At 46.1% G+C, this 72089-nt stretch overlaps 1 protein-coding gene across 2 annotated transcripts; it reads left to right on the top strand.

Moving 5' to 3' along the window:
* Positions 1 to 13123: 13123 nt before the first annotated feature.
* On the top strand, positions 13124 to 70578 carry LOC147460640 (FKBP-like peptidyl-prolyl cis-trans isomerase family protein). 2 transcript variants are annotated; one of them, XM_086508303.1, is made up of 6 exons: positions 13131 to 13362; positions 13463 to 13903; positions 33927 to 34036; positions 65444 to 65552; positions 65703 to 65779; positions 70236 to 70578. In XM_086508303.1, exons 1-6 carry the CDS (start codon positions 13314 to 13316, stop codon positions 70353 to 70355), a joined length of 906 nt encoding a protein of 301 aa, XP_086364429.1. In that variant the 5' UTR covers positions 13131 to 13313; the 3' UTR covers positions 70356 to 70578. The 2 variants fall into 2 exon arrangements, with proteins under 2 accessions (XP_086364436.1, XP_086364429.1); XM_086508310.1 differs by lacking the exons at positions 65444 to 65552; positions 65703 to 65779; positions 70236 to 70578 and adding an exon at positions 64672 to 65001 and having other exon boundaries at positions 13124 to 13362; positions 33927 to 34061.
* Positions 70579 to 72089: the final 1511 nt, after the last annotated feature.

The raw sequence follows: 72089 nt of genomic DNA, 5'->3' as shown, positions 1-72089 counted from the left end.
TTTCACTCCAATCTGAGTTGGTGACTCTAGCCTCCTGCAATGTTGTCCCAAGCCTCGATCTGAGCTCTGATACCATGAAGGAGTACGAGCGGAAGTGCGACGCGAGAGAGAGTGCGAGAAGAAGAGCACGACGATATGGTGAACTCTCTCTACTGTAATGTGTAGAGCATAGTGAGTTCTTATTAGGTTTTTACAAAAGAATATGTGTACATACCTGGCAGCCCGCCCACTTACCTGGGCGACCACATTGGGCTTTATACCCCAACAGATATGTGCACGTAAATATGATAGAGGTGATGATAGTGCAACGCTTTTATTTCTCATTAAATTTGTAATGATTTGTTAAGTAGTGATCAATTGCTTCACTGCAGATAAGTGCATCATTTTCTATGCTATCTCTATAGTGTGAGGCGGTGGTCTACACAACTAGAGATAGGTGATTCTTGATCCCTAAACCCTCTCTACAGGGCGACAAAATGTTATACACAGCTAGAAATGTGGAGTCTAACTCTCTTTGTACTCTCCTTGCAGTGCAACACGACGGTCTACACAGTCAGGAAGTCTAGTTTTCTAACCCTCTTATAGTGTGATGCAAAGGTCTACACAACCAAGAAAAGGTATCTAAACTAAATTGTCCCTGCAGTGTGATGCTTTGGTCTACATAGTCGGGGACATAGTACTAAACTGCAGACTAACCCCAAAGTGTGAGACTATGCTCTACAACATTAGGGTTAGCAGAAAATAAAATTTTAAATATAAATAATAAAAATAATTAAGAAAAATTAAATGTCACCTCAAGAATCTCACAAGGGCTCTCTCAAGTGCTCTGACTATTCAAAAGGTAAAAGAATCTGATAGTTCGTTCGAATTGTTAGCGCGGCACTTTTTTTATATAGCACAACAAATTGATCAAAAAATAGTTTGATTGAACTATAGTTTGTATGGATAAATGTGTGTTATACAGGAATACAACGTTTAATTGCGTTTTATACGTACAAAATTCATTATACGAGCGTATATATGTAACTTAGACATTGTCAAGGAGAGACTCTCAACATGAGAGATCAGCTTGCCTTATGTCCCAACTTAGGACAACCTTGCATATCTGTTCACGAAGGCATTGCCTCGTGAAAAGTTCGAAGCTTTCCTCAAAGCGTTGGGCTTACTCCCCTTTGTGTATTGATCATGCACTCAGCGCATGGCACTTTCCTATACATTATGTGCCAGCTCTTGGTCACCGCATCAATCCCAAGGGGGATTTGTTTCCATATACATGTGGTAGCTGTGATGTGTGTGAACACACTTAGGACCGTCGGGGCATTTTTTCCCTCACTCTGTGCATTGTATATACACCCATCACTCTAGGGCTAACAGTCTTATCTTTCCAATCGTGCACTAAGCAATACTACTCTCTATTGTGTGCCTTGAACTTCTTCATCTTCTCCAAGCTATGTGTGTTTCCCTGCAACTTTATTTCCAACATATGGTGTATGGGTGTTGATTTTTGAAGTGGTGTGCGCGTTTTTGGTCTTGGCGAGCATGTAAATGCGATGGTTTGTGTGTGAATGGAGGCTTACTATTGGGAAGTGTGTCGTTTTGAAGGTGTTTTTTGAGAGGATAGGGCTTATGTGAATATCTTGAGCTATAGAGAGGCTTTCTGGTTGTGTTTCGGGTGTGTTCCCCATTCCCCCTCTCCAACGTCTCCAAAGATTCTCCCAAGAAACCATGTCAAAAGCTTTCTTGAAGTTCACAAAGCAACAATACAATCCTTTATCTTTCAACCAACTTTACTCTCAAAGAACATCCATATGCACATTTGCCATTCTTTTCAGCCCATTCTCTTATCTTCAATTCCATGACAGATGCAAAGAACTTTACCATAAGAGGACCAACCTTTATAGTCTAGTATTTGTTGACATTGATCACATCTCCCCCTTTATGTAAAAGTTTGATCTCATTTGTACTCCAATCATGATCCATGCCATGATGAAGTGCAAGGTTAAACATATCACATACACAAAAATGTGTCTCCTTGATTGTGTATTTTGGCATTGATACCTTGAAGATCTCATGCCTTGAGAGTGGCCAATTTCTTAAGCCCTTCACATACACCTCCGATGGTGATAAACAAGGAAGACATACATGAAAGACAATCATGACATGACATATTTTCCATGTTTGGTTGCTCATATAAATTCTTGCAATGCATATACATGTTCAAAAGAGTCAATGCACTGATCAAACTCTCAACATGATCTATATATTTCTCTAAAATATACCGCATGTTTGTGCCTTCTCTTGAGCTTGGAAAAATTATTGATTGACTTCCCACATTCTTCTCTTGTTTTGAATAAATGTTTTGCATGCATGTAGATTCTTTTGATAGTCTTGCTATCTTTACGTGCATCTAAACTCATCAAGTACTTTCATGCTTCTTTACATTCTATATCAAATCATTTCTTCTTTGAGCTACCTATATACATATACATATTTTTCCTCTACTCAAATGATTGATCTATGGCTTGTTGTGCGCGTGTGGGGTGTGTGCGGAGTGTGTGCAAGAGAGGGAAAGAAGAGAATGGGGAAGGGGATGATACACAAACAGCCTGTGTTGGGTTAGTGGAGAAGAAAGAGAAGTGTCAACCATCTCTCTTTTTCTCCCTATATTGATTAGGTGAAATCAAGTATATAAGGGTGGTTTCCCACAGCCACCTGGCCTACACCCCAACAACCTCCCACTTGAAGGTCATGGTGGCCAATAGTGGCATTAGTATAGTTAGTCTATACAAAGTTGATGAAGCATTGCCGAGGCTTCATCCTACACCCATAAGTTCTATACAATGTGTAAATCACTCCGAGGCTAGGCTCTTTGTGAGAGCATCTGCGGGGTTGTCGTCAGTGTGAACCTTGACAAGCTCGATATGCTTGCCAGCCAATGCATCTCGTATGACATGGTATCTGACCTCTATGTGTTTTGACTTTGAGTGAAACACCGGATTCTTTGTCAAAGCAATGGCACTCTGACTATCACAATGTAGTATTGGAACCTCATGAATGCCCAAATCTCCCACTAGACAAGCCAACCATATGGCTTCCTTGCTGGCATCAGATGCAACAACATATTCTGCCTCAGTGGTAGATGAAGACGTGCAATCTTGGAGACACGATCTCCAAGAGATAGATGCTCCAGCAAACATGAACACATAGCCAGATGTGGATCTTCTACGATCCACGCAACATGCATAATCCGCATCTGTGTAACCTACAATAGATGCATCACTGTTTCTGAAGCGTAAACACTTGCTAGTTGTACCTTTCAAATATCTGAGGATTTTCTTCACGACTTCCCAATGCTTCTTGCCAGGGTTTGCCATGTACCTACTAACCACTCCCACTGCATGTGCAATGTTTGGTCTTGTGGCTACCATAGCGTACATCAAACTGCCAACTGCTGAAGAATATGGTACTTTCGCCATTTCCTCTTTCTCAGCCACTGTCTTGGGAGAGTCTTCCTCGCTAAGTTTGGAGTATGCTTGCATTGGGGTACTCAATGACTTCCCCCCCTACATATTGAAACGTTGCAAGACTTTGTGAATGTACTTTTCTTGAGATAGTTCAAGAATTCCACGTTTCCTCTCTCTCTTTATGTGCATGCCAAGAAAGTGATTGGCAACTCCCAAATCTTTCATGGAAAACTAAGTGCTTAGCATCTTTTTCAACTGATTGATCTCATCAATTGATTTGCCTGCGATAAGCATATCATCTACATACAAGATCAAGATGATTAAAGAACCATCGTTCAATCTTTTTGTGTATAAGCAGTGATCCTCTTGACTTCTTATGTAACCCTGAGACTGCATGAATTGTCGAATTTTTGATACCATTGCCTTGAACCTTGCTTGAGGCCATAGAGTGCCTTTTTAAGTCTACAAACCAATTCTGTCCTCATTGGTTTTTGGGTTTCACATACGAAGCCCTCTGGTTGTTTCATGTAGACATCTTCATCTAGATCCCCGTGAAGAAATGTTGTGTTCACATCCATTTGGACAAGTTCCATGTCTTGGATAGCAACCAAGCCAAGCATGGTACGAAGTGTAGTCATCTTGACTACTGGAGAGAAAATCTCATCAAAATCCACACCTTTTTGCTGCTTGAAACCCTTGGCAACTAGACGAGCCTTGTATCTAGGCTCGGGATCTTCCGCTGTATACTTCTTCTTGTATACCCACTTGCAAGGTAAAGCATTTTTGCCTTTTGGTAATTCAACCAAATCCCATGTCTCATTAGCCACAACCGAATTGTATTCTGATTGCATAGCCTGCTCCCACTTAACTCTATCCTCCATTTGTATAGCTTCTTTGTAGCAGGTTGGCTCTCCATTGTCAGTGACCAAAATGTGGTGTATACCCGGCTCAAACCCCTCGGGCGCACGTGATACTCTCTCAGAGCGTCTCAGTGTGCTGGACTCTGCTCTCTCCGGAGCAATAGTAGTATCTTGCACTTGAGGAGTAGGTGCAACACTACTGAACTGAGTTGGTTCGGAGGCTACATCCTCAAAACGAACACGTCTGTACTCAACATCTTTGATGGGCTTCTTGTGCATCTTTGATGGGCTTCTTGTGCATTTTTGATTCATTGAAAATCACATGTGAGCTACGAATGACTTTGTTTGATTTTCGGTGCCAGAGACAAGATCCCATCTCTCCGTTTGCACCATAGCCAATAAAAATGCATTTGTGTGATCTCGGATCTAACTTTCGACAAAGTTCTTTGGGGCACATGTGCATATGCCTCACATCCAAATACACGTAAATGCTCATAGCTTGGCCTTTTGCCAGTCCATAATTCCTCTAGAATTTTGAAATTCAAAGGAGAACTAGGTGACCTATTGATGATGTGCACTGCTGTCAGAACAGCTTCCCCCCAAAACTCTAGAGTAAGCTTCGCCATAGACATCATAGAGACAACTCGCCTTGAATCGTACGATTCATTCTTTCAGCTATCCCATTTTGTGCAGGTGTGTATGGAGCAGTAAACTGTCGCCGAATGCCTCTTCTATTGCCAAAATCCTTGAACTCTGTGGAGACGTATTCTCCACCATTGTCCGTGCGAAAAGCTTTGAGCTTTGTTCCTGATTGGTTCTCAACCATGGCGAGGAATTTTTGGAATGTCGAAAAGACTTCTTCCTTACGCTTAAGGAGATACACCCACACCTTTCTGGTAGAATCATCTATGAACGTGAGAAAGTAGTTTGCCCCCCCTAGAGTTTTATGTGGCATTGGACCACACAAATCATTGTGCACCAAGTCTAGAGGTTCGCCTAGTTTCTTATTCAATGGCGAAGATGTCAATCTAGTCTGTTTGCCATATAGACAATGCTCACACATTGGAAAGTCCGTGTAATCTAACACAAGTAAGTAGCCAAAACGCTGAAGTGTTTTCATTCCCTTTTGGCTAATGTGCCCTAGCCGGCTATGACACAACTCAGGAGACAGCAGCTTGGCAACATAGATAGAGTGTTCGTCGACACTCGAAATAAACAAAGAGTACAGGGATCCGTTTTTATTGCCTTTCATTATGATAAGGTTATTCTTGCGGATCATCCAAGAGCGATTACCAAAAACTGTAGTGTAGTCAAGATCATCCAATTGCCCTATAGAAAGCAAGCTTTTCGTAAGCTTGGGCACATGTCTGACATTCTGCAGCACAAAAGTAGTGCCATTATGCATCTGAAGTTTCACATCACCAATGCCAATAATGTCAAGCTCATAGGAATCACCAAGCTTGACTATTCCATGCATGGATGCATAAGAGGAAAACCACTCTCTATGCGGTGTGACATGAAAACTTGCACCAGAATCAAGGATCCAATTATGTGCATAACCCTCATCCTGTGCAACCAAAGCATCTGGAGTGAGATCTGAAGTGAAAATGAGAACATCTGAGGCATCTGCTGTCACCTCGGCATGAATCTCTGTGGGCATAATGAGCATCACTGGAGGAGGAGCATCCTCTACTGCAGTGGTAGGCATGGGAGACTCAATAATATTGAGCTCCTCAATCTTTACTGTACTTTTGCCTTTGCCAGAATTATCCTTTTGCATGTTTTTCTGATCTCTTAGGAAACTGCGACAATCCTTTTTGTAATGACCCTTCTTGTGGCAATAGTAACACTCGACATTTCTGGCATTGCGGTCTCTACTTTGGTTCCTGTGTCTGCTAGGACTACGAGGATTTCGCTCTCTACTTTTGCTTTTGTATTTGTTCCTGTCACGGCCTCTTGCCTTTGTTGAACTGCCAGCCATATATGCATCTCCATGACTAGCGTTATGGAGAGATTTATGACGAATCTCTTCAATGAGCAACGCATCTGTGACAGCATTGAACTCTAACTTGCCATTCGGAGCCGAATTGCTAATGGCTATGCAAAAGATATCCCATGAACTGGGTAGAGAGCATAACAAGAAGATAGACTTGAGTTCATCGTCAAACTCCTTAAAGCCCTGAAATGTCAGCTAACTGAACAAGGAGTTGAACTGATTTAAATGACTAGAAACTGTGCTACCTTCTTTCATGTTGAGCTTCATAAGCTTTTTCATGAGAAAAACTTTGTTGGATGCACTTTTGCTCTCCCATGCTGAACATAAGCTATCCCAAAGTTCCTTGGTTGTTTTCTTCCCTATGATAGTGAAGAAGACTGATTCGGCTAGATGTAGACGTATCGTAGCCATGGCTTTTGCATCCAAAAGCTCCCATTGAGCTTGTGTATAATCATCATCCTCTGCGCGCTCTTTCAACGGTTCTAAGAGGCCTTTGTTTATCAAAACATCTTTCATGCGCTCTTTCCACATGGTGAAGTTGCTGCCATCGAACTTCCGAATGAAATACTCCTCCTTTTCTGAAGAAGAAGCCATCGTTGATAAGAGGGTTTGAGAGGTGCCACACTACGGCGAGAAGCTGTAGAAATTTGGGCAGAGTAACCTTTGTATCGGGAGTAAAATCTCAACCGAAATAGACTCAAAAGTGCCAACAATGGAAGTCACGACTCGCGGGAAGTAAATCCGGAAGAGTCTCCTTTGTATGAGGAGTTTAAACTCAACTCAAAATGCATATAAATGTGCCAACTGCACTAACTGGGCATCTGCTGCACAAAACCACTGATGTGTGAGTGCCAACTCGGCGTCAAAAGAATAATTAACCGTCCAGATACATATCCTATGGCGAGGGCACCGTAAAGGGGAACTCCAGCTACCTGTATCACCGAAAGTGTCTCAACATTCGAGCACACCCCAGCTCAAAGAAAACCTCACGCTATCGACCCTCCAAAGGCTAATGCAGACACAAATGGACTAGCCACGGTCTCAGAAAGGGCTCTTCCGGCCTGAGTCTCAGAAATGGCCGGGAAAAACTGCCAAAATAGCCAAAAATGGCTCCACACGTAGTACAGTGGGTAGTGTCCGCAACTCAACATACATGAGTAAAATCACGCTCAAATAGGCGCCAAGAACTGCTGCATGCAGTGAAAGTGATCCCTGCGGGGATATCTTCTCTCAAAAGAGCTCAGTAGCACTAGGTGTGCTCACAACAAAATGCATCTGTCAACGCATGTGTCCACAGAGAATTTGCTGTCGAAATGACTGCCAAATCGCCTGTGAAAGCGCTGTGTCTGGTAACCTGGAGAATCTGTGAGTGAATGGGCTGAAAAACCCCCCTGTAGCCTGTAACCTGTGTGTCGGTGTCGCTATGTGCCGATTTCTGCCGTCGGGCAGAAATATGCTTGTCGAATAGTCGCCAAAGGTGTCGCATCCGTAAACTGTGTCGTACAAGGCAATCGGTGCGCTCCGTGCCGCTGCCGGGTGTCACTCCTCTATGATAGAGGTACCTCACCCGCGCATGTCGCAAGCACGGTCGTCGATCGCGCGAATGCGCTCGTCCTGGGAAAACGCCCGGTGTCTGGGTCGAATGTCGAAGATCCGCCGCAATGAGCAGTGTCGAGCCGGTGCGCATGAGCGGTGTCGATGTCGATGTCGCCTTCCGCCGCCGGGCGGAAGTGGCTAGCCGAGTAGCCGTAAAACGCCAATGCTCGAGCGGTCAATACCGAGTCGGATCGATATCGATCGCAGATCTCGCTCGATCTGTGAAGATTGTTCTCAAGCTTGTCGGACTCGGTTGCTTGTGCTCGCTCGCAAGCACGGTGTCAAGCTCTCTCTCTCTCTCTCTCTCTCTTTCTCTCTTGCTCACTCTCTATCTCACAAGCTTTTCGCGCAGTGAGAGAATGTGTGTCTATCTCTTTATCTCACAAGTGCAAATTTCTGAGAAACTTTCTTTTCACAAGCTCGAGGAAAGGAGTCGGGGAATTCGATCGCAGGCTCAGTGGGAATGAGCCCTTGCACACACACTATTGTGGGAGTGTGTAATTAAAAAAAAATCGTTGTCTGTCTGTTGAAACCTGCCTGCAGTCGACGACTGTGGGTGAGTGTGTGTGTGAGAGTGCATAGCAGGACTCCTCGGTGCTCTCTGGCGGCCCCAATTTGCTGCTCGTCAACACACTCCCAAGCTCCCAATGTCTGGACACGCAATCGGCTTGTATTGACCAGCGCTGCCAAATGCACTGCAAGCCGCCCGAATCTCCTCTCTCGTGTGTGTGTGGGCTCTGCACGGTGTCGCGAGCTGCGATGCTATTGTTGCTTGCCCTTTTCCAAACCTTGCTTCTATTGGGTGATGCTCTCCTCGCTTCCTTGGTTCTGTAGCTCTCGCACGATCTGCTCGACTCGTTGCTTGCTTGATTTTCTCTGCTTGCAAACCTCAAAAGCTCTCAATTCACCTGTTCCACCACAATTTGCATAATTTGCAAAGCCTTCAATTTTGCAGATCCCGATTGTGCCTTGCTCAACTCCCTCCTCGCTTGCTTGCAAAGCCTTTGTCTGCATAGCGCGATAGCTCACGGCCCGATTCAGAGGAAAGTGTGTATGTGGTTATGCTCCAAGCTTCAATGCTTGCCTCACGACTGTTGCTCGACTTCTCTACAGAAGCTAATTCCCTTGCTCAACAATGATTGCTCTCGATCTACCTTCGCAGACGCCCGAAAAAATCATGACATCTTCGATTCTGTAGAGCTTGTTGAGCTCTCATGGATTCCCTTGGGGTCGTTGCATACACGGGGTGGCCAGGGATGCTGACGGGTCCCCTGAGCTCTGATACCACTTGTTGTGCGCGTGTGGGGTGTGTGCGGAGTGTGTGCAAGAGAGGGGAAGAAGAGAATGGGGAAGGGGATGATACACAGACAGCCTGTGTTGGGTTAGTGGAGAAGAAAGAGAAGTGTCAACTATCTCTCTTTTTCTCCCTATATTGATTAGGTGAAATCAAGTATATAAGGGTGGTTTCCCACGGCCACCTGGCCTACACCCCAACATGGCGTTGTTTGTATCCAAATGCTTCTGGATTTAGCTTTCAACATGCTACTCATTCTTTTTATCAAGCAGAGTTGGATCGTTGGTACTTGCTTAATGGGCAATAGAATGAATAATTTGTATGTGATATAAGGATAGTAGTTATCAGACCATTACCCTCTTTTGTTGTCTTTGTACTTTGGGTAGTCTCTTTGTGATCGACCTCTTCCTAGGAAACGTTTGTTGTAGGTTAACAATGCCTATTTCACTCATGAAGTTTTTTGACGCATGATTACCAACATCATTTCCGTGCTGCTGGCTCACATGCATGTTGATCTGGATGCTACCTGGTATCGCTTTATCATGAGAGTACAAAGTGTTATTTGTGACTATGGCATGCATTATATGCAGCACACTGGGGGGGATGTCATTGATGCAAACGAGGTTTGTCAACAACTGCAAGAATTGGCTAATTTGTGGCCCCTGTTTGACTCTAAAATGGCGGAGTTATGTGAAGATTATGTACATATTCAACAAAATGATAAGCAGAAAATTGCTAAATGGAAAACTTGTGCACATCAATAGGCTTTTATGGATAAAGGTCGTGCTTCAAAGCAAATTTTTAAGCATCTTCATCATACAAGGGTCTCACAATCAATTAAGCGGGTTATGCTCCCCTCAGGTGCTTGGACTTCTTTGAAGCAGGAACTTGTTGATGTTATGGTTTCACATTTATCGACAGGTGTTTGCTACTTCATCATAGTCATCTTCGGCAAGTGTGTCAAATATTGCTTTCTTATGTTCATCGGATCCTGTCTTCGCAAGATGCACAATGCCTTGAGGATCCTTTCTCATTGATTCTGAATTGCATGGTGCGTTGCTTGCATTGGGCCGTTGGCAATCACCCAATTGGGATGGACTTACTGTGGACTTCTTCCTCTCCTTTTGGGATGCTCTTAAACAACCCCTGTTTTCCATGCTAAATGCAGCACGGGAGAAACAGGGTCTACCATTATCATGGAAAGAGGGTTTACTTCAATTTTTGCCCAAGCAAGCACTTTGACAGAAATTCTTTCATTGGCGTCCCATAACTTTGATTCCACTGGTTTATAAAATGTTGGCTAAAATGTTGGTGTATCGCATTAAGGACCATCTGTTTATAGGACTTCATCAGGCTCAGTATGGTTTCATTCCTCGTAATCATGGAAATTTGTCTAATGTTATGATTGGCATGGAGTATGCTAAGTACATGCAACAGGATGTGTTGGTCATGCAAGTTGATATTGAAAAGGCCTTTGACACTGTGCAATGGGACTTCATTGCTACCACGATGATGTGTCTAGGGTTTGGTCCTAAATTGGCCAATGTGCTTTATTTTTGTATGCTTGTAGCGTCTTTGGGGATCCTGGAAGGTGAATTGACAAAATTGTGGCCACTTTGTTGTTCGATTAGGCAAGGTTTCCCCCTTAGCGCTTTGATGTATGCTAGTGCCACTCACCCCTTGTTGATGTATCTTGATCACTTGACCTCTGCGGAGAGTCTTCATGGTTTGCAATTACCTTCGAGTCATACCTTTATTGGGCAGGCTTATGCGGATGACTCGTTGTTTATACCTTGTAACTAGCAGAGTGATGTTCAAGTGATTATGGAAGCTTTGGAATTGTTTGGGATTGCGGCTAGTCTTAAAGTCAACTTTTGTAAATTGAAGCTTTTGCCACTTCATTCCTGTGATTGGCATACACTATTGTAGCCAAGTGAGATTGTTTCTCCAAATGTGATCACCATGCATTTAGGATATCCAATTGGATGGAATGTCACTCACACACAAAAAGTGGATTGGGTTATGCATCGCTTGAATGCCAAATTGCATTACTGGAAGCTATCTATTTCGCCCCTGCATGCTCGCCTCGAATCGTTCAGAGTATCCTAATGGCATATGTTATGTTCTTTTTGCCATTGTTGCACTGGCCTCACCATTGTCTTAATTCTCTCATGTCAGCCATTTTATCTTATTTGTGGTGAACTCATGCACACAAAAAGGCCTACATTTGATGTTGATGGCAAAGCTTTGTACACTTAAACGCTTCGGTGGTCTAAATATATTGGACCTGCGCACGCATGTTCTTGCTAGGGAGGCTATGCTATTGCCTACACTTGCACAACAATCTCAGCCTTGGACTCTTATGTTTGCACACTTGAGTCAGCATGTTGTTACGTCCTCATTTGGTCACTGTCAATCATCTATTTGGGAGGTTGTATTTGGTAAGATGGACGAGCATATTCTTGGATGTCCGCTTGCTTCCACCTTGCTCTTTGCTTGGAACAAGGTTATGATCCATCTATCGTGGAATGCTTGGAGGGAAGGAAATTCGCTTCGTTTGGAGAGTCTTCATTGGAGCCGGGCTTTTTCTCTTACTTTGGGTGATCGCTCGCCTCGCCAAACGTACTTCATCTCTTGCCGTGGCATTCGGGTGGTTGAGGATGTGGTGGATGTAGCCTGGTTCACTTCGGAGTTTCCCTTCATTGCTCACTGATTTGGATTGGCATGTATTATTGCCAGCTCTAGGAAGAGTTGCAGCAAATGCTAGTTGGCTTTTTACCCATTTCACCTTTGCCCAATGGTAATCGCAGTCTGACTGGAATCTTCGAGGAATGCCCTTTTAGGATATTTCTCTCGGTCGAGTTTATGCTCTTCAACCTTGGCTTGCTGATCATTGTAATGCTCTTTGGCACATGTATAAATCTAATATTTGGTGGAGGAAGCTTCTATTTGCCTTATGGAAAAGTCATTTGCTTTTAAAAGAGCGATTGTTTCTTTGGTGTTGTTTGCTTGGTGTGCTCCCAGTTGGTACTTTTCTTAGGATGCGCCATATCTGCCCTTCATTTTGTGTCCGTTGCTCAACTACGAAAGATGATGTTTGTCACCTGTTGTATTACTTGAGATTTCCTTCGATGCGTATCGGCGTGCATGCGGTTCCGTTTTCCCACGACAATCTTCCATAAACGATTTTGGGCATTTGGTATTTTCTCGCAGGCATTGCAGCGCTTTGTGGTCATCTTCATGTGGGTTAGGTTTTTGGGCTTACTGGAGCCTATGGCGATAGCATAATGGCTATATGTTCCATCGCATTCATGCAAATTCCTTCTCGTTCTTTAAGCTCTCTCTTAGGCAGTCTTTACGGTTCGCCTTGGAAGTTGGTGATATCACTGTAGAGATACATCAACTTTCCTATGAATGCTTTTAGCCATTTTGTACATCCGAGCACTTCTGTGTTCCTTCCCTTGTACCTGGAGATATCTTGTATAGAGGGAGATACTCCTACATTGATGTTGTTGTGCAACATCACTAGATAGACTCTAGCGGGTCACATTCTGATTCGTTTTTACACTTGGGAGTGGGCACTACTTGAGTGCTCAACTTTTCAGTTACTCTAGTGGGCCACATTTTGATTAATCTTCACACGCGAGAGTGGGCCCTATTTAAGTGTTCGCTTGCTTTCCCCATACTTTCAGCCATGAGATCTCCCTACACACATTCCTCTTGCAACCACAATGTAGACTCTGATTGCGATGCTCATTTTCATAATTCTTGAGCATTAAAAGTCACTTGTAAGCTCCACACACCCCACACCCCACAGGATATATCATAATTGACCTTCAAGGACGATAATGAAATCCATCTATGTCTTCAATTCAGAAGGTCATCAAACCAATACCTCGTGCTCTGAAAAGAGGGTGTGTGGGTGAGGTTGTCGCGCGAGGGCATTGCTATTGCTACAACAAGCGATGACTTGAGGGTGTAGACACTCGCTTTTTTTGCCATGCTACATCCTTAGCCTAGAGATAGATTTTTTCACCAACTTTCAGATAAATGGAATTGCCGTGACATGGAATAGCGGCACTGAGCTTCAGAATTTTGAAACCATGCTATCGGTGTCGTCTCAACGCCTCTCCCTCGTTTCCGTCCCACATTGTATGTTGCCTTGTGCGTGTGTGGAGAGAGAGAGAGAGAGAGAGAGAGAGAGAGAGAGAGAGAGAGAGAGAGATATTAATGAATTCATGCTCCTTCACAGCAAATCAGAAGTGGCTATGCAACCGAGCTTCTTCAACCATTTGTAGAGATAACCTTGCAGTGCCTTCGAAGGAGAACCCATTTTCGGTGGATGGGTTAACCAGTTTGCATTTAAAAGTCGTCTATTCAAGGTCATTGTGTGCTCTAGCTTGGCGAATTCTACATGCTTGCGACGCAAGGGCTTTGAAGAGTGCACAAAAGGAAGGGCTACAGAGCTCTTCAGCAGTCTTGCCCGAAGAGGACAATGGCATGCTCCGACGAGTGTTTTTGACAAATACACTATATGCATTACCAGCTCTACCGCTTCCTGCTCTAGCAGTTACTGAGAAGAAAAACATGGGGAAGAAGAGCTCTCTCAATGATATGCGAATACTAGAGCAGAATAAGCGAATGCAAGCGCTTAACAGTGCACCCACTGATTTTCCAGGTTTTATTAGGGAAGGTATGGCATGTTCCAGCAAAGCAAGAATTGTTTTTTTCCTGAGTTTGTTTCAAGTTTGGGGAGACAGAATTTGTCATGTTAAGGATGCATTCTTTGCTACCTGAGGTTGTTATGTAAAATGCCAGCTTGTCTTTCAAATGTTAAGGCAGCCATTTGATATCTGTGAAATGTTGTTGGGAAAGGCACCATCAAAGTTTGATAACTCTTTAAATTAACGTCTGTGTGTCTCAACTTATTCATAACTTTATTGTCAAATTTCCTTCTTCTGGTTTTGAAGTTTGAGACAAATATGGTGCTAATAAGGGTAGCATGATGATGTGGTGTCAGTAATGCATATGTGCAGTGCCAACAACAGTACATATTGAAGACCTTTGGACAAGGCTCTACACAACACCTTGTTGATTTCCAAACGGTTGGCTATTAAAAGGCAAGAGTGGTAGCTATCTTAGAATTGTGAATGAATTATTTACAGACATATCATTTAATCATGATTTGCATCTTTGCATGCACGCTAGGACATTGTTCCAAATTGATGCAGTAGACACAAGTGTAGATCTCCATTTTTTTGTTTGTTTTTGGTGTGTCATGGGTTCTTCATTCTTTGTCGTTCTTTGTGGGGCACACAGGTTTCTATGGATGCTCATTCAAGAGGGGTTAGAAACTCTCCATGTGTCACCTAACATGGCTGACATTGTAAAGTATGAGGTAGAGGATGCTCTACACCACTTGCCTGAATAGAAAGGCCAAAGATAAGATGGAATTACTGCTTCTCTCTTCAGGCACCTTGGCTATGTGTGCATGGACAGTAGTGTTGCTCATGCGTTGTTTTTGATATCCTCAAGATCATTGACAAGCTTGTCATTTGGAAATCACAAGCATAGCCTTTTTATGTGTGGCTAAAGTATCTCACGTGATCATGATTCATACGCTTTTGTCTTTTATGCCTTTGTTAGCCTTCATAGCATCTTTTGAGTCCCTCAACACATCTGCTTCATGTTTTGAACGAAAAAACAAATTGCGAGCAAAGGATGGTTGGGTCTCATTGGTCTCATGGAAGCATGTACCCTCTTATAAGAGAATGTGGGGGCACAATTTTGAACTTAAGGATCTATATTTTGCTAAACTGGCTATTTTTGTACTAATAAATTAATCTAAGTTGTATTTAAAGTGTGCATATTTGAATTGCTAGTTAGTAGTGGCTTTGTATCTCCACCTACCTGAGGAGCCTCTTGCTCCATCTCCCTCTGTGTAAAAGGACCTGTCTGTTTACTTGTACTCTTGCAAATCATTTTCAAATTTGCACTGACAAAGACAAGATCATTTGCCTTCTCTTCAAGCCGATTTCTCTTCTTGGAAGCAATGTGGCTAAAGGTACTCCACGATTGCTCCAAGCATGAGGTGCTAACTGATTGGCTGAGAATATGGGTCGCCAATCTCTGAAGCTCAGGGCCATCATAGCCATAGTCCTCCCACCATTACACCTATCTTCCTGCAATCAATTTGAACATCTGGACTACCAAATGACCCCCGTATCTCTCCATACTGTCTCAACTGATCTTTGACAATGCATCGCCCGAGAACCCTCTTGTTTAAGATCTCTGTAAATTGGTTCATGACTTCTTTATCTGTCTCTTGCCCTGCATCTTGGAACTTTGGATCCACCATGTATGCTGCCCCGTGTGTAGGAGAGGCATATGAATTTCACCTCAAGCTACAAAGCGCATGGATCTCATCATATCGCTCTACATCGGGCGGAAGCTGCTCAATCATGTGGTTCATTGCCTCATGTTAGGTGCAGCGGAATGAATGTTGTATTTTCTCAAGATTAGTGATCTTTATTGCTCAAGGTTCCTTTTAGTTCTTTAGGGAAAGAGAGAGCTTTCCGTCTGGTAGAGTGCTGTGGTCACGAACAAAGTGAGTGGATTGTGCGTGCAAGTGAATGAGACTGAGAGAAGGAGAGAGAAGAGATACGACACCCGAGAGGTTGTAAAACCCTCCTCCGAAGGCCCCACTCTCGTCGGTGAGAGTGGTCTATTCTTTGATTTCACCAGGTGTACAATGCGTATGCAATGGACTATGCAACTTGGTCTATGCCGATGACGACGACGGTGACGACGACGACGATGGCTGAAATCTGAGATCTTCTAATCACTGAATTTCGGGACTGTTTTGGGGCTGAAAATGATTGTTTTGGCTGCGTTTTCTTGGTTGAAAAATGAGGTTTCTTAGGGCTGAAAACTGATGGTCTTTACGGGCTGAATCTACTACGCTTTAGGTGAATGATGCCGGTCTTAATTTGCTGCTGAAATCCAAAAACGTCAGGGGCTGAAATTGGTCCTTTTGTCGCTGGGGTTCTGCAAATGCAAAAACGCTAGGCTGATCTGCTGTGTCGTGATGACGCCGGGGCTGATATGCTATGCACAAATCGCCAAGGCTGATCTGATGCAAAAACGCTAGGTCTTCTGTGGAGAAAACGCCAGAGTAGTCGCGGGGGTTGGTCTAGCTGAGAAGTTGCCTGTTGAGCAAGGTGCTCCTGCTGCCTCTTCTACTAGAAAGTGTGAACTTTGGTTTGCTTATATATTAACTTAGCAAAATTGCCCTACCTACTTTTGTTGGAAAGTCACTTAAAAATAATAAGTGAAAATACCAATAAATAGGAAAATAGGCTAAATGCATTGGAAAATTCCCCTAACTGATGCTAATGGATTCTGATGGGAATTCCGATGATCATGCTGTGTGCAACCGGAGGATATGCATCTCTGCTAAGTGACTGGGCATGCACGGTCTACGAATAGACTCACAAAAGTGCCAGATCACTGCTAATCTAGACTTGACTGAACTGACTGAACCTTGTTGTGGTGTAGCTTGTCCACGGACACATAGGGTTGGGATGTGTCACGTGACATCCCCTCCTTTTCAAAGTGAGGTACTGGTACCGAACTGTATGGCGTCGAGGGAGATCGCCAACAACATCCGGAATCCTGGAAGGGACTCTTCGCCGGCCCACTCTGGTGTGTGGGTCGTGCGGTACTTGAACTTCATAAAGGTCTGCAACGCTTGCTTCTTTGGGCCGCGCCGAAAGCGACAAAGTCTTCTGAATCTCCTTTCTTGCTTCAACTTCGTGTAGAGTCGTGCTTCTTTCGTCTTCAAGAATCTCCATGGCTGAAAATTCCTGAAACAATCTCCAACACAAAACCATGAACATACCCATGCTATGTAAAGTGAAGGAAACAAATCTTGTCTTCTCTAAAGACTATGTATGCAATGTAGATGAACATATAGACGGAGTGACAACCCGTTCATCAAACACATGCAAACAATGCGATCGAATCTTTTCTGTTTGATCAAAATCAATCAACTTTGGCAAATCACAATGGAAATGCCCATGCTTGGTGCTCACACAATCATGTGCTCTTTCGGAAACTGTGTCATGCCAAGGAAGAGACATGGAATGTGACTTCCTGACATACAAACTTTTCAACTTTTCATACACAATCCGCATACATTCATGCTCATCCATGAGAGAAACGTGCTCATATGTCATGCCTAGGAAAAGGGATCACATAACGATGCTGACTAAAATACAGGAAACCTTCACGAATGAAACACTTGAACAATGCGTACGTATCAATCATGCGAACACATAATACTTCCTGTGATGGTTCTTTGGACCAAGGCTCGAGAGCCAAGATCGGTTCATCCTGAATGATCGAATCGTCCTGTGGGGGTTCTTTGGACCTCGATTCGAAAGCCAAGATCGCTTTTTCGTGATTGATCGAATCTACAACGAGGTTAGCTTGACTAGAAAAAGCATCAACTAACACATCATCCTTGTGAACAATCACATCATCTTCATGCAACTCATCATGCTTGTGAGAAATCACATCTTGATCATCATGCAAATCATCATGCTTGTCTTTATCATTCAAACCATTATGCAAATCATTGGCATCCAAATCATCATGCTTATCATTGTGCTTCAAATCATCATGCAAGTCATTGTCAATCAAATCATCATCATGCTTCGCACAATCATGCAAATCCCGTGTGTCATGCTTTGGAGAAGAAGAGACTGAGAGAGTCTCCTTTCCCCAAATCTCTTGCATCTGTGCCTGAACTTGAGAATAGAGTCGCCAAAACTCTTTGTTTTGTCGGTTGTTTTGTTCTTGTATTGCTTTTCTTTCTGCTTTGTCTTTTGCATGCCTGCGATCCATTTCTGCTTTTCTTTCTGCGTGTCTGCGTTCCATTTCTGCTTTTCTTTCTTTGCATTCACGATCAAATTCTGTCATTCTTTCTGCATTTCTTGCTTTGCGTTCTAACTTCTTTTCCATAAACATCTGGTTCAAAGCCTCCATAGGAGTTAGTGCAATCCTTGACGTAGATGGGGAAGGGGGAGGGTCGGAAAAACCTCCTGGTGGGGAAAATTCTTCTTCGCCTCTCTCATGCTCATCACCTCCAAGTGAAGTATCCATTCCGCTTCGAGTGATGACCATTCTGCAATCGTGGGTTCTTGTGGGTTCTTGGGGTCTTGGGTTCTTAAGTCCACGAGGAACTTGGGTTCTTGCGGGTTGTGGGTTCTAAAGTTCACGAGGAACTTGGGTTCTTGAGGGTCTTGAGGTTCTTGATTCGTGAGAATCTAGGGTTCTTGAGATGTTCTTTCGCTTGCAAATCGCGTTGAAGAAGGATCTTCTCTTCACCCGAGTTCTACCCTTTTCTGCGGGCGCACCCCTTGGCGGCCTTGCGCTCACACCAAGGTTGCTTTTTTCCACCTCACGTCGATTGGCCGGCCGCTAAGTGCACGGTCCGCTCTCAATGAGTGAAAAGAGACACAAGGGGAGGCTGGACAAGCCCTTCTTTCTTGGGATTCCTGTCACTCTTCAACAAAATACGATTAGGAATCGCCACGCCCAAGCAAACTTGGGTGCGATCACAACAAGCAAAAAAGATAAAATTCTTGTGGTTCTTTCCTTGAGTAATGCAGAACACTTCCAAAGCTTTGATACCAATGTTAGGTGCAGCGGAATGAATGTTGTATTTTCTCAAGATTAGTGATCTTTATTGCTCAAGGTTCCTTTTAGTTCTTTAGGGAAAGAGAGAGCTTTCCGTCTGGTAGAGTGCTGTGGTCACGAACAAAGTGAGTGGATTGTGCGTGCAAGTGAATGAGACTGAGAGAAGGAGAGAGAAGAGATACGACACCCGTGAGGTTGTAAAACCCTCCTCCGAAGGCCCCACTCTTGTCGGCGAGAGTGGTCTATTCTTTGATTGCACAAAGGTGTACAATGCGTATGCAATGGACTATGCAACTTGGTCTATGCCGATGACGACGACGACGATGGCTGAAATCTGAGATCTTCTAATCGCTGAATTTCGGGACTGTTTTGGTGGCTGAAAATGACTGTTTTGGCTGCGTTTTCTTGGTTGAAAAATGAGGTTTCTTAGGGCTGAAAATTGATGGTCTTTACGGGCTGAATCTGCTAAATTTTAGGTGAATGATGCCGGTCTTAATTTGCTGCTGAAATCCAAAAACGCCAGGGGTTGAAATTGGTCCTTCTGTCGCCGGGGTTCTGCAAATGCAAAAACGCTAGGCTGATCTGCTGTGTCGTGATGACGCCGGGGCTGATCTGCTGTGCACAAATCGCCAAGGCTGATCTGATGCAAAAACGCTAGGTCTTCTGTGGAGAAAACGCCAGAGTAGTCGCGGGGGTTGGTCTTGCTGAGAAGTTGCTTGTTGAGCAAGGTGCTCCTGCTGCCTCTTCTACCAGAAAGTGTGAACTTTGGTTTGCTTATATATTAACTTAGCAAAATTGCCCTACCTACTTTTGTTGGAAAGTCACTTAAAAATAATAATTGAAAATACCAATAAATAGGAAAATAGGCTAAATGCATTGGAAAATTCCCCTAACTGATGCTAATGGATTCTGATGGGAATTCCGATGATCATGCTGTGTGCAACCGGAGGATATGCATCTCTGCTAAGTGACTGGGCATGCACGGTCTACGAATAGACTCACAAAAGTGCCAGATCACTGCTAATCTAGACTTGACTGAACTGACTGAACCTTGCTGTGGTGTAGCTTGTCCACGGACACATAGGGTTGGGATGTGTCACGTGACACCTCATAAACCTTGCCAATGCAAGGGTCCATGCCATCCACAACCTGAAGCAAATGAATCACCGGTTTTACCTGTGCGTTTAGACTCTTGAGCAAGAATCTTTGTCTTCTCCTTGCACAGAATCCCTGCAATAGTCTTTGCATAGGGGGAGGAGAAGAAATCATCATTGATGAAGACCCGTCGGACCGCATTTTGACATTCAGATAGCCTGTGCACAAGGAGAAAGTTGAGTGCGAAGCGGGTGTCTGAATAATTTAGAAGCACTTTGCCGCCCCACCTCTTGAGGTACTCGCATCGAATGAAGTTGTAACTTGTGATTGTTGATGAAATTAACAATCTTCACTGCATCAGCAATGACTGATGCATTCCATTCTAGCTTGTTGATGTCTTTTAGAAGGTTGTTCAAGCAGTGCGCCATGCAAAAGCACACTGTCACATGCGGATAGTGACCTTCTACAATAGCTATTGTTGCACTGTTTGATGCCTCCCCATCTGTGACAAAGGCCATCACATGTTGCTCATCGATCGTTTCTATGGCCGCTGTCCACTCTGCAGCGAGGAAATCAGCGGACTTGCCACTCTCAATGGCATCATGAGAGTGCACAAAGTTCATCTCTCCACTTGAGTATGCGACGAGGCCATGGATAGATCTCTTCCTTGTATCGCTCCACCCGTCGGCAATGAGGGAAACGCCATGTTTTGCACAAAGCCGTTGAATATCGAGTGTTGCTTGCTCCTCGATTGCCTTCTCTCGATCGAGCAAAGTGGTTCGGAGAGCCTTTGAAGATGGCGGCACATAGCCGGTGCCGTACTCTCCTCTTTGCTCCACCATAACTTTCCAGTACTCCGACCTATTTCAATCACACATAGAAGAGGTTAGTATGATTATTCATAGTTTAAACTTAAGAGATCATAGTGGCGGAAATGACGATAACGGAAGAAATGAGAGAAGATTGATGAAACTTATTGAGCCGCGACAAATGGGATATGGTCGTGATAGAAGAATCGGGCCACGGCGGCATCTACCTCTTCCTTCTTCTTTGGGTCCCAAGAGGTGGCAAGGGTCCTTTGGCGACTGAAGATCCACCGCCACCGGCACCTGGTAGAAAAGGAGGAGGAAAAATGAGGGTCCTTGGGTCGATACCTTTGCGTTCGGGTTTGGATTTATGGTTGAATTGCCGATCCTTTTCCTCAGGCTCCTTCCTCTTCTCGACGCTTACGTTGGTGCAAAATCTCACCTCATGGCCTGGCACTCGAAGAAAGTGTGCCCTCACTTTGTCATGCCCCTCTTTCCGCGTGTAAGAGCATAGCTTGCATGCCCATGCACAAGAACCTCCCGCCGCTGACAAGGTGCCCTCCGAGGTCACTTCATCCCACCACGACCATTCCTTCGCCTTTTGAGTGTTGCCCGCTGTCACGCGACATATCCAACCCTATGTGTCCGTGGACAAGCTACAACATGACCAAGGTTCAGTTCAGTCAAGTCAGTCTAGATTAGGAAGTGTTCTAGCACTTTTGTAAGTCTGTTCGCAGACCGTGCATGTCCAGACACTTAGAGTAGATGCATATCCTCTGGTTGCACACGGCATGATCATCAGCAGTACCATCAGAATCCATCAGGAGCATTTTCCAGTGCATAAAACCTATTTTCCCTTTTGACATTTTTCACTTATTATTTTGAAGTGACTTCTGTTAGAAAGTAGGTAGGGCAATTTTGCTAAGTTGTATATAAGAAAACCTAGCACTAGCACTTTCTGGCAGAAGAGGCAGCAGGAGCATTGCTCACAGGCAACTTCTCAGTAGGACCCCAAGTTCTCTAGCGTTTTTGCATCACAGCATAAGAGCTAGTGTATTTGGACAAGAACCCAGATCAACCAGCGTTTTTGCATTTGCATCAGCTTGCCGACAGCAGAGGAGAATTCAGCCATAGTGTTAGCAGTTGCATCAGCAGATCCATAGCAGATTTCACCAGACAGCAGAATTCAGCCCTAGCGTTTTTGGTTTGCAGATCAACTTCAGCGTTTTTGCAGATCTTCACGACGGAATCAACCCTAGGACCAACGTTTTCAGTTTTTAGCAGTCAGACACCGCAGCAGAGTCTCCGAACCTCGCAGATCTCACCTTCCCGCAACAGATCCTCACCGCACGGTCCGATCCAGCGTCGTTCACAGTTTCAGCCCAGAAAACGCAGATTTCAGCATCTGCGTTTTCAGCGCGTCGTCATTGCATCGCTGTCACCGCCGTCGTCATCGACATAGAGTCAGAATTCAGCAGATAAAGATTTGCAGATTTCAGCCCTTAGCGTTTTCAGATTTCAGCCCGTCTCGTCGTTGTCCTCATCATCGTCGACATCGTCGGCAAGTCCAAAGCATTGTAGAGATTTGTGCAATCAATAGTAGACCACTCTCGCCATAGAGAGTGGGGCCTTTGGAGGAGGGTTTGACAACATTCTGGTGTTGTATTCTTCTCTCTTTATCTCTCAGTCTCATGCACCTTCATTCACAGCGTTCACCACTATGTTTGTGTCCATTGCACTCTCTCACTAAAGGAACGGAAGGCTCTCCCTTCCGTAAGTAAAAGGAACCCTTGAGCACAGTTCGGAGCACTCATCTTGAGCAAAGTTAACATTCTCTTCTGCTGCACCTTACACCCACATGAACGGAGGGGTTGTACTTGTACAAGAAGAAGAGGCCATGGATTATCTGAGAAAGAGAGAGAGCTTGATTCTTGAGGGTTTGAGAGAGGGGGCTTGAGAGAGGGGCTTGACTCCGTGAGAGCTTGAGAGAGAGGCTTCACTTGTTGAAACCAAGGGAGAGAGAGCTTGAAGCCTTGAGGGCGAGCCCAAGGGAGAGAGCTTGAGAGCTGGAGGGTAGAGCTTGAGAGCAAGGGAGAGAGAGCTTGAGAGCTTGAGGGTAGAGCTTGAGAGCAAGGGAGAGAGAGAGAGCCTTGAGGCTTGTTGCATTTGTGAAGGAAAGGGGTGAGGGGGGATCAATTTATAAGGTCTTCCTGAAAACAACACACCCAAAATCTGTCTGTTTTTGACCGTTGGAGGTTGCTAGAAACTCCCCGTTTTTTGTGACCGTTGACTGCCATTCCGGCCTTCCCCACCCTTTCCCCCGTTCCTATAAGCTGCGGCGGAAGTGAATGTCGATAGTTCTCAGGTTGAGTGCTGTGAACTTTGCTCAAGGGTTCCTTTTACTTACGCAAGGGAGAGCCGTCCGTTCTTCTTAGGGAGAGAGTGCAAGTGCAATGACAACAAACAAGGTGAATGCTACTGTGAATAAAAGTGCAGAGAGAGAGAGAGAGAGAGAGAGAGAGAGAGAGAGAGAGAGAGAGAGAGAGAGAGAGAGGAATACGACACCAAATGATGCTTAAACCCCCCTTCAAGGGCCCCCCTCTCTATGGCGAGAGAGGTCTATGCTATAGATTGCACAAATCTGGTACAATGGTCTAGATGCAATGGACTTGCCGACGATGTCAACGACAGTGATGGCGACGACGAGGACGGACTGAAGACTGAAAACACTAGGGCTGATCTGGCTGGAAATCTGGAATCTGACCTGAGGCTGAATCGGGAACGCTGAACTGATCTGAACTGAAATCTGAAAACGCGGAATTAATATGATCCGATCCGGAAATGCTGATCTAATTTAATATGAAAACGCTGATCTGAAATGTGAAAATGCTGATCTGATCTGCAACTTGCAAAACGTTGGGGTTGATTTTGATACGATCTGAAATGAAATTTGAAATCGCGGAACTAATTTGATCTGATCTGGAAACGCTGATCTGAAATATGAAAATGCTGGGGCTGGTGGCTGAAAAATGTTGATGTGCTTCTCTGTCGGTACTGTTGAGTCGAGGCCTTGCGAGTTTCTGGAACTCCTTCCGCTACCTCTTCTGCTTCTACTGAGTGCCCAATGGGTTTCTTTTATAGATTCTTTTGCAATTTGCCCTACTCATTAATAAATAAGTGAAAAATGTGTATTTTGGGGAAAAAGGTTCTATGCTCTGGAAAATGCTCATGATGGGTAGTGACTGTCATGCTAATGATTGTGCTGTGTGCAATCATAGGGTATGCAACTATTCTAAGTGCCTAGACATGCATGGTCTGCGCACAGGCTCACAAGGGTGCTAGAACACTTCCTTAGAACTAGGATAGCTTGTCGACATGCACATAGGGTTAGATGTGCACGTGACAATTCCGGTCCGTTCCCCCCTCGCCGTTCTGGTAAAATCCGGTCTGTCGGAATGCTCTGCCCTTCTGGGACGTTCCCTGCACTTGTGACCGGCCGGAGTGCCGGAACGGCGTTCCCTGGTAACTCTGATGTAGTGTATGCTGAGATACTACTCTAGGGTCTTAAGAACCTCTCAAATGAATTGTCTAACTCAAACTCATGCGAAATAAGGAAAATAAATACCTAAAATGAAAAAATCAATTAATAGGATCCCATTGGGCATTCACCTGAGATGCATAATTTTAACACCCTCTTTATAGCTCATAGTCAACATATGTAGAAAGACCAAGTCGATGAAGAAGCTACCATGGACACCCGAGTAGAGGCCTTCTACTAGATACACCTTGGATTTGCAACCAACAACTTGTCACCAAAAAAATGCGATCTTGAGCACCGATTGCCTTATAGAAAGTTGAATTGTAAGCCACACTACATCCAAGAATCCCCATTCATGAACTGTGAACATATCACTTCAAGACAATGAACTTTGGAACACACAGGGCATAATCCCGCCAACAACAATGGATTGTATGCACAACATCCATAGTGTTTTATATATGTCACGTTGGTTCCTTGCTAGATGCAATGTGCTTTGAACTTCGACGCACGGGTCTAGACAGTGATGACTTGAACTTTGTCACATGGGTCCAAATCAAGTATTGGGAGCTCCACTTGCTCCTCATTGTGGCTTACGTGCCTCTTTGGCTGAAGCATGTTGTGGCACCCACCAATGAACTAGAAGGCTAGAACTTTTGCTTGTGTAGTCTATGCCACAGCGGGAGACTCTGTTGAGTCCTTGGTAGAATTGTCACTACTGTCCTCTTCAAGCTTGCCTTTGCCTTCGTCCTTTTGTGAGCTGTTGCCTTTGCCTTTGGATTTACACTCCCAAGACAAACGACCTCGCTTTCCACAATTATAACAACGGCTTTGCATGTGTCAATTCAACACTTTTTGAAACTCGAACTTTGCCTTGGGAGACTAAGACGGCTTCCTTCTCAACGAGAAAAGAGTTGAGATCGTCAAAATCCAGCTTTTCCTTTGTGATTTGCAAGCGTTATGTGTTGCCACCGTCTTGTACTCCTCATGCAACCTCGTAAGTACCAAGGCAGCTAATTGAGTACTAGTCAATGCACATTCCATAGTTGAGAGTTGATCAGGGATGACCTTTGCCTTCATAAAAAATGACTGCATCGAAGAACGGGCTTCAAACTTGCTGAAAAGTAATTGTCCAAGAAGGGTGATCGCTGGTATTGTAGAGTCTCCATGTGCCATATCTCCAAGCTTTGACCACATTTCACTAGTAGTTTGCGAAGTGTACTGAGGAAGAGATTTCCTTTGTGAGGCCCGAACAATGGCTGGCATCACCTTACTCCCATTACTTGCATCCCAATCAACATATGATTGAATAAAATCATTAGTGCGTTTATTGTTGCTGAACCTCGTGGCTCTTGTCTCCGTGCTGCCAACAATGTCCCACAACCCTTTCGTAGAGACCACGGCCGCTTGACAACGACCATAGTTTTCTCCAGTAAGTTTGTCGGTAGTGTTCGAACACGGGGGAGCCATCTCGGTGACAAAGCCTCGCATAAAGAAGCAATTTCCAGAAGAAGACAAGGCTTGCCCTATTACGTGTGAACTAGGGTTTAAAGGGTTTCTAATAAAAAGACCACAATTGTCTCGAGTATGTTTGTTGGTAGTGTTCGAACACGGGGGAGCCATCTCGGTGACGAGCCTCGCAGAAAGAAGCAATTTCCAGAAGAAGACAAGGCTTGCCTTATTACGTGTGAACCAGGGCTTAAAGGGATTCCAATGAAAAGTGACTTTTATGGCTTAAGACAAACCACAGGCCAGTGTTTTAAAGAATGCTACCAAACTCACGCACAATAGCCTGGTTGAGGTCCGGTATCATTCTTTTAGTTGCTTGCCCTTAACAAATCTATTGACTCCATCACCTTCTACTGTCAGGATTGGCCGCATCACTTTAGTCAGACAGCATAGAGACCAGCCTACTCGGCTGAGGATATGGTTACATGGGGGTCTCTCACATGCATACCTGAGACAGTCGTGTGAGCACTTTGTGATCTGCATATAGCAAAACGGATCTCATATTTCCTATCTCGCTGTTTGCTCATGGTGCATGACCTGTAGGGACGTGGGCTAAGTCCATGGGACATGATCCCACATCCTCAGATGTATACTTCAGACAATTGGTTTGCAGGGACGTTTTCCTACTTATTAGATTTCGTTTTAAAGTTGGGCCTGGCAAATTCACTTTGGGAAATCATTATCTTTTATGCGCTCAATCAGGACCCGGCATCGTATTCAAGATTTCAGCAGGGGGACAAACATCTTTTCTGGGCATAATGTCAGCTAGTTGTCATAGGGATGTCATAGCTGTTGTCCAAGCTATGCATGATAAAGGTGATAATCTTATTCTTCCTGTTTGGACAAGCAGCGAAGTCGAGGTTACATATTGTCAAGTTTGGATCTTTGTACTTCTTTGGTTATTTTCAGCCTCTTCTTCGTAGGTTTGTAGTAGTATTCATTTCTAAGCTACATTAGATCTTAAGAATTTGTTCCTTTAGAAGTTGTTGTGTGGAGTCATTTCTAGGATTAAGTTTTTGAGATGTTTCATCCTTTTTAGGTTAAAGTTGAGTACTTGTTTCAAGTTTAGCCAAGTAAGCTGCTTATGGTTTGTTTTATCTAGTTTTGTTTAATAGCAAATAAAGTGATTTCCCCCCCCCCCCCTTTGCTTTTGTAGTTTTATGAGTGTTTTATCCCCTCTTATAATTCGTGGGCTCAGACTATTCTGAACTTTTTTTTTTTTTTTCTGAGAAAAAGATCCTTCTATTAGTTAATGAAAACTGCCCATAGGGCTACATCCACCTCTGCAAGAGAGGGCTACAACAAGCATGATGGGGAGACTCTCCCAATGAAAACACAGCATATATACAATGTGGCTAAATCAAGAGATGGGAGGAGGGAAAAGCCACACAGGTGGACAGTAGTGCCATCTGAGCACCCCCTGGACCATGGTGTAGAAAGGCCCAGGGCGCTAGAGTCGAAGGAAAGCCTCGCGGCGCTCCCGCAGGCGGTCGGAGCTGCCCTGTAGTCCCTCAAGCTGTCCTCTGAGAGTATGGATCAGCTCTAGCCAAAAGTCACGAACAGCCTTTGCTGGTGGCACACGGCGAGCCTCAAAGATGCGGAAACAACGGGCCCGCCAGATGAACCAGAGAGCTAGGCCGCTGATGAGCTCCCAACACTCCTCTCTCTCACTGCACCACTCCTGTGGAGTAAGGTCTGTAGCTGGCTGGAGTGTAGGTCGCCCCCCCCTGTATCACTATCATCCTGCTGGTGGAAGATAGCTCAAACTGAAGTGCCGGGCCCGTGAGGGTGGACCAAGCCGCTGTCCCCCAAGTGTATTGTTGAGCCGTGGAGAGGGCAGGCATCAGCCGAAGAACTCGTAGCCACACCTGCTGGGCCGAGGGACAGTCCCAAAGACAGTGTCACTGAATCTCCACCAACTGGTCACAGGCTGTACATGCGGCCGAGAGACCACTATGCACAAGCCAGCTCCCTACTGTTGTGGCTCTGTGTGCAACCAACCACTCGAACAAAGTGACGCGCCTCGGCTGTCTGGAGTCCCACAGCCTCTGCCAAAAAGCTGCCAAGAACTCAATTGAGGCCCTTCTCCTGCCAATGACGTGCTGCAGCGGGGCGAGCCTCTCTCTGTGCTGCAAGTATATGACGTCCAAGCCGAACAGTGTACTGAAAGAAAGGGACTCCTGGGCGGTCTGTAGAAGAGAGGGGGTCCCTCTAAAGCCACTCACCAGGATCCCACTGTACTCGTGCCAGTGGACAGCACTCCCAAGCCCATAGCCTCCAGTGTCCTGTCTCAAGAGCTACTGGGTCAGGGTCTATGAGGCAAGTCCTCCCACAGATGCCCACAACTCGGATCCTCTGGAAACAACACTCTGCTACCTGCGGGGCCTTGACTGCAACTCGCTGTAATCGTTCCCCACCCTGAAGCTCGAAGAACAGGGCTGGGACAATCTCTGAGCAAGACCTGACTGAAATGAGAACCTCCAGTCGTGTGAAGGCTCCCATCCAACGGGGTGCTACTGGCTCGAGAGGCGTGAGCCACTCAGCTGGAACTGACTCTGAGATGTCCTGACACATGCTCTGAACCCCTCTCATGCCCTGTAGCTGGACAGCCTGCACCTCCTCTGACAAACCTGTGAACTCTAGCCAGTCACCTAGAGAGCGCGCTGGACCTGCTGCCATGGGACCCCAAGAAACATGAGGCCTACTCCCAACCAAGTGTCCTCTCTGAGTGCTAACCATGGGGTTCTAGACGAGGGGCTGCCGTAGGCGCTCCTCCGTGCACGTCGGCTGTCTCTGCTCTAGGCCACGCCGTAATAGCTCCCAAGAACGAAGCAAACTCACAGCGAATCAGTCCTCCAGTCTTCTGCTCAAACCAACTCGGCGCAACTCTGTAAAGATCCATCTGGTCGAAGGTTGCCAAGGGCCTCTTGACTGAGGCACCCTGGCACGAAGCCTCTGCAGCAAGAACTCCTTCCAAGGCTCCTCGCCTGGAAGAAGTCCTCTGACGACGAGCTTCCCAAGAAGGGCTCTGCTTTGCTGTGCTGGATCAATGATCCCAAGCCCTCCCTGAGAACAAGGAAGTGTGATGACCGACCAAGCCACCTTGGCTCGGGCAATCTGAGTGTCGCGACCTGACCAAAGGAAGTTCCTGATCAGCCTCTCTACCTGGCTGATGCAAGAACTCGAGAAGATCCAGCAAGAAGTGATGTACCACATAGTCGCCAACAACACCTGGTTGGCAACTACTACTCTACCAGACAACGAAAGTCGTGCTGAGCTCCAATGTAACAGCTTTCTCCTGATGGACAGGAGGAGAGGAGCAATCTACTGCTCGGGGGACAAGTCCAAACCAACCTGACAACCCAAGTACCGAACTGCAATCCCTGGAGGAATCCACCTGAAACCCTCTCCTGGCATCCAATCTGGCACAGGAGCACTACCAACCGAGAAAGCCACTGTCTTTCTCCAGTTGGTCAATGCGCCCGATGCACAGCAGAAGGTCTCCAAAGCCTGCCCACATCTGTGTAAATTGGCCTCCTGGCCCTCTAAGTACAAGGCTGAGTCGTCGGCAAACTCAGCGTCCAAAAGCTCATCTCCCCATATAGGGAGTGCTAAGCCCCTCAAACCTACCTGCTGTGACACCAAAAATCTGCTCATCGCCTCCGCATAGAACAGAAAGAGAAAGGGGGCAAGAGAACAACCCTGTTTGACCGATCGTGTGAGCATGAAGCGCTCACCTCTACCTCCTGCCAAAAGCACCTGACTGTGAGCCTGCCTGTACAAAGCTGACACCCCTCTGATCCAAGCATCTGAGAAGCCCATCCTGCGAAGCGTGCCCTCAAGAAAGTCCCAGTCAACTCTGTCGTATGCCTTCTCAAAATCGAGAAGAAGAATCACAAGGTCCTCCCCACGGAGACGTGCCAGGGCAGAAGCCTCCCAGAAAGTGAAGATGTTGTCAAGGATACTGCGTTCCTTGACTAAACCTGTCTGAGTCCCATGTATAAGGCTCTCTAAAAGTGGCTGAATCCTCAAACTCAGAGCCTTGGCAAGAATTTTGTAGGCTGAGTTGAGGATGGTGATGGGGCGCCACTGTCGAATCTCATCCAAGGAGTCACCCTCCTTCGGAATGAGGTAAATCAGGCCCTCACTCATGCTATCCGGCATCACTCCTGTGTGCAGAATGTACTGAAAGGCACTACAAAGATCTGGGCCAAGCAGGTCCCAGTACTCCAAGAAGAAGCTGGGAGTCAACCCATCCTCACCTGGACAGCTACCACGAGGGAGGGCCCTAAGAGCCGTGTACAGCTCCTCAAGCTGAAGAGGTAGCTCTAGCTTTTGGCGCATCTCCTCAGTCACAAGACAAGGCATCTGCGCCCAAACCTGCTCCCTGCATGCTTCCTGACTCTCTGACTGGGGCTCAGCCGACAATAGCTCACTGTAAAAGTCAGTAGCAACTGCACGCATATCCTCAGGCTCACAAACAACTGACCCATCGGGTCTCCTGAGCTGATTGAACTTGGCATGCGAGTGCCAAGGTCCCACTGTCTCAAAAAAAGCACCTGTCACTCTGTCACCCACCTGAGTCCAGTGAGATGCCTGTCGGTGAAAGGCAAACTCATGGCGCCTCTCCTCTGTGCAAGCAAGCTCCTGTCGAACCTGCTGTAACTGCTCCTCCAACCATGGACTGTCTGGATGCTGCTCCTGCATCCTCTGTAGTGAAGCAATGCCTCGTTTGAGACGCTGCTCCTCCTCTCTCGCTGCAGCCCGTCGAGCCAAAGACTCCTGGAGAAAAAAGTGGCTAAGCTGAGCTAGGCCTAAGGCCACTCTGTCTGTAGGTAGAGACTGGCTGTCCATGCCCTCTGTCCAGAGAGCCTCTACCCTCTCTCTGAGTGCTGAGTCCAACAAGACCCGCTCTGGGATGCGAAGCATCGTGCTCCCACTCCTCTGCCTGTCTGCCACTGTGAGGATCACTGGTGCATGGTCCGAGAAGGATGTCCCTGCCAGGATGCCCACTGATCCCCCCAAGTTACTGAAGTGGTCACTAGTGTAGAAGCGATCTATCCGCGATAGATTCACTCCTCCCGCTCTGCGGTCCGACCTAGAGAAGGCAAGACTCTCTGGAGGCCTCACAAAGCCAGAATGTTGCCATGTATTCGAGACCCTTAAAGTCATACACAACCTCTCCCAAGCTGCTAACTCGACTCCATGGACAGTAGCATGGCTGCCTCCGATCCTGTCAGAGGGGTCCTCCAACATGATGAAGTCCCCTCCTACACACCAATGGTCAACCTGTGGCAAAGACTCAACAATCTGTGACCAAAACTCTGCACGAGCACTCGCCACATTGGGCGCATAGATGTTCAGGAAGCCCACAAGGCCACCCTGAACCTGCAAAGTAATCCACTGAGCCCTGCCTGGCACAATACTCCCTCTGCCCACAATGGCCTGTTGCAATGAGTCCGCAATAGTCATACATACCCCACCCTGGATGCCTCCAGGTCCAAAAGCAGCTGACCAAAAGGAATCATAATGTCCCCGCAAAATCTGACCACATCGCCGAATGCGGCTCTCAGACAAATGGTGCTCCTGAAGCATAAGGAGATCAATCTCTCCTCCCACAAGGCAACACTGAAGCTCCTGACGCAATCGGCCCCGCTGTCGCTGAAACTGGGGCCCACCTAATCCCTGCACGTTCCACGAGACGATCCTCATGGGGAGCGAGAGAGAACAGATGTTGCCGCAGCAGCAAGACGGGCTATCTTTGAGGCAGGCTTGGATGGGGAGTAATCCGCATCCGAGCGTCCTCTAGATAGGCGAGCTATCTTCGAGGCAGGCTTGGATGGGGAGTAATCCGCATCCGAGCGTCCTCTAGATAGGCGAGCCTGTAGGGAGTGCCTGGCCCAAGCCCATGCAGAGCGAGCCGTGTGTAAAGCAACCTCCTCTGTCCAGGAGTCCTCATGAATGTATACATAGCAAGGCAAACACTGCGTATCAGCAAAAAAGTACACCACAATGTGCCTACATCCTGCTGAGTCTGGGGGTGTCACCGCAAACTTGGCCAGTGGCCACAAAGTCTGCAGCAAATCTGTAACTCCAAGTTCTCCCATGTGGTGAGAGAACTCGAGAACCTGTGTATGCAACCATCCCACCACTGAGTCTAGGGATCACTCTGTCTCGGTCCGCCCACAGAGGGGAAAGGAGAAACCAACTGCTGAGTCCAAGGCCTCTGTCCCCCTAGCGGCGTGGAAGAGAGCGTGGACCCTGAAGCAGGTTGCCTCATGGTCTACTGCGGAATCGCCGAGAAAGCGAGTGAAGCCGTAATCGAAGAAATCCCAGCGGCGTCGGAGGTCAATGCTCGTCAGACCACGAGGGATAGCTGCAAGGGAAGATGTCTGAATTTGCAGAGGGGGCCGCAAGAAGGGCTGACCCTCTCTCGCTAGGCGACTCGTGGCAAAGGTGCTGCCAAGAGATCTCCTAGCCGCCGGCGAGGGACTAGTCTCCTGAGTCGACTGTGGCACTGAAGCAGGAGGAGGGGGAGAAGGAGCTGGGGGAGGCGGGGGAGAAGCGAAGCGGGGTGGGGCGACAGACAGGGGGGCGAGGTGGGGAGTGGGCGGGAGCAGAGGGCGGGGGGGAGGGGGATGAGGAGGAAGATGGGAAATCTGAAGGTGGGGTGGCTGGCGAGGGTGAAGCTGAAGTGGAGGTTGGCGTAGGGGGCTCCTCCTGCTCAAGAGGACCAAAGCGGTTCCCCGTGGGAACCCATTGCTGCTGAGTAGGCACCTGAGGGCCACTTTGAGTGCCAAGCTGCCGCTGTGGCCCCTGGCGTCGATAGCCACGGGCCTGCTGCCATCCCTCCTCCGCTGGAGCCCCAAGCTCGGAGGGTGGCTCAGAATCTGTGCGCTGTGCCGCTAGCTGTGGCTGCGGCCCAGCCTTGGCAGGCTGGGGCTGAGGCTGAGGCTGAGGTGCAGGTCGTGGCCTCCTCCGTGGACAGGTCTTCGCTAGATGGACCATCCGTCTGCAAATGAAGCACTGGTTCGGGAGACCTGAGTACTCCACACTCTGTCTAAACCAACCCCCACTCACCCGAGGCAGAAGGATGACCTTCGGGAGCGTGTGGGTATCTCTGACCAAAACTCGAACTGAAGGGATGCCAACCGCCTTGGCAGCTACTGATGCTGCCGTACGAGGTGTCTCCAGGACAGTCCCGATGGCAGAGCCAATCGTGGAGAGAAGTGGAAGGTACTCCCTCCGTAAACCCGGAAAGCAGACTGAGATGGGGATGTCTGCCTCCTCTACTAGCACATCCGAAGTCGGGTCAAAACCATGTCGCCATTGTCGAAAGTGGGCGCGTGATGCTCGGATGGCCAGTGGACTCATAGCTATGACCTTGGAGGCCATCTTGGAAGTCTCGAACTCGATTTGGTAGTACCCCCGTCCGAGGATCTGGACATCCAAAATCTTGCCCACCTCTGCGAGAAGGCGGGCCTGGAGAAGGTCTCGCAGCTCTCCTCTGCTAGGACGGGTGCCGAGAACCTTGCAGATGACAGAAGTCGCCTGCAAGCGCTCTACTTCTGCGGCGAGGCTCGCTTGCTCTGTCGGCGAAAGAGCAAGTCGAATGGTGGGCTCAGCGGGGTCGGGCGAGGGGGCTTCGGATGAGTCCCTTTGTGGCGGAGCTGGAGCCTCCATCTGTGTCTACTGCTGTGGCGAAGAAGCGGTCGGTGAAGGCGCTCTGCAACCGAGCACGCCGAGCACTGCTTGAAGTAACAGAGATGCAGAGCCAAGTGCAGGTCCTTCAGGATTGACGAAGATGGGGGGGGGGGGGGGGGGGGGGGGGGGGGGGGGGGGGGGGGGGGGGGGGGGAGCAGCAGTAGCGAGCAGCGTCGGATTCACTCTTGTTTTATGGACCTTCTTTCGACTATTCTGAACTTATGAAGGTATACATAATGTCTGCTAGTTGCTCAAGCTGTTTGCAGTGAAATTTAGTTTCAGAAGAGTTTTGGAAGGTCCTTTTTTTTGTGTTCTACATTCAACGTTATCATGTTGCATAATTGAAGCGTTTTTCTTTACAGGATACAATGTGAAGCTTGTGACAACAGAGCAGTACAAGAAATGTGAATCAGGGCTAATTTATTTGGACATCGAGGAAGGTCATGGAGACTATCCAAGGAATGGGCAGCAGGTGCCTCTCTCAAAAAATCTACCAGGTCATTATTGATGTCCTGAGAGTAATAATCTTTATGTAATATACAAAAGCATAGCTGCTTGTAGCTCCAATTGCTCTTGAAGGCAAAGGACAACAGTCTTTCCTTCTGCAATGTTGAAATGAGAAGCATTTGAACCATGTGAATGCCACGGCCATCATTTAGGATTCAAGTCTGAGAAGCCCAGTTTCAAATAGAGAGAAGCAGTCTGTAAAACAATACACTTAGGATTTGGGTATGAAACATGCATACTGATATTATTTTAAAAACGGCAGGAATGAGCTGCATAAACCACAAAATTGGGATGATGAAACAGGTCTCGATGAACCCAACTACCCTTTCTCGTTTCCCTGAAATGTTTCTCACTCAAAATTGGGATGATGAAACAGGTCTTGATGAACCAAACTACCCTTTCTCGTTTCCCTGAAATGTTTCTTACTTAAGAGCACTTAAAGGAAGTCAATGGTTTCTGTGACATGTGAAGAATGCTCATTAAGCATCTTGAGTATATTCTTTAGCTGAAAGACTGACACTAGATGAATGTTACGTTGTGGAACCCTGTTGTAAGATGCAGATGCTTGGCCATTGCGCCTTGCAAAGTGAGGCCTATTAGCAAGTGTACAGCTGGCAAAGCTTGACTTAGTAGGCTGCTTCTTATTGTGGGAGATGTAAACAATGCTTATCAAGAATCTTGAGTAAAGTCTTTAGCTGCAAGACTGAAGCAAGATGAATATGACCTGCTGTAGGATGCAGATTTTTGGCCATTGTATCTGGAAAATAAGGCTTAGTAGCAACATTGTCCTGCTGGCAAAGTTCTACTTACAAGGCTGCTTGAGATGTGCTGGATCCTTTTTCGTGTTTATCTTTGTTGCCTTTCATTCATGTTCAGCTCTTGGTCTTGAGACTTGGTCTCCTCTTTGTCCTGGGTTGTGTCCTTGTCATGTGCTTCACCTATTGGCACATGATGGGACCCTTGGACAAATGAACACACGTTGGTAGCAGGATGCATGTGCAATTTAAGGATTTTCCTTGGTGGCACTGGTTGTTTGTCCTAGAGGAACTCCTTTTATTCAAGTTGTCAAAAAGAAGTTTTCAAAGTAAAGTTTTTGTAGTGCTCTGTTGAGGTCAGATTAAGCATATGATGCCTTTAAAATCGAACTAAAGATTCACGACCTTTCATCTCTTTGGAAGATCGAGACGAGCTCGCTGCTGCTGTAACCACCCCCCCCCCCCCCCCCCCCCCCCCCCCCCCCCCCCTTCCCCTCCCCGCATTGCTATCCTTTGAGCTGCTGCATTTTCTTTTGCTATCTGTGGACTGTTTTCAGCCTACCAGTGGATTGCATTGACGTCTTTGTTAGAGTTCAGGCATCTCTCTAGATTCGTCAGGTCAGTCCTAGTTTCTCCTAGGGACAGGTGTTAGGGAGTGAGGGCTGTTTTGTGGCCGTGCCCGGCCAGTATGGAGTAGTTCTCTCATGTCAGGATGTGTTTAGAGCTCGGGTTTTTGGTTCATTCCATGGCCATATAGGCTCTTGTAGGCTGGGAACAGAGTCCCCCAGCCTTGTCACATTTTCCCCTTGGTCCCCATAGGCCTCTTGTGTCCTACCCCTATATTTTCCCCCATTTATGAGGTCGTGGGATGCAGAGGACAAGGTTGTTGAGACCCTATATAGGGAGCCAGGGGTACCTCTCCTTGGGGGGGGGGGGGGGGGGGGGGGCGGCGGCTTAGGAGGCAGATCTGGCCTTGGCTGGCAGTCACCAGAGGACACATTCCTAGCCTTTTGCCCAGCTCATCAGCGTTTTCCAGATCTGCCCCAGCGTTTTTGTTGGGCAGCAGTTGCAGTGTATGGAGACGCCCTCTACGGTGCAGTACCTCCTCACGGCAGCCTTTCACAGGTCTTTTGCAGTGGCTGGGTTTCTCATCGGAGATCTAGATCCAGATCTAGATCTAGCCAGGAAGATCTGTGCTCTAAGAGCATGGTGGAGCTGGTACCCATGTGGAGACCACGTCAGTGGTCTCGTGTACAGGAGTAGTTGACAGTGTCAGCAGCTGTCGCAATTGTGTGTACCTTGCACTTCTATGCCGGACCGCCCTTGGTCATTTGTAGGAGCAGCTTGTTATCAGCATGGAGAGCCTTTCCCAGATCTCTCTCTCTCTCTCTCTCTCTCTCTCTCTCTCTCTCTCAGATGTCCTATCTCTTTCTACCCAATGATCTCTCTCCTCCACAGGTGCCTTGTTCGTTGCCGTTTTGGACTCAATTGAGAGAGAAGTAGCTTGTTGTTTTTTCTCCAAGTTTGGCACAACAGATTGTCTATGACTTCCCCGTCTGTACCCTTGTTTACGTCAACCTCTCTTTACCGAGGGGAACCCGATGGAGGTTTCAAGATGTGTAGCAGTACTAGATTGCTTTGGTTTTCCCCGATAGAGTCATGTTGCAGTGCCTTCCCGCAAGGGGAGCAAGCATGCAGTTGTTGGATCTAGAAGGGGAGCTATTCATTTCCAGCTTCTTCTTCAATGAGAAGTCTTTGGACAGCAGTAGAATCTTCTTCGACACTTGTAGAGTATGTTTCTATGGCCGTGTTTTCTTCGAGGAGATGCATTGGCAGATTTTCTGTGCCTTCTGCAAATTCACGTCTTTCTTGGAACTGTCGGCGGAGCTACCTCTCTAATGAGTAGCAGGTTGATGATTTAGTTGCACTTTTGTACCCATTTGTGGATTATGGATAACAAAGGGGGATTTCTTTCCTTCTTGAAGCAGAGGATGCTCTTTGATTTTCTCTTTTCCATGTAAGGATGGAAGTTCCAGTTCCGGCTTCAGATGACTCTTGTTCATCTGGTATGCAGCAATTTAGGTGCATGTTTCAGTGCATGTGTTAGAGTTGGCTTTGATAGGCAGTGGGGGAATACTTTTATCTCCAGAACCACTTCTTGTTTGATCATCCGACTTTCTTGGATGAGATTTAGAGGTGGAGCATGTGGTGCTAGATCCTTAGCTGACAATGACAACAATTGAAGGAGGTTTTAAAGGAGTGGAATTTCCCTTTCTTTATGTTCTCTCCTTTCTCGGTGGTAGTGTGGCCCTACAGATTTGGTCATTCCTTTGCCCTATTGTGAGCACTGAGCTTGTTAGTACGAGTTGTGGGATAGGTTTACGATCTCTTGTGAGCTTGTCAACACCAGTTATGGGAGAGGTTTGCAACCTTTTATGGGGGTTTTCATGATGTTCGACAATAGATTGTCAAGATCCAGAAAACAAGAAATCCCTACCCTCCGTTGGATTGATTTCATGATGTTTGACAGCAGATTGTCGAGATCCAAAAAACAAGAAACCCCTACCCTCCATTGGATTGATTTCTGATTTGATAGGTGTTCCTACCATTACACATCTAATGAACCATGTAAAGCCATGGGAAAAGTTAAAGATCAAGATGCCCTTATCCTCTTTGATTCAGGTTCCATGCAAAATTTTATCTTCCGAGAGTTAGCAGCAAGATTAGATATTGAAGGAATATGTGAAGGGGACGTAGATTGAAGCAAAAATGGCTAATGGAACTTACATATCATGGACACCATTGATTGGATCACTCCGACTTCAAGTTCAGACATTTGTTGATTCCAATTGACTTCTACATTATGGATTTGGGAGGATGTGATATTCTATTGGGCATGCTTCTACAGGTATCATGCCCTATTTGACGCAAGAGAATGAACGATCTAATTGAAGCATAAGAACAAAGAGTTATTGTTGGACTTCAGTATTCTAGGTACTCAAGGAGCGACAGCAAGCTAAGAATTGCGATTTGAAGGAAAGAACTATGAAATTTGTATGATGAATAATGACTATGATTATGATTATGATTAAGACTATGATCTTAGGTGTGTGCACGACATCCAAGCAAGACCCAATGACCTTTTTCAGGCATTAGCTAAGATTATGATCTTGGGTGTGTGATCGACATCCAAGCAAGATCCAATGACCTTTTATAGGCATCGACTAAGAAATTGACTATAAGACAGATTTTTGGACGCGCTCGAGGTGTTTGCAGCTAGCTTCTCTCTTTTCTGTGCATGGCCCATCATGACACAAGAATGCATGACTGAATGATTAATTGTGAGATTTTAATTTGCATGAATGTTAGAAGTGTCGACATTTTCTTGTATCCTGCTATCGAGGATGATTGCTTTGATTTTAGAAGGCGATGTGTGACGGGTTGTAGGATTAGGGTTTTTGCGTTGAGGTCATAGACGCATCGGATTAAGGCGTTCGTTTGGCCCACCCCAGACTCACTTTCCCTAGAAAGGTGGTCCATGCCAATTTCTTGGTCAAAGCCTGAATGCCCTAAACCGTGATCATTTCTCTCTATGTGGAATTTGTATCTAAAGACATTTGCATGATGCTAGGAATATTTGTGTGACCTTTGGGTCTTGAACTAACTTGACTGAGTCTTGCAGGAATCGGGGGAGAGGCCTAAAGATTAGAAGAAGAAGAAGAAACAAAATAATTACCAACTAATGAAGTCTTACCGAATGGCCCAAAGTCATAAATGGGTTAGGATGTTTAATCCTAACCCTTGCCCAACTTACAGGAACCAGTCGAGGGGCCCAAACCCTTAAAAAGGATCTACGCACAAACAAACAATATTTTGCGTGGAAAGTGATGAAGTGATGACATGGCAGACTGTACATACATTTTCGCAAATTGCGCTAACTATGATGCCGTGGCACTATTGTACGGATATCTGCAAATTGTGCTAGGAGCTTTTGATAGTTTTCAACGCTAGCTTTTTGGTGCAGATGCTTTTGGATACAAGTTCTTTTAGGATTAAAGCTTTTGGGGCTCTGCTTTTGGGCATCCCTTGTATGCTTATAAGTGCCCAGAGGGCCACTCTTCGACGCAAAGTATCGGAGAGAGTTGGACCCTTGATTGTTGTACTTGGCGAAGCGTAATAATAAAGAAATATCAAAAGAGGCGTAAATCTTTGGGGCCAATGCGTCTTGGCTCAGAACTCCGCTATGCCGTGTAAACTACTCTCTCCCTCTTTCACAGTCATTCATTTGTTTTGAAGTGCTAAAGTGTTGTCAAGTGTGTAGATTACAATTATCTCTGTGTTTTTGTTCGATCACTCGCCGGAAGTGATTACAGATTTTCTCGAGTTCTTACATCAGCAATTGGAGAGATTGATCAAGAACTTCTTGTGGTCAGGGCTTGAAAGTTGACACAGAGTCGGCTCGGGCCTTGCAAGGTCTCCTGGCAGATCATCACTTTACCTTGGCTCTCAGGTAGGGTTGGGGATCATCGACCTAGCATGGCAGAGTAGAGCCCTCCTTGGGAAGCCTGTGGTCAGAGGACTTCTTCCAGGGGAGGAGCCCTTGAAGGAGCTGTTGCTACACCGAATTTGTGCCCGCGTCCCACAGACGGGCGGCTCATGGAGCCCTTCCACGCGCTGGATTTTCACAAAGATGCACAGAGTTGGCCTGAGCAGGAGATGGAAGAACCGCTTTGCTTTGAACCTGCTTCAATCTTGGGAGCAACTACAGGGTGGCCTTGAGCAGCGCCAACCCACATGCGTTGAGAAGAGCTTGAGGCAGCCTATCATGATTGTGACTATGTTAATAGTATTACATCTACTCCTAGTTGCAGATACGCGAAGTTCCATGCCAAGGAAAACCCCTACACTTGGATGGTCACACGCCTTTGACCAATAGACGTGCCTCTTTGCCAAAAGCCACACTCCTTCGACGATTGGTCACACCCCTTCGCTCTACGGGTGCGACTCTTCGCCCAATGGTTGCAGCTCTTCGCCGAAAGGATGTGTCTTTACGTCTAAAGTCATGTCTCTTCACCAGGAGACATGTCTTTTCATTTGTGTCTCTTCGTCTCCTATATAAGGTGTAAGGTGCAGTGGAAGTGAATGTTGAACTTTGCTCAAGATGAGTGCTCCGAACTGTGCTCAAGGGCTCCTTTTACTTAGGGAAGGGAGAGCCTTCCGTTCCTTCAGTGAGAGAGTGCAATGGACACAAACAAAGTGGTGAACACAGTGAATGAAGGTACTGAGACTGAGAGATAGAGAGAAGAATACGACACCACAATGTTGTCAAACCCTCCTCCGAAGGCCCCACTCTCTATGGCGAGAGCGGTCTACTTATGATTGCACAAATCTCTACAATGCTTGGACTTGCTGACGATGTTGACGACGATGAGGACGACGATGAGACGGGCTGAAATCTAAAAATGATAATGGCTGAAATCTGCAAATCTTGTATCTGCTGAATTTTGACTCTATGTCGGTGACGATGTCCATGGCAACGATGCGACAACGACGCGTTGAAAACGCAGGTGCTGAAATCTGCGTTTTCCGGGTTGAATCTGCCTACTTCACGGAATCTGACCGTGTAGCAAGGATCTGCCGCGGGAAGGTGAGATCTACGAGGTTAGGGACTTCTTCTACGGGTTCTAACTGCTGAAAACTGTTCTAACTGCTGAAAACTGAAAACGCTGGTCTATGTGCTGATTCTGTCACGAAGATATGCAAAAACGTTGAGGGTGTGTCAGGCTGATGCAAGAACGCTAGGCTGATTTGGTCTTGTTGTGGAGAATCTGCTAACGCTGGGGCTTCTGCTTGGTCTGCTTTCGCCAGAATCTATCTGCAAGAGCAAAAACACTGGCTGTCCTGTGGATGCAAAACGCTAACCTTGCTGCTGTGTTGCAAAAACACTAGGCCTTGCTGGGGTCCTATTGAGAAGGTGTCTGTTGAACCGAAGTTCTTGCTGCCTCTTCTGCCAGAAAGTGCTAGCGCTAGGTTTTCTTATATACTACACTTGCCAATTTGCCCTACCTAGTTCCCAACAAAAGTCACTTAAAAATAATAAGTGAAAAATGTCAAAAATAGGGGAAATAGGTTCTGTGCACTGGAAAATGCTCGTGATGGATTCTGATGGTAATGCTGATGATCATGTTGTGTGCAACCAGAGGATATGCATCTAATCTAAGTGTTTGGACATGCACGGTCTGCGAATAGACTCACAAAAGTGCCAGATCACTTCCTATTCTAGACCGATGTCACGTGACACATCCAACCCTGTGTCCGTGGACAAGCTACAGCACGACAAGGGTTCAGTCAGTCCAGTCAGTCTAGATTTAGAAGTGATATGGGACTTTTGTGAGTCTGTTCGCAGACCGTGCATGCCCAGTCACGTAGTGTAGATGCATATCCTCTGGTTGCACACGGCATGATCATAAGCATTCCCATCAAAATCCATCAGAATCCTTCAGGGGAATTTTCCAGTGCATTTAGCCTATTTTCCCTATTTTTGACATTTTTCACTTATTATTTTTAAGTGACTTTCGTTGGAAAGTAGCTAGGGCAAATTGAGTAAGTTTGTATATAAGCAAACCTAGACTAGCACTAATTGGCAGAAGAGGCAACAGGAGCCAAGCTCAACAGGCAACTTCTCAAGGAAGGCAGTTTTCTCCTCCAAGCAAAAGACCACCCTTCCCTAGCGTTCCTGCATCAGATACCCATCGCCATCCACAGCCTCAGCCTAGCGTTTCCAGCAAGAAGATCATCGCCAGCAAAAGCTTCAGCAGACCCCAACTTCTAGCGTGTTTGAAGATCTGCAGCCCTAGCGTTTTTGGAGAGTTCTAAGCCTTGCAGATTTTCAGCGTTTATAGATTTCAGCCTTGGCGATTTTCAGCCCTAAAAGACCATCAGTTTCAGCCCTAAAGAGCATTAGTTTTCAGCCGCAACAGATTTCAGCCCATAGCGTTTTTGGACAGCAGATAAAAGATTGCAGATTTCAGCCCTTAGGTGGGTCTCGTCGTCCCCCTCGTCATTGCCGACATTGTTAGGTGCAGCGGAATGAATGTTGTATTTTCTCAAGATTAGTGATCTTTATTGCTCAAGGTTCCTTTTAGTTCTTAGGGAAAGAGAGAGCTTTCCGTCTTATGGAGAATGCTATGATCACGAACAAAGTGAGTGGATATTGTGCGTGCAAGTGAATGAGACTGAGAGAAGGAGAGAGAAGAGATACGACACCCGAGAGTTTGTAAAACCCTCCTCCGAAGGCCCCACTCTTGTCGGCGAGAGTGGTCTACTTTGATTGCACAAAGGTGTACAATGCGTATGCAATGGACTGATGCAATGGGACTATGCCGATGACGACGACAGTGATGACGACGACGACTTGATTGCTGAAATCAAGGATCTTCTAATCGCTGAATTTTGGGACTGTTTTGGTGGCTGAAAATGACTGTTTTGGCTGTGTTTTTATGGCTGAAAATGAGGGAACATGTGCAATCGATTGGGGGCTGATCTGCTACTGTGTCATAGGCTGAAATCGCTGTGTATCTGCTGTTGGTTTGGGCTGAGAATCAAAAACGCTGGCTGGATCTGTCTCTTGCCAAAAACGCTAGGCTGACTTGCATCTGCAAAGCAAAAATGCTGAAATGCTTGCAAAAGCGCTGAGATGGCTGAAGTGTGAAAACACTAGCAAATGCGATGGATCTCTGGCGATGGCAACAATCTGCTAACGCTAGGGTGCTGAGTGTGATGGCGATGGTCTGCAATGAGGAAACGCCAAGGGAATTGCTGGGAACAGAAAATGCTAGGGGTCGTTGAGCGGTACTGTTGAGAAGTTGCCTGTTGAGCGGGAAGCTCCTGCTGCCTCTTCTGCCAGAAAGTGCTAACTTGGTTTTGCTTATATATTAACTTAGCAAAATTGCCCTACCTACTTTTGTTGGAAAGTCACTTAAAAATAATAAGTGAAAATACCAATAAATAGGAAATTAGGCTAAATGCACTGGAAAATTCCCCTAACTGATGCTAATGGATTCTGATGGGAATTCCGATGATCATGCTGTGTTCAACCGGAGGATATGCATCTGTAAGGTGCAGCGGAATGAATGTTGTATTTTCTCAAGATTAGTGATCTTTATTGCTCAAGGTTCCTTTTAGTTCTTAGGGAAAGAGTGCGATGATCGCGAACAAAGTAGGTGGATATTGTGTGTGCAAGTGAATGAGACTGAGAGAAGGAGAGAGAAGAGATACGACACCCGAGAGGTTGTAAAACCCTCCTCTGAAGGCCCCACTCTCGTCGGCGAGAGTGGTTTACTTTGATTGCACAAAGGTGTACGATGCGTATGCAATGGACTGATGCAACTTGGACTATGCCGATGACGACGGTGGTGATGACGATGACGACTTGATGGCTGAAATCTGAGATCTTCTAACTGCTGAATTCTGGGACTGTTCGGTGGCTGAGTTTTGGCTGCGTTTTCTTGGGCTAAAGATGGGGGAACTTCTGCAACCAATCTGGGATGTATCTGCTACCTTGCTAAAGGCTGAAAATGCTGTGTATCTGCGGCAGGTTGGGGCTGAAAGTCAAAACGCTGTAGCAATGGAAAAACGCCAGCAAAAACGGTAGCTTGGCTGAAATTGCTGATGTCAAAACGTTGATTTTGCTGATGCTTTGCAATCCCACAAACGCTGGGCTTTGGGGGCTGCCTGAAGGGGGAACAAACGCTAGAAAGGGTTGGACTTGATGGCGATGGCTGATGCTGAGAAAACGTTGAGGATGGGAACTTGCCCGGCGAGGATGGGGATCCAAAACGTTGGGGGTGCTGGGGGGTACTGCTGAGAAGTTGCCTGTTGAACGGGAAGCTCCTGCTGCCTCTTCTGCTAGAAATTGCTAACTTGGGTTTGCTTATATATTAACTTAGCAAAATTGCCCTACCTACTTTTGTTGGAAAGTCACTTAAAAATAATAAGTGAAAATAACCAATAAATAGGAAAATAGGCTAAATGCACTGGAAAATTCCCCTAACTGATGCTAATGGATTCTGATGGGAATCCCGATGATCATGTTGTGTGCAACCAGAGGATATGCATGTGGGCTAAGTGACTGGGCATGCACGGTCTACGAATAGACTCACAAAAGTGCCAGATCACTGCTAATCTAGACTTGATTGAATTGACTAAACCCTTATGTGGTGTAGCTTGTCCACGAACACATAGGGTTGGGATGTGTCACGTGACATCCCCTCCTTTTCAAAGTGAGGTATTGGTACCGAACTGTATGGCGTCGAGAGAGATTGCCAACAACATCCGGAATCTTGGAAGGGACTCTTCGTCGGCCCACTCTGCTGTGTGAGTCGAGCGGTACTTGAACTTCATAAAGGTCTGCAACGCTTGCTTCTTTGGGCCGCGCCGAAAGCGATACAAAGTCGTTTGAATTTCCTTTCTTGCGTCAACTTCGTCGAGAGATCTACTTCTTTCCTCTTCAAGAATCTCCATGGTTGGAAATTCCTGAAACAATCTCCAACACAAAACCATGAACATACCCATTCTATGTAAAGTGAAGGAAAAAAAATCTTGTCTTCTCTTAAGACTGTGTATGCAATGTAGATGAACATAGAGACGGAGTGACGACCCGTTCATCAACCACATGCAAACAATGAGGTCGAATCTTTTCTGTGTGATCGAAATCAATCAACTGTGGCAAATCACAATGGAAATGCCCATGCTTGGTGCTCATACTATCATGTGATCTTTCGGAAAGTGTGTCATGCCAAGGAAGAGACATGGAATGTGACTTCCTGACATACAAACTTTTCAGCTTTTCATGAACAATCGGCATACATTCGTGCTCATCCATGATAGAAACGTGCTCAACATACAGTATGTCATGCCTAGAAAAAGGGATCACATAACGATGCTGAGTAAAATACAGGAAACCGTCACGAATGAAGCACTCGAACAACGCGTGTGTATCAATCATGCGAACACACAATACTTCCTGTGAGGGTGCTTTTGACCAAGGCTGGAGAGCCAAGATCGCTTGATCGAATCGTCTTGTGGGGGTTCTTTGGACCTCGACTCGAAAGCCAAGATCAGATCTTCATGATTGATCGAATCTACAACGAGGTTAGCTTCGCTAGGAAAAGCATCAACTAACACATCATCCTTATGAACAATCACATCATCTTCATGCAATTCATCATGCTTGTCTTTTTCATCCAAATCATTATCATTCAAATCATCATGCTTCTCATAATCATGCAAGTTCTGTGCGTCATGCTGTGGAGAAAAAGAGACTGAGAGAGTCTCCTTATCTTGAATCATTTCGACCTTGTCTTGCATATTAGCAATGAGAGATGGAGAAGGAGAAGTATCCACTCCATAAAAAACAGTAGGAGAATCACTTTTGGCATTGAGAGTTAAAGTGCTAGCCTCCCAATCAACGAGAGGGTTTATTTCACGAAACCATTTCATGCCTAAAATCATATCACATCCTGAGAGAGGAGAAACAACAAATCTTCTAGCGAAGGTAGTCTGTTGAATTGCAAACAACACATCAAGGCACTCCTTCGTGATGAGAGCGTCCATACCAGGACGAAAGCCAGAGACCTCGATAGAAGATCTCGGACTAACTTCGAGGCGGGCTCTCTCAACAAGAGGGATTGATCACATAATGCATACTACCTGGGTCAAACAATATGACAAAACGGTGCCCCGACGTACAACCGTAACATTTAATGAGAGAATCATCAATGAGAGGGTCCTGAGAAACTTTGGGCACAATCGTGTTAGAGGTTCTTGAGGTCCTTGATTCGTGAGAATCTTGGGTTCTTGAGGTTCTTGAGGGGTTCTTTCGCTTGCAAATCGCGTTGGAGAAGGATCTTCTCTTTACCCGAGTTCTACTCCTTTCTGCGGGCGCACCCCTTGGCGGCCTTGCGCTCACACCAATGTTGCTTTTTCCCACCTCACGTCGATTGGCCGGCCGCTAAGTGCACGGTCCACTCTCAATGAGTGAAAAGAGACACAAGGGGAGGCTGGACAAGCCCTTCTTTCTTGGGATTCCTGTCACTCTTCAACAAAACACGATTAGGAATCGTCACGCCCAAGTAAACTTGGGTTCGTGCGATCGCAACAAGCAAAAAATAATTCTTGTGGTTCTTGTGGTTCTTTCCTTGAGTAATGCAGAACACTTCCGAAGCTCTGATACCAATGTAAGGTGCAGCGGAATGAATGTTGTATTTTCTCAAGATTAGCGATCTTTATTGCTCAAGGTTCCTTTTAGTTCTTAGGGAAAGAGAGAGCTTTCCGTCTTATGGAGAGTGCTATGATCACGAACAAAGTGGGTGGATATTGTGCGTGCAAGTGAATGAGACTGAGAGAAGGAGAGAGAAGAGATACGAGACCAAACTGTATGGCGTCGAGGGAGATCGCCAACAGCATCCCGAGTACTGGAAGGGACTCTTGGCCGGCCCACTCTGATGTGTGGGTCGAGCGGTACTTGAACTTCATAAAGGTCTGCAACGCTTGCTTCTTTGGGCCGCGTCGAAAGCGACACAAAGTCTTCTGAATCTCCGTCCTTGCTTCAACTTCGTGTAGAGTCGTGCTTCTTTTGTTTTCAAGAATCTCCATGGCTGAAAATTCTTGAAACCATCTCCAACACAAAACCATGAACATACCCATTCCATATAAAGTGAAGGAAAAAAATCTTGTCTTTTCTAAAGACTGTGTATGCAATGTAGATGAACAAATAGATGGAGTGACAACCAGTTCATCAAACACATGCAAACAATGCGCTCAAATCTTTTCTGTTTGATCGAAATGAATCAACTGTGGCAAATCACAATGGAAATGCCCATGTTTGGTGCTCATACTATCATGTGCTCTTTCGGAAACTGTGTCATGCCAAGGAAGAGACATGGAATGCGACTTCCTTACATACAAACTTTTGAGCTTTTCATGAACAATCCGCATACATTCGTGCTCATCCATGAGAGAAACGTGCTCAACATACAGTATGTCATGCCTAGGAAAAGGTATCACATAACGATGCTGACTAAAATACAGGAAACCGTCACGAATGAAACACTCGAACAATGCGTGCGTATCAATCATGCGAACGAACAATACTTCCTGCGAGGGTGCTTTTGACCAAGGCTCGAGAGCCAAGATCGCTTCCTCTTGAATGATCGAATCGTCTTGTGGGGGTTCTTTGGACCACGACTCGAAAGCCAAGATCAGATGCTCGTTATTGATCGAATCTACAACGAAGTTAGCTTCGCTAGGAAAAGCATCAACTAACACATCATCCTTATGAACAATCACATTATCTTCGTGCAAGTCATCATGCTTGTCTTTGTCATCCAAATCATCATGCAAATCATTATCATTCAAATCATCATGCTTCTCATAATCATGCAAATCTTGTGTGTCATGCTGTTGAGAAAAAGAGACTGAGAGAGTCTCCTTCTCTTGAATCCTTTCAACCTTGTCCTGCATATTAGCAATGAGAGATGGAGAAGGAGCAATGTCCATTCTATGACTATCGGCATTGAGAGTTATAGTGTTAGCCTAAAATTTTATGAGAGCATCATTATTACGAAACCATTTAATGCCTAAAATCATATCACATCCTGAGAGAGGAGAAACAACAAATCTTCTAGTGGAGGTAGTCTGTTGAATTGCAAACAACACATCAAGGCATTCCTCGGTGATGAGAGTGTCCATACCAGGACGAAAGCCAGAGACCTCGATAGGAGATCTCGGACTAACCTCGAGGTGGGCTCTCTCAACAAGAGAGGAACTAATCACATCATGCATACTACCTGGGTCAAACAATATGACAAAACGGTGCCCCGAGGTACGACCATAACATTTAATGAGAGAATCATCAATGGGAGGGTCCTGAGAAACTTTGGGCACAATCGTGTTATCATTCATTGCATTGACAGATGTAGTGGGTGCTGTGGGTTCTTTAGATTCATTCGATTCAAGCTTAGGACATGTTCTTTTTATGTGACCCTTAATGTGACAATGAAAACAACGACCTTCCTCAGAATAAGTGCTTTGTTCTTCCAAAGTTATGTATCCTCCTACAATTTCTTGTGCTACCTTTTCATCTGGAGTAAGCTTAGGTTTAGCAGTTGTGTTAGCCTTACCCTTAGATTCATTGGAAGAATTCTTTGATGAGAGACTGTTGGAAGATTGGTTAGAAGAGTTATCATTCTTACCATTCTTACCGTTCTGAGGGTTCTGAGAAGTCTGCGAGGTACTTGTGGAAGTCTTGTTCTACTTACGCTTTCCTTTGTTTTGCTTCATCTCCTGTGCGAGACCAATCGCTACCGCCTTGTTGAGATCGATTGGATCGAATACCTCGACATCGTACTTGATATGCTCGTCCAATCCAAAGAGAAATGCCTCTTTGCGTTCATCATCCGACATACGTAGTTGGGTACCTAGCTGCAAAACACGATTAGAGAAAGACATAACCGGCATACCATTTTGCTTGAGAGCTTGCCAATCGTCCTTCAATCATGCTAGGTATTGAGGTGGCATAAACCGCGCCTTGAGCTTGTCTTGGAAATCAGCCCAACTAAAAGAGAGGGCGTGAAATCGTCGGCTTCCTCTAGGTGCGCGGCTAGTTGTGGCTCTTGCCATGCGTGGTACCAAATTGATGGTATCACCGGCAAGGTACATAGCTGCCGTCAAAACTTTGCTATTTCCTGTCTTCTTAGTTGTCGCAAAATAAGCATTAAATTGATGCAACCAAGAATGAATAACTGTAGCATCCATCTTACCGTCATACTTACTGAAAGTCAACTTTTCTGTAACTGGATGGTTGGAATCCGCATCGTGGCTTGCCCCACTTGACGAACTCCCACGATCTTTGGGTGGCTCGGTCTTCCGGGCTAGGATGTGGGAAATAAATTCTTGATGACGAATCTCCCTTTGAGCCTCTCGTTCATCGCGCTCGCGTTCGAAAGCAAGTCGATGTTCTTCTTGTTTTGCGGCAAGAGCAATGCGCTCACGTTCCTGAGCAAGTCGATTTTCTTCTTGTTTTGCGGCAAGAGCAATGCGCTCACATTCCTGAGCAAGGCGCTCACGGTCCTGAGCAAGGCGACTTGCTTCTTGTCTATCCATCATGGCCATCATCTGCTTGACCATTTCCTCCATAGGGTTTCGTGCACTTGGTGGCATAGATGGCAAAGGGGGAGGGTTGAAGAAATCATCTCCGGGTGGGGACGAGTCTTCGTCGCCTCTCTCATGCTCATCACTTGTATGCGAAGTATCCATTCCGCTTCGGGTGATGACCATGCACTAGGATCTTGGGGTCTTAAGCTCGCGAGGAACTTGGGTTCTTGAGGGTCTTGAGGTCCTTGATTCGTGAGAATCTTGGGTTCTTGGGTTCTTGAGGTTCTTGAGTCTTGAGGGTCTTGGGTTCTTGAGGTTTTCTTTCGCTTGCAAATCGCGTTGGAGAAGGATCTTCTCTTCACCCGAGTTCTACTCTTTTCTACGGGCACACCCCTTGGCGGCCTTGCGCTCACACCAAGGTTGCTTTTTTCCACCTCACGTCGATTGGCTGGCTGCTAAGTGCACGGTCCGCTCTCAATGAGTGAAAAGAGACACAAGGGGAGACTGGACAAGTCCTCCTTTCTTGGGATTCCTGGCACTCTTCAACAAAACACGATTAGGAATCGCCATGCCCAAGTAAACTTGGGTTCGTGCGATCGCAACAAGCAAATTTTTTTTTTTTCTTGTGGTTCTTTCCTTGAGTAATGCAGAACACTTCCAAAGCTCTGATACCAATGTTAGGTGTAGCGGAATGAATGTTGTATTTTCTCAAGATTAGTGATCTTTATTGCTCAAGGTTCCTTTTAGTTCTTAGGGAAAGAGAGAGCTTTCCGTCTTATGGAGAATGCTATGATCACGAACAAAGTGAGTGGATATTGTGCGTGCAAGTGAATGAGACTGAGAGAAGGAGAGAGAAGAGATACGACAACCGAGAGTTTGTAAAACCCTCCTCTGAAGGCCCCACTCTCGTCGGCGAGAGTGGTCTACTTTGATTGCACAAAGGTGTACAATGCGTATGCAATGGACTGATGCAATGGGACTATGCCGATACGACGACGGTGATGACGACGACGACTTGATGGCTGAAATAGGGGATCTTCTAATCGCTGAATTTCGGGACTGTTTTGGTGGCTGAAAATGACTGTTTTGGCTGTGTTTTTATGGCTGAAAATGGGGGAACATGTGCAACGGACTGGGGGCTGATTTGCTACTGTGTCATAGGCTGAAATCGCTGTGTATCTGCTGCTGGTTTGGGCTGAGAATCAAAATGCTGGCTGGATCTGTCTCTTGCCAAAAACGCTAGGCTGATTTGCATCTGCAAAGCAAAAACGCTGAAATGCTTGCAAAAATTGAGATGGCTGAAGTGTGAAAACGCTAGCAAATCCGATGGATCTCTGGCGATGGCAACAATCTGCTAACGCTAGGGTACTGAGTGTGATGGCGATGGTCTGGAATGAGGAAACACCAAGGGAAGTGAGTGGATGCTGCTGGGAACAGAAAACGCTAGGGGTCCTTGAGGGGTATTGCTGAGAAGTTGGCTGTTGAGCGGGAAGCTCCTGCTGCCTCTTCTGCCAGAAAGTGCTAACTTGGGTTTGCTTATATATTAACTTAGCAAAATTGCCCTACGTACTTTGTTGGAAAGTCACTTAAAAATAATAAGTGAAAATACCAATAAATAGGAAAATAGGCTAAATGCACTAGAAAATTCCCCTAATTGATGCTAATGGATTCTGATGGGAATTCCGATGATCATGCTGTGCGCAACCGGAGGATATGCATCTATGCTAAGTGACTGGGAATGCACGGTCTACGAATAGACTCACAAAAGTGCCAGATCACTGCTAATCTAGACTTGACTGAACTGACTGAACCCTGCTGTGGTGTAGCTTGTCCACGGACACATAGGGTTCGGATGTGTCACGTGACAGACATAGCCTAGACTTGCATCAGTCACATGCATTCAGTTTGTACCACTTTGTGCAATCAATAGTAGACCACTCTCGCCGACGAGAGTGGGGCCTTCGGAGGAGGGTTTTACAACGTCTCTGGTGTCGTATCTCTCTTCTCTCTCTATCTCTCAGTCTCATACACTTGCATGCACAGTGTCCATTGACTTTGTTTGTGATCATTGTACTCTCTCATTAAGAATGGAAGGCTCTCCCTTTCATAAGAAGAAAAGGAACCTTGAGCACAGTTCGGAGCACTCATCTTGAGCAAAGCGCAAACATTCATTCCGTTGCACCTTACAACCGACTTGATTGAACTGAACCTTGGTCATGCTGTAGCTTGTCCACGGACACATAGGGTTGGATGTGTCATGTGACATCCCCTCCTTTTCAAAGTGAGGTACTGGTACCGAACTGTATGGTGTCGAGGGAGATCGCCAATAGGGTCTGGAATCCTGGAAAGGACTCTTCGCTGGCCCACTTTGATGCGTGGGTTGTCCGATACTTGAACTTCATAAAGGTTTGCAGCGCTTGCTTCTTTGGGCCGCGCCGAAAGCGACAGAAAAGTCATCTTCAATGCTTCCACTTCGTCTATAGTCATGCGTCTACCTTCTTCAAGAATCTCCGAGGCTGAAAATTCCTGAAACCACTCTCAACACAAAAACATGAACATACCCATTCCATGTAAAGTGACTGGAAAAATACTAGTCTTTCGAAAAAACTGTGCATGCAATGGAGATACTTATAGATGGAGTGCCAACCGTTCATCAAACACACGCAAACAATGGGGTCGAATCTTGACCTTTCGATCTAAATCAATCAACTGTGGCAAATCACAATGGAAATGCCGATGCTTGATGCTCAATTTTTCTTGTGTTCTCTCGGATATTGTGTCATGCCAAGGAAGAGACATGGAGTGTGAATTCCTTGAATGCAAACATTTCTTCTTTTTATGAATCATCCGCATACATTCGTGCTCATTCATGAGTGAATCGTGCTCATCGTACAATATGTCATGCCTAGGAAAAGGGATCACATAAAGACGCTGACTAAAATACAGAAAACGATCACAAATGAAACACTTGAACAATGTGTGCTGACTAATCATTCGAACACATAATACTTCCTGAGAGGGTTCTTTGGACCATGACTCGAGAGCCAAAATCGGTTCTTCGTGATTGATCAAATCTGCAATGAGGTTAGCTTCACTAGAGAAAGTATCAACTAACACATCATCCTTGTGAACAATCACATCATCTTCATGCAAATCATCATGCTTGTGAGAAATCACATCGTGATCATCATGTAAATCATCATGCTTGTCCTTATCATCCAAATCATCATGCTCATCATTATCATGCAATTCATCATGTAAATCCTGTGTGTCTTGCTTTGGAGAAGAAGAGACTGAGAGAGTCTCCTTTTCCCGAATCTCTTGCATCTGTGCCTGAACTTGAGAAAAGAGTCGCAACATCTCTTGCATTGTTGCTTTGTTCTCACGATCAAATTTTGCTTCTCTTTCGTCGCGCTCACGCGCTATGATTGCCATTCTGTCTTTGTATTTACGCTCTATGGCTAGCATTATTTCGTCGCTTTCTAACTTCCTGTCCATCATCCTCTTGTCGAAAGCCTCCATAGCAGTTAGTGCAATCCTTGGCGTAGATGGGGAAGGGGGAGGGTCGGAAAAACCTCCTGGTGGGGAAAACTCTTCTTCGCCACTCCCATGCTCACCACCTTCATGCGAAGTATCCATTCCGCTTCGGGTGATGACCATCCACTGAAGTCTTGGGTTCTTAAGTTCACGAGGAACTTGGGTTCTTGTGGATCCTGGGTTCTTGAGGTTCTTGAGTTCTTGAGGTTCTTGAGGGTCTTGAGGTTCTTGCGGTTCTTCTTTCGCTTGCAATCTGTGTTAGAGAAGGATCTTCTCTTCACCCGAGTTCTTCTCTTTCCCGCGAGCGCACCCCTTGGCGGCCTTGCGCTCACACCAAGGTTGCTTTTTCCCACCTCACGTCGATTGCCCGGCCGCTAAGTGCACGGTCCGCTCTCAATGAGTGAAAAGAGGCACAAGGGGAGGTTGGACAAGCCCTTCTTTCTTGGGTTTCTTGTCACTCTTTCAAAAACACGATTAGGAATCGACACGCCCAAGATTACGTGCGACCGCAACCAGCAAAAAAAATTCTTGTGGTTCTTTCCTTGAGTGATACAGAACACTACCAAAGCTCTGATACCAGTGTAAGGTGCAGCGGAAGTGAATGTTGAATTTTGCTCAAGATGAGTGCTCCGAACTGTGCTCAAGGGTTCCTTTTACTTAAGGAAGGGAGAGCCTTCCGTTCCTTTAGTGAGAGAGTGCAATGGACACCAACCAAGTGGTGAACATTGTGAATGAAGGTACTGAGACTGAGAGATAGAGAGAGAAGAATACGACACCAGAATGTTGTCAAACCCTCCTCCGAAGGCCCCACTCTCTATGGCGAGAGCGGTCTACTTATGATTGCACAAATCTCTACAATGCTTGGACTTGCAGACGACGTCGACGACGATGAGACGGGTTGAATTCTGAAAATGCTAATGGCTGAAATCTGCATATCTTGTATTTGCTGAATTCTGACTCTATGCCGGTGACTATGTCTATGGCAACAATGTGACGACGACGCGTTGAAAATGCAGATGCTGAAATTTTGCGTTTTCCGGGTTGAAGTTGCAAACTTCGCGGAATCTGACCGTGCGGCGAGGATCTGCTGCCGGAAGGTGAGATTTGCGAGGTTTGGGACTTCTTCTGCGGGTTCTAACTGCTGAAAACTGAAAACACTGGTCTATGGGTTGATTCTGTCGCAAAGATCTGCAAAAATGCTGAGGGTGTCAGGCTGATGCAAAAACGCTGGGCTGATCTAGTCTTGTTGTGGAGAATCTGCTAACGTTGGGGCTTCTGCTTGGTCTGGTGTCGCCAGGAACCTGCAAGAGCAAAAACGCTTGCTGTCTTGTGGATGCGAAGCGCTAGCCTTGCTGCTGTGTTGCAAAAACGCTAGGCCTTGCTGGGGTCCTGTTGAGAAGGTGCCTGTTAAACCGAAGTTCCTGCTGTCTCTTCTACCAGAAAGCGCTAGTGCTAGGTTTTCTTATATACTACACTTGCCAATTTGCCCTACCTAGTCCCGAACAAAAGTCACTTAAAAATAATAAGTGAAAAATGTCAAAAACAGGGAAAATAGGTTTTGTGCACTGGAAATGCTCATGATGGATTCTGATGGTAATGCTGATGATTATGTTGTGTGCAATCAGAGGATATGCATCTAATCTAAGTGTCTGGACATGCACGGTCTGCGAACAGACTCACAAAAGTGCTAGATCACTTCCTATTCTAGATTGACTCGATTGAACTGAACCTTGGTCATGCTGTAGCTTGTCCACGGACAGATAGGGTTGGATGTGTCACGTGACATAAGGAGCCTATTGTACTCAGTTTCAAGCAATCATTCAATCAATTAAACACAGAGTCTTCGGAGTCTTGTTTCTGAGTTCAGTTCAAGTTTCTTAAGTCTTAATCATGAGTTTAAGTACTTAATTAAGGATTAGTACTAGAATCCTTACAGTGGTATCAGAGCAAATTTTTTTCCCGGGACCCGAAGGTTGTGAGCCTCTCACCCTCGCCGCTACCCTCTTCCCCCCTTCCCGGAGTTGCATGGAAGCAGAAGAAAGATGGAATTCAACTTCTTCGTTGATGGTATGAGGTAACATGAATTTATATGTTCCAATTACATAAAATAAAAGACAGAAGAGCTATATGTGTGTGTGCGGCGTACTCGAAAAGCTCGCACCCTTTCGTCGGATTACACCAAGGTGGTACCAAACGTACTGTACGTGGCGTATATGTACGTACTGTACGTTGTTCCGTACAGGAAAATTTTTATGTACGTAAAAATACGTACTCTTGTAAAAAAACCGCAAAGTACTAGATTTTCTAGGACATTTCCAATAAAAAACCAGAGAGAAGCCAACAACTTATAGAGACATTCAAAGACACGTTTTACAAGACAACCACATACTGTATAGCTACTGCAAGAGACTTAGATTTTTATTTTAAATCAGCACCGTATGGGATCCACACCTCAAAAAAAAAAAAAAAAAAAAAGGCGTACGGATCGTTCCGTACGGTACGGATCCGTATAGAACATCCGTACGGTACGGAAACGATCCGTACGTACGTGTTGATCCAACCTTGGATTACACCTCTTCGCGCCTGTGTGCTCGCACCCTTCCCTGTGAAAGGACATGGCCCTGGCAGACAAGTACCTCCTCTCATTCACACCCCTTCATGCGAAAGGATGTGCCTTTTGATGCTGGACTGCTAAATCAGTGGGCTGAATTGTGCCTTTTTACTCGGCTAAGAAGGTGGTACTCGTGCCTTTCCTTCTTGCGCACACCCCTTTCCCAGGCACCCCTTGGTGCACCCTCTTTCATGCTGAAACACTGTAACACTGCCATGCTGAAACGCTGGCTGGAAAAGCTTGCATGCGCTGGCTGAGTTTTTACGCTTGGCTGAAATTTTACGCCGGGTCTTTGTTTTACGCTGGCAGCACCCCTTATAAGTTGGAGAACTTAACTTATTAAAATACTAAGTGGCCGCCCAAATTGGTTGGCCTGCCCCGAATTAACCCCTAAATTAAAACCCAATGTAAACTCAGCCTTTCAATTTAACTCATGCAAAAAAAAACATGCTAGAAAGCCAGGGAAACCATTTTTTTCAAAGGTTCTCCTCCAGCTTCTCCTCCCAGTGCTGGCTTGGTCTCTAGGAAAGAACCACATATTTTTTTTTCACGCTTTCTCAGCGACTCCTCATCAGACCTTGAGGCAGCCTGCTTCAGGGTTCATGTTCTGTTCCTTGCAGCTAGGGGGATAGTTGGCTTCTCTCTTCCCCTTTGCGGCAGGGACCATACTGAGTGGACTCTCGACTCAGTGGAGTGGTTGCATACACAGGCCCTAGAGTTCTCTCACCACATGGGAGACCTAGGAGTTACAGACATGCTTCAGACTCTGTGGCCATTGACCAAGTTTGCAGTGACCCCTCCAGATGCAGCAGGATGTAGACACATTGTGGTTCACTTCTTTGCTGATACGCAGTGCTCGCCATGCTATGTACACATTCATGAGGACTCCTGGACAGAGGAGGTTGCTTTACGTATGGCTGAGTTTACTTGGGCTTCGGCCAGGCACTTTTTGCAGTCACTCCTATCTAGAGGACGCTCGGATGCGGATTACTCCCCATCCAAGCCAGCCTCGAAGATAACACGTTTAGCTGCTGCGGCAACATCTGTTCTCTCTCGCTCCCCATGAGGATCGTCTCATGGAACGTGCAGGGACTAGGTGGGCCCCAGTTTCAGCGTGTGAGGGGCCAACTGGGTCAGGAGCTTCAGCGTTGCCTTGCTTCAGACTCTGTGGCCATTGGCCAAGTTTGCAGTGACCCCTCCAGATGCAGCAGGATGTAGACACATTGTGGTTCACTTCTTTGCTGATACGCAGTGCTCGCCATGCTATGTATACATTCATGAGGACTCCTGGACAAAGGAGGTTGCTTTACGTACGGCTCGGTCTACTTGGGCTTGGGCTAGGCACTCTTTGCGGTCACGCCTATCTGGAGGACTCTCGGATGCGGATTACTCCCCATCCAAGCCAGCCTCGAAGATAGCACGTTTAGCTGCTGCGGCAACATTTGTTCTCTCTCGCTCCCCATGAGGATCGTCTCATGGAATGTGCAGGGACTAGGTGGGCCCCAATTTCAGCGTCAGAGGGGCCGATTGCGTCAGGAGCTTGAGCGTTGCCTTGTGGGAGGAGAGATTGATCTCCTTATGCTACAGGAACATCATCTGTGTGAGAGCCGCATTAGACGTTGTGGTCAGCTCTTGTGTGGACGATATGATACTTTTTGGTAAGCTGCTGTTGGACCTGGGGGCATCCAGGGTGGGGTATGTATGACTATTGCGGATTCTTTGCAGCAAGCCATTGTGGGTAGAGGGATTGTTGTGCCAGGTAGGGCTCAGTGGATCACTATGCAGGTTCAGGGTTGCCTTGTGGGCTTCCTGAACATATATGCGCCCAATGTGGCGAGTGCACGAGTAGAGTTTTGGTCACAGATTGTTGAGTCTCTACCGCAGGCAGAGCAGTGGTGCATAGGGGGTGACTTCAACATGTTGGAGGACCCTTCTGACAGGATTGGTGGTAGCCATGCTACTGTGCATGGAGTTGAGCTGGCAGCTTGGGATAGGTTTTATATGATTGAGGGTTTCGGATGTGTGGCAGCCCTCTAGCTTTGTGAGGCCCCCAGACAGCCTGGTCTTCTCTCGTTCGGACCGCAGAGTGGGAGGAGTGAATCTATCGTGGATAGATCGCTTCTACACTAGTGATGATTTCTGTGACTTGGGTGTGATAGTCGGCATTCTGGCAGGGACTTCCTTCTCGGACCATGCACGAGTGATCCTCACAGTGGCAGATAAACAAAGGAGGGGGAGCACGATGCTTCGCATCCCTGAGAGGGTCTTGTTGGACTCTGCACTCAAAGAGCAAGTAGAGGCTGTATGGACAGAGAGCTTGGACATGTAGGATTCTCCTGTTGACAGAGTGGCCTCGGGACTAGCTCAGCTTAGTCGCTTCTTTCTCCAGGAGTCTTTGGCTCGCCTGGCTGCAGCGAGAGAGGAGCAACAGCGTCTTAGACGGGGCGTTGCTTCCTTGCAGAGAATGCGGGAGCAACACCCAGACAGTCCTTGGTTGGAGGAGCAGTTACAGCAGGCTCGCCAGGAGCTTGTTAGCACAGAGGAGCGGCGCCATGAGTTTGCTTTCCATTGACATGCATCTTAGTGGACACAGGTGGGTGGCAGAGTGATTGGTGCTTTCTTCGAGGCAGTGAGACCTCGGCATACGCATGCCAAGGTCAGTCAGTTGAGGAGGCCCGACGGGTGAGTTGCTTCTGAGCCAAAGGACATGCGTGCAGTTGCTATTGACTTTTACCGTGAGTTACTGTCTGCAGAGCCTCAGTCAGAGCGTCAAGATGCATGTAGGGAGCAGGTGTGGGCACAGATACCTTGCCTTGTGACTGAGGAGATGCGTCAGAGGCTTGTGCTGCCACTTCAACTTGAGGAGTTGCACACGGCTCTTAGTGCACTCCCCCGTGGTAGCTGTCCAGGTGAGGATGGCTTGACTCCTAGTTTTTTCTTGGAGTACTAGGACTTGTTTGGCCCAGATCTCTGTAGTGCTTTTCAGTACATCTTGCACACAGGAGAGATGCCTGACAGCATGAGTGAGGGTCTCATCTACCTCATTCCCAAGGAGGGTGGCTCCTTGGATGAGATTCGACAGTGGCGCCCCATCACCCTCCTCAACTCAGCCTACAAAATTCTTGCCAAAGCTCTGAGTTTGAGGATCCTGCCACTTCTAGAGAGCCTTATACATGGCACTCAGACAGGTTTTGTCGAGGACCGCAATATCCCCTTGACAACCTCTTTACTTATTGGGAGGCTTTTGTCCTAGTGCGGCTCCGTGTTGAGGATCTGGTGATTCTTCTTCTCGATTTTGAGAAGGCCTATGACAAAGTTGACTGGGACTTTCTGGAGGGCACTCTACGCAGGATGGGCTTCTCAGATGCTTGGAGGGGTGTCAGCTTTGTATAGATGAGCACATAGTCAGGAACTTTTGTCAGGAGGTAGAGGTGATCATTTCATGCTCACACATTCGGTCAGACAAGGCTGCCCTCTTGCCCCATTCCTCTTTCTGTTCTATACTGAGGCGATGAGCGGGTTTTTGGTGTTACAGCAGGTTGGTCTACAGGGCTTAGCACTCCCTATTCAGGGAGATGAGCTACTGGACGCTGAGTTTGCTGACGACTCAGCCTTCTACTTGGATGGCCAGGAGGCCAACCTTCACAGCTGTGAGTAGGCTCTCGAGACCTTCTGTTGTGCATCTGGCACACTGATCAACTGGAGAAAGACAGTGGCTTTCTCGGTTGGTAGTGCTCCTGTACCCGATTGGATGCCAGGTGAGGGTTTCAAGTGGATTACCCTAGGGACTGCAGTTCGGTACTTGGGCTGTCAGGTTGGTTTGGACTCGTCTCCCGAGTGGCAGATTGCTCCCCTCCTCTTGTCTATCAGGAGGAAGTTGTTACATTGGAGCTCCGCACGACTTTCTTTGGCTGGCAGAGTTGTAGTGGCCAACCAAGTGTTGTTGGCTACTATGTGGTACATCACTTCTTGTTGGATCTTCTCGAGTTCTTGTATCAGCCAGGTAGAGAGGCTGATCAAGAACTTCCTTTGGTCAGGGCGTGACACTCAGACAGCCCGGGCCAAAGTGGCTTGGCAAGTCATCACTCTTCCTTGTTCACAGGGAGGGCTTGGGATCATAGACCCAGCACAGCAGAGCAGAGCCCTTCTTGCGAAGTTCATCGTTCGAGGACTTCTTCCAGGTGAGGAGCCCTGGAAGGAGTTCTTGCTACAGCGGCTTCGTGCTAGGGTGCCTCAGGCAAGAGGCCCTTGGCAACCTTCGACCAGATGGATCTTCACTGAGATGCGCAGAGTTGGTTTGAGCAGGAGACTGGAGGACCGCTTCACTGTGGGTTTGCTTCGATCTTGGGAGCACTTGCGGCGAGGCCTGGAGCAGCGGCAGCCTACTTGCACGCAGGAGCGTCTGCGACAACCCCTTGTTTGGAACCCCATGGTTAACACTCAGAGATGCCACTTGGTTGGTAGTTGGCCTCATGTTTCCTGGGGTCCCATGGTAGCGGGTCCAGCACGCTCTTTAGGTGACAGGTTACAGTTTTCAGGCTTGTCAGAGGACCTACAGGGCTTTCAGCTACAGGGCATGAGAGGGGTGCAGAGCATGTGCCAAGACATCTCAGAGGCAGTACCAGTTGAGTGGCTCACACTGTTCCCTCCCTGTTTTTCGCGTTACAGGGTGAGGGACGCTTACAGCGAGTTGCAATAGAGGCGCCGCAGGTGGCAGAGTGCTATTTTTAGAGGATCCGAGTGGTGGGCATCTGTGGGAGGACTTGTGTCATCGGTCCTGACCCAGCTGCTCTTGAGACTGAACATTGGAGACTGTGGGCTTGGGAGTGCTGTCCACTGGCACGAGTACAATGGGATCCTTGGCAGTGGCTTTGGAGGGACCCTTTCTCTTTTGCAGACCACCCAGGTGTCCCTTTCTTTTAGTACACTGTTCGTTTGGGACATCACATACTGGCAGCACAGAGAGAGGCTCGCCTTGCTGCAGCACCTCATTGGCGGGAGAAGGGTCGCACAACTGAGTTCTTGGCAGCTTTTTGGGAGAGGTTGTGGGCCTCCAGGCAGTAGAGGCGAGCCACTTTGTTTCAGTTGCTGCTCGCACACAGAGCTACAGCAGTTGGGAGCTGGCTTGTGCATAGTGGTCTCTCGACCGCATGCACAGCTTGTGACCATCTTGTGGAGAGTCAACGTCACTGTCTTTGGGACTGTCCCTTGGCACAGCAGGTGTGGATTCATGTTCTTCGGTTGATACCTGCTCTCTCCAAGGCTCGACAGTACACTTGGGGGGCAGCTGCTTGGTCCACTCTCACGGGCCCGGCGCTTCAGTTTGAGCTATCTTCCACCAGCAGGATGATAGTGATGCAGGGGGGGTGACCTACACTCCAGCTTGCCACAGAGCTTACTCCATAGGAGTAAGCTCGCCCTGTACCACCAGCAGAGACTGTTCGCGATCTTTGGTTAGAGCTGATCTACACTCTCAGAGGACAGCTCGAGAGACGTCAGGGCAGCTCCGACCGCATGAGGGAGCGCAGAGAGGCCTTCCTTCGACTTTGGTGTCCTGGGCCTTTATTCACCATGGTTCAGGGTGTACTCAGATGGCACTACCGTCCACCTGTGTGGCTTTTCCCTCCTCCCATTTCTTGATTTAGCCTCATTGTACATATGCTGTTTTTTATTGGGAGAGTCTCCCCATCATGGTTGTTGTAGCCCTCTCTCGAAGAGGTGGTTGTAGCCCTATGGGCAATTTCATTAACTAATAGAAGGATCTTTTTCTCGGAAAAAAAAAAATGTTGTCAGATGAGGGTGAACCTCTTACTTATAAAGAGGCGAAGTCATGTGAGTCAAGCGGTAAGTGGGAGCCTGCAATGCAAGAGGAAATGAAATCCTTGTATGCAAATGATACTTGGGATCTTGTGCCATTGCCTAAAGGGAGAAAGGCTCTTCCTAACAAATGGGTGTACAAGATTAAGATTGTGGATGAAAAACCCAAGTACAAGGCAAGATTGGTTGCAAAAGGATATGCACAGAAGAAGGAATTGATTTTCAAGAAATCTTTTCCCCTGTTGTAATTTTACAACGTTACGTGTTCTTTTTTCTCTCGTTGCGGTGCTTGATTTGGAATTGAATCAAATGGATGTAAGGACAACGTTTTGCATGGTGACATGAAGAGGACATATACATGAAACAACTTGAGGGTTTTGTGGTTCCTACACGTGAGAAACTAGTATGTAAACTGAAAAGGGCTCTATATGGTCTGAGACAATCATCACGGCAGTGGTATAAGAAGTTTGACACGTTTATGCTGTCTCAAGGCTTTAAATGCAGCCAAGCAGATCATTGTTTGTATACGAAAAGGGATGAAGATGGTAGGCCCATTATACTTGTTCTCTATGTTGATGACATGCTACTTGCCAAAAAATATAAGACTAGTCTCGATGCTCTGAAGCGTAAGCTAAATTCAACATTTGCTATGAAGGATTTGGGTGATGCAGAACATATTTTGGGCAGCGTATTAAAAGAGACAGAAAGCTGAAATTGCTGTTTTTATCTCAAGAAAAGTACATTGCAAAAGTACTTGACAGATTTAATATGGTTGATGCTAAGCCTCTTGGAGTACATTTACCTCTATACACAAACTTAGCAAAGTAGATTGCCCAAAGGATGAGGTGGCATTGAAAGCAATGTAGGGAATCCCTTATGCATCAGCTTGTGGTTCTCTTATGTATGCTATGGTTGCCACTCATCGCGACATTGCTTATGGAGAGGGAGTTGTTAGTCGATATATGTCGAATCTTGTCAAATCGCATTGGGAAGTTGTTAAATGCATTCTGAGATATTTGCAAGGTACACAATCAAAGTGTATTTGTTATATCAAAAGTGACTTAAAGTTGCAGGGATATTGTCATGCAGACATGGTAGGTGACATGGATACCAGGAAATCTACCTGTGAATATGTATTTGCTATTGCTAGTGGTGCAGTCTCTTGGTGTTCTAGGCTGCAGAAAATTGTGGCACTGAGTACTATTGAGGTTGAATACATTTCAGCCACAGAGGCTTCAAAGGAAGCCATTTGGTTGGGCAGACTTGCAAAAGAACTTATCATGCCTGCGCATACTCTAGTGTTGCGATGTGATAGCCAGAGTGCTGTCTATTTAGCAAAAAATGCTATGTTTCATGCCCGTACCAAACTCATAGATGTGCGGTATCATTTCATACGTCAGGTATTGGAGGATGGTCTAGCCACCTTGACTAAGATCAATGCACAGGATAACCCTACAGATGTTCTCACCAAGAGTCTTACTAAGGCTCAACATGAGCATTGCATGCAATTGTTGTTGGGTTAAAGGCCTAAATAACCCCTTTTGTACATTTTTATACTTTGTTTAGGTTCGATGTGTCCAGGTTCACATTGAACCTGGATAGATTTATTAAAGGTCACTTTTAATAAAAGTAGGAAAGCCCAAAAACTCAACAAGTGAGTTTTCCCCAATCGTGCGAGCTCTCTCCCTCTCTCTGCTTTCGATCTGTAGCGCTTCTGCTCTCCTGCACTCATGCTTGGCCACACCCGGCCTAGACTTGCACTCCTTCACCTCGCTGAATTTCTAGCTGGGAGAGCTCATTTGCAAGTTTTCATCACAGGTTAAGAGCTATTGATTGCAAGCTTTTCCTCTCATGTACAGTGTAGTGCAAGAAGTCATGTCCTGCACATCTTACACTGCTCTCTCTCTCCCCTACGTGCAGTAATGTGATGCCTCTCAAGAGGGCTCTTCATTTGACTCATGTACAGTTGTGTGGTCATATGCGTTTTTTCTGAGGTAAGAACCTCTCTGAGCAGGAACAAGAGTAGCTAATTGCTGCTCCAAAAGCAGGCACCGGTGAGGGTGATAACCTCACCGTACAAGTGCGTTTTCAGTGCTGGTTATACGCTTAATTTGGACTGTTTTTCAGCCATACGGATTCCAGAATCATGGGGAACAGTGCCCCATTGTTAGAGGACAGTTCAGGGACTGTTTAGGGCTGAAAACAAGGCAAAAACCAGTAAATACAGCGTGCTGAATTTACTGATTTTGGGCAGAAAACAGAGGGTTTATGTAAGTGGAAGTGAGTTCCAGCAAGGGAATTGGTTTCGGGTAAGTTTTGGGGTTGTTATGTTGCCGAAATTTTGCCAGAGCAGGTGGTATCTAGCTGGATACAAGTAAAGCATTCCCAGGATTCTTCTTTGTAATTTACCCTCTTAAAGATTAAAGAAATACCAAAAGGGGCGCCAATTTTGGGGCCTACAGGTTGCCGGCGTCTGCCGGAGCATTCTAGCTTCCGAGCCGCGTGTGTGCTTTAAGTGTCAATTCCCGTCGCAGGTTACCTTTGCAAAGTTCTCTCTATGTGTGAAAATCTAAAGTAAAGTAAAGAATATTTGGTGAAAGCCAAAGTCTACCGCCCTACGGGCCGGTTTTATGTTTATGGTGGCCGCCCACGAAGTGGCCCAGCCAGACACAGTGGAAATACGACCCGACGGGAGCCGACAGACTGAGTCGGAAGAGATTTAAAATCGGCCAGGCTAATGATGCCCTCGATTGGCCAGAAATTTGGGATTTAATGCCTGTTTTTAAGTGTAAAGCTTAAAAACCCTATAAACTCAGTGGATGGCCAGTTTGAATGCGGCCAAAATTAATAAACATAAAAAAAACTCAGCTATAGCGTTGGAAAATTTGGAAGACCAGCGTAGAAAGTTTACAATCTCTCTCTCTCTCTCTCTCTCTCTCTCTCTCTCTCTCTCTCTCTCTCTGTGTGTTGCGCGCCAGATGGCCGAAATCTCCCGCAAGGCTATAAAGAACAGCTAGCGCCACCTTTTGGGACTACTCTGCAACAATTTCCATTCATGCAAGGAGTCTCTTCTCTCAGCCTCAGTTCAGCCAATTCTCTCTCTCTCTCTCTCTCTCTCTCTCTCTCTCTCTCTCTCTCTCTCTCTCTCTCTCTCTCTCTCTCTACGATTCTCCCGTTCTGGTGTCCGTGAAGGCGTTGCAGAGGCTGTGAAGCACGCGGTAGAAGCAGAGTGTATCCATAGGAGCTTGTGTGTGTCCCTGCGGGGAATAGTTGCACTTAGAGATGCGCAGAACCGGCTACCCATGAAAATTTCAGCACTTCGACGCGTTCCAGAAGTAGAGTTCAGCAAAGGAGAACTCGTGTGGGCATCCCCTACGCGAGCATATACCAAAAGAAGCCGCTCCGGCACCAAAATTGTCAATACGTAGTAGACTGAGCCGTTGGTATGAAAAATTTCAGCCAATAGGCTTACCATTACGAAACCATGCATCTTTATGCATCAGACAAATATTGGGGACATGAACAATGAAATTCTGTTTCGGGGTCATGTGCTTGTAACAAATAAGAAATTTATCTCCTTCTAGGGGGGGACCAGCCCATCTTCTGGTCCCTAGTGCTGTATCGATTTTCTGCATTGTTTTCTCAATTTTGTGTCATGCAGAGTCCTATGAAAAATAGTGAATAAGGTTTTAAAGCTGTAAGAACACGCTTCTGTTTGTGTGACAGCGAGCTTGCTTCCGCATCTTCCAGGCTCGACCGTCCCACCGGCAAAGATTGTCAGCGATTGGCTGGAGCTGATCTGCACACTTTGGAGCCAGTTTGAGAGACTCTAGGGCAGCTCCGATCGCATGCGGGAGCGCCACGAGGCTTTCTTGCAACTTTGGCACCCAAGGCCGTTCTTCACCATGATTCAGGGTGTGCCTAGGTGGCAGTACTGTCCACCAGTGTGGTTGCTCCTCCCTCCCATCTTCTGATTTAGACATCATTGTACATATCTTGTTCATTCTTTGGGAGAGTCTCCCCACATGTTGATGTAGCCTCGGTAGATTGTAGCCCATTGGGTAGTTTTTCTTAACTAATGGAAGGATCTTGTTCTTGCAAAAAAAAAAGTCAAACTATAGAAACTTTCAAGCATTTCAAAGTCTACAAGGGTAGCACAAGGAAAAAAACATGATTCGGGGTTTTACAGCAGACCCTTGTGTCGCCCTGTGTGTGGGGGGGGGGGGGGGGGGGGAGGGGGGGTATAGTATTTGGTCGTACGATGGAGCTGGTTGTACTGTCTTGTGGATGGCTGCCATGACTTGATATTTTGCACTTCAATGAATCCGGGCTTCGTGGAGACATCTAGACAGATAGGCTGTCTTTACTATTAGCGGGAAATAGCTATCCAGAGAGAAGTTCATTCCTTATTGAAATGTGAGGAACAGAATAGCCTTTGCAGAAATTTTTATGATTTTCATGTTTTTTTTTATAAAAGTAATCAGCTTATTTCCTGCAGGTCACCTTCCACTACATTGGTTATAATGAATCTGGTCGGAGAGTTGATAGCAGCTATCAACAGGGACAGCCAGCCAAAACACGTCTTGGCATCAAAGCGATGATACCAGGTCATATTTGGTTTCTCTTCATCTTTATTAGTAAAGTTGTCCATGTCAGGGGTATTCTACCAGGTTCTCCTACATCTTTGCTATGATGCTGAGGCAAATTGCTCAGCATCTTCAAAGGTTTGCTTGTAAGGTATAAGTTGGTGAATGCAGGGTTTGAGGAGGGTTTGCGGACAATGAAACCTGGTGGAAAGCGAAGGCTTATTATCCCACCTGATCTTGGCCCTCCTGTAAGCAATCTTTCTCCTGTTGTTTTTTCTTGGCTCTACAACATAACCTGCCTTTTACCTACTGTATGTAGCATGAGATTTTAATCACGGTTAATACTCAAAAAGGGGGTTGCAACTTGGAATCATTACTCCACTTATCAGATTCTTGTGACAAGGGGCAATGCACAGGGCTCGCATCACTAGCCACGTTGCTTTTTATATGCATGTCAAGGTCTGCCACTAGAATCTCAGAAAACCTGTTTCGTCCCCCCAAAACCAACGAAATTGAAAAAAACCTGAAGCGTTTCTGAATAAGGACAAAACAAGGGAAAGAAACAACTAGTTAAGGTTTTATGAAAAATATCTGGTCTATATTTAGGATGTCATAATCTTAACTTATTTCTAGAAAAAAGCAATTGAGATTGTGTTTCTGTTTTGGAAACAGTTTTTACACCATGCTTTGTCACATACCTCTCCTCGTTGTGGATACTTGCCTAACCCATCAGATTCATCTTCACAGATGCACCCTTGGATACGCCCCATTTGTCACCATTTATGCGCTGCTTGCTGCGGATTTGGAAGGAATTACGTCTTGTCTTGATTCGATATGCGCTTTCTTGTGTCAAGGAGCTAGCAAGACAACCACTTGTATGGAATGCATATGTGATAGATTCAGAAGGGCGTCAACTAGGCGAGAGGACTCACGTTGGGCTAGATGAGATGATAGGCGAGCATGCTCTTTACACCGTTGGTTAGATGATTCCTAGTTTGGGGCACAAGTTATTGGAACTACCCAGGGGATCTGTAGAGGGTTGCTGTCCGTATGAGAGAGATTGAGGAGGCTTGATTGGCATGACTTCATCGGAGGATGAACTCTTTTACCTTCTCATCAAGGTTGGTGGGTGTCCTTTGATCCTCGCTCGTGAGTCCCGATTGTTGCTCAGTAGGGGACACAATCTTTAGCATTGCTAAGACTGGCCATCATGGATGTCACATTAGACTAGAGTCTCATGGCGAGGTTCCACCTGATCAGCTGTTGACTACCCATTGACAGCCTGCTAGAGTGATAGGCTCTTCCAAAGGAGATCATGTGTTGACCCTGTTTTGACTATTGAGAAGGCACTACTTTGGAGATTGTGGATTTGGCAAGGAAATCCCCTTGTTCAGCTGGACTGGGATCCTGGTGAGTGGCAGTGGCCTTCGTTGAGTGATGATGGAGCCCGTCTATCCTTTTGTGTACATTGTATCCCTTGGGAGGAGGCTTCTTTTGCGGACCTGGCACCCACCCCACCGTCCACGCCAGTCAGAGGTATGGCAAGATAAGCGCACCTTCCTAGCTTTCCAGTGACAGATTTGGTCATGCATCTGGACACTCTGGATCAGCCGTAGGATATGTTTTTTCATGTGGATGATAGCACACACAAGATTGTGTGTCGTTATTTGGTTTGGAGTCACTGGTCATGATTCGACTTGTGAGAGATGTACTTTAGAGCCCTAGTCCTTGAGGCACTGTTTCTGGGTTTGCCCATATGCATAGTCAGTGTGGATGGCAGTTTGTTGATTAGAGTGGGCATCCATGATGGGTTCGTGATGTGGGGGGCAATTGCATGGCTTTTGCAGCTTCCGAGGTCGCACACCTTTTTTAAGGCTTACCGACAGATCCGGTCTTCATGCTTACTCGGGCACTCTATAGATGATCCTAGATGCAGGTTACCAGTTGGATTTTTGCCAACGGGACACAGTTTGGACCATGTGGAAGGCTTGATGTGCCCACATTCTGGGCTCACAGAGTCACAGTCCCCTTCATCCACCATGATATGCAGCATCACGCTTTGGACCATGTGGAAGGCTTGATGTGCCCACATTCTGGGCTCACAGAGTCACAGTCGTCCCCTTCATCCACCATTTGGACTTAGCTGCTACATACGCATCGCAGATAGTGGGATTATTCAGCCAGCTCCTCCAGGGTAGCGGAGCAGCGTCGATGCGTCCTCACACATGGGCGAGGTCTTCAATTCTTTTCTGTCGGGATCATGCCCACATCACATGATATTATGCACCCGGCACCCCCACAGTGGTTCATTTTACACTCATCGTACAAACCCCTTTGATGTTTACATAGCCTACACATTGGTATCCCGCTTTTGTACTTCCATTGGGTGATAGCATTTCTAGAGGTCTCTTATGTGTACGAAATACAGCCCCTTTTCTTGTCAAAAAAGAAAAAAAGCGAGATTGTGTTTCGTTCTCTCTCGACATGTGAGAATTACAACAGATAAGCATCAAGACTCGTAAGAACTCTCTCTTACTACTAGAGTACACACATATCTGACTCCTAGGGTCGTGGAATTTATAGCTTCGTTCATTGCACATACACCACCTATTACCTATGGCTCACTATTTACCTATATGATTCAAAGCTTAGCAGATTTTACAATGTGATTATCTTAAATACTAATTTGATTAACATATATGTACCTACTGTCAGAATGCTTTGCTCCAGGCATTATATTGTTATCTCTACGCTTCCGTGACGTTGACTTTGGCATGGTATCTGAGCTTCTTGCTCCATGATCATGGGAGAGCACAAAGGAGAAGATCAGAGGGTCTGGGGTGAACGTTTTCCCTGATTGGCTGATTTTACTCTCATTTCTTGCCTACACAACGTTTTTATTAACGCATGTGACTGGGAAATATTTAACGCTAGAGTTAAAAAGAAAAAAGAACAAAAAAAGAGTGGTGGCTGATCCAGGAGCTCAGCTGATGAAGCTTTGCGAGCAATCTATATTGGAGCGCTAGCACCACTGGGAAGCTCCAAGAAGGGGACCCTGCCAGAGACGCAGACCAAGACCCAACAAGAGGACTTTGAGATGGCTCCCCCTTGGTCGAACACCAGCGACAATTACGGTAGACAACTATGCTCATTGGAAATTGATCATGTGTGTGTGGTTCCTACGCTAAGGCTTGCGGGACATAGTCGACGGCGTGGAGACAAGACCCACGAGGTCCAATAACAACAGGTGGACTTGACTTGACTTCAGGATGACAAGTTTATTCAATCATGTGTTGATTGGGATTCGAGTAGTCTAAAGGCGATGTCAGCCATTGTTCAAGCACTCACGAAAGAAATCTCTCCTGCCAGTGAAATGTGGTCGAAGCTCGGAGATATGTTTGATTGATACCCTACAATGCAAGCGGCACCCTTCTCAAAATGACAAAGGCAAAGGCAAGCTTGATGAGGACAGCGGTGACATTGATTCTACCGAGGAACAACGGAGTCTCCCAGTGTGGCACTAGCTATCCCAACAAGAGTTTTAGCATTCTAGTTCATTGGAGGGTGTCGTAACATGCTTCAGCTAGAGAGGCACATGAGCTGCAGAGAGAGGAAAGTTGTGCTCCCAACACCTATTTCGGAACTGTGTGTTGTAGTTCAAGTCATTAGTGTTTGGACCCATGTGTTGGACTTCAAAGCACATTGCATTTGGCAAGGAACCAACGTGAAGTATGCAAAACACTATGGATGTTGTGCACATAGTTCATTATTGTTGGCGGGATTCTAGACCGGAGGGGGGGGGGGGGTTGTGTTTCCTAAGTTCTGTCTTGAAGAATCTTGGACGTGATGTGTTCGGTTGCAACTTGTGTGGTTCTATGAGGCAAGTTGCAACCGGTCTCAAGTTGGCATTTTTTTGGTGAAGTTGTTGGTTGCAAGTTTGAGGTGTATCCAGTAGAAGGCCTCCGTTGGGGTTGTCCATGGTAGCTTCTTTATCAACTTGGTCTTCCTACATATGTCTACTATGAGCTGCACAGAGGGTGTCAAAACTATGCTTCTCAAGTAAATGCCCAGTGTGATCCTATTTATTTGTTGTCACTTTAGGTATTTGTTTTACTTATTTGACATGAGTATGGATCGGGCAATTCATGTGGGGGTATTTAAGACCCCGAGAGTAGTATATAAGTACTACCTACCCCCATTGTAATAATCTATCTAATTCATTACCGGTTGGTTGGTTCGAGCAATTTCCTCTCTCATTCATTCTCTCTCTATCTCTATGCTTTCGCCGTTGGCTTTGACATATGTACCTCACAATTGCGCGAAACCCATTTGTCTCTTCTTGGCACCTTCGAAATGATAACATGTAGAAACAACGAAACGATGAAACACACGAAATGTTTCTTCCAAGTTGTGACTATAGGCCGCATGACCGCATTTGGGCGTAATTCGTCTCACCTTTTCTTTCCTTTAGCTAGGGTTTAAGGAGCTGAATGTGTGCCTAACACGATTCCATCATGGTAAAGAATTATCTGTGTTTTAAATGGTTAGCTTTTAAATGAAGTTTTCATTTTTGAATGCAACTTCATCTTTTCCTTTCCTGATATGAGGTTCCAAAAGGGACGTGTCTCTAAACTGTATAGGACCCAGTCTTTCTGCAGGAGTTTCTTCGCACCTAATTCATAAGCTTGTTGCCTAAATTTGCAGGTTGGACCATCTACATTCTTCAGTGCCAAACAATTTGAAGTGTTTGATGTCGAGTTTCTTGGTGCAAAAGACTGTACTAGGAGGACCATTGGGTTTTACTCTGATTATGTCTGTGATTAAACATCCAACTGTTGTACCTTTTTGAAACCACCACTCTATTCTTCTTTGCAGAATGTATAAATACAGCATAGAAAACAGAACTTGTAATGCAAAAGAAACTGGCCATTCACAAGAACAATTGGTAATGTTGAGTCTTGCGTGTCAACTCAATTTTTTGTTACCATTCATCGATTGTTGAAAACTCCTCAGCTTGAGTGCTTAAAAACAAGGTCATTGTCTGTGATGGCCGAAGTGCAAGATGTGCGGCCTTTTATTGCAGTGTCGTTTTCTTGCGGTGTACCAAGATATTTTCTGTCCAACTTGGCATCTTTTAGCTTGCAATCATTTGACAAATGCGAAGCCTTTGTTTTCTCAACCTTAATGCATCTTGCAATGATATTTGCTTTGAAGTCTTTGTGTAGGGGGTTTAGATTTGGGTTAGAATATAGAGCCCAAATGAGTTTGATTGGAGTGCAATGTTGGTGTAGTCTTTATGTATGTTTGGCTTTTTGTAATTTCAAGCAATCATGCTCAACAAATAGTTCTTCCATAGTTGTCAAACATTATATGCTAACACGATTGTTACGTGGTAGGATATCCACTTGTCTAGACAACTGTCCACATCATGGGGTGCACCACAAAGTGGAATTGAGCACCTTCGTGGCTACCTATCTTACTTTATGCATTGGTATGCATCTTGTTGTCTCCCCTCTTATCAAAGAGATACACGTTAATTTTCCACAAGGTGCCCTCGCCGCCTTCTGGATGATAGATATTTAATATCAATGAGGAAGAGTTGCATGTACTTTTCCCCCATGGACCTGTTTCTTTTGAAAGGGATGAAGGAGCTATTCTGGAATCCTTACCTGGTGTGAGACTCCCAAAATGAAAGATGCCCATGTATGGCAAGATCTTTGGTAGCATGAAACATACGATTTTGGATGCCGTCTTCCCAAGGCACTTAAGGGAACCTGAGTTCACAAATCACATAATGCATTATTATGTTGTCCTATCACTCCAAATTGTTTTGTATGAAGGTCACTTTATTCTTTGATAAAGATAGGATAAACATTTGATTGCTGATTGATTATTTGTGCCAATACAAAGGGAGGGTGTAGTAATTGATATTTGCTCGTTAGAGCAGGCACACACAAACACCATGTTTTAAGCAAGCCATGGTTAAATTTCACCTTGTTTAGGATAAGCATTAGGTAGACATACCAATCTAAATGCATACAAGAAAAATTAAGTAACTTCAGGGAGAACTTTGACATCTAAAGGTATGTTTAGATTTGTCTCTTCATGGGGCCTTTTTTAAGTTCAACATTGATATTTTTTACAATATCGTGCAAGTTGATATTTCAAGTGTTTGAAAAGCGACACTAAAGGGGCACTTTTGTTCCAAAAGAAGGGCAAAATTCTTGAACTATCAACCAATCATCTTTCTAGATTTTGCCCTTGTATTAGAACGAAGGTGCATCGATCATAGACTTGGCCACTAACCCCCGCGTAATTATTTGCATATCTGCCCCACAAAATTTTGATTTTCTTGTACTCTCAATGCATCTGCAAGGCACATTGCCATCTCCCCCCCCCCCCCCCCCCCCCCCCCCCCCCCCTTCCGCCTCTCTCTCTCTCTCTCTCTCTCTACTTATCCCAAAGAAATTTTCTTGATGCCTATACATGTCATCTTTTAAGAACAATTAGTGCAAATTTGTATCCCTGCAGTTAATATTTATACATATACATACAATC

Source organism: Adiantum capillus-veneris, chromosome 3 (assembly GCF_014529385.1).
Source record: "Adiantum capillus-veneris isolate H3 chromosome 3, ASM1452938v2, whole genome shotgun sequence".
Classification (NCBI taxonomy): domain Eukaryota; kingdom Viridiplantae; phylum Streptophyta; class Polypodiopsida; order Polypodiales; family Pteridaceae; genus Adiantum; species Adiantum capillus-veneris.
Note: the sequence above shows the minus strand (reverse complement) of the source record. Positions and strands in the feature narration are given on the sequence as shown.

Bases quoted from the DNA above. Each gene is read 5' to 3' on its own strand.
- LOC147460640 (XM_086508303.1), top strand. From the start codon at position 13,314: ATGCTATCGGTGTCGTCTCAACGCCTCTCCCTCGTTTCCGTCCCACAT. The intron at 13,904-33,926 runs GTATGGCATGTT...TTTTCTTTACAG, and splicing joins TCCAGGTTTTATTAGGGAAG to GATACAATGTGAAGCTTGTG. The intron at 34,037-65,443 runs GTGCCTCTCTCA...TATTTCCTGCAG, and splicing joins ATCCAAGGAATGGGCAGCAG to GTCACCTTCCACTACATTGG.